The sequence below is a fragment of the Chelonoidis abingdonii genome, chromosome 2 (genome assembly GCF_003597395.2).
Source record: "Chelonoidis abingdonii isolate Lonesome George chromosome 2, CheloAbing_2.0, whole genome shotgun sequence".
Taxonomy (NCBI): Eukaryota; Metazoa; Chordata; order Testudines; family Testudinidae; genus Chelonoidis; species Chelonoidis abingdonii.
Window position 1 is genome coordinate 160,272,914 of NC_133770.1, and position 72,089 is coordinate 160,345,002.

Genomic DNA, 72,089 nt, shown 5'->3' on the forward strand with positions numbered 1-72,089 from the left:
AATTATTTGATCAACAATAAAAATTAGAACAGCCAAAGTACTTATGATCAAAATAGCACAAGCAACAACTAATCTGACTATAATTCATAACAGCTACAGGACTGAAAGGAAAATAGACATTTCATGCAGAATGTTGCAATGTTTTTCTCGTATGTTAAAGGAACACATTCCTTTCCCCTGCCCTGTAGCTATGAATTTGTCTGGGTTTACATTTTTCCTCTTAGTTCTCATAGTTAAAGGTCATTGGGATTTAAAAATATGGACAGTAGAGTCTTTTCTGTAATCTGGATAACAAATTGTGTCCAAAGAACAAAGCCAGATGAATCTTTCACCTACCCACCACTCCACCTGTAAGATTTTTTTCTTAACTATTAGAGATGAATGTCAGGTAAAGTCCTGGTGAATAAGGGTAGAAAATTCACTAAGGCTTTGTGCTTCCCATAATGATTGGGTTTTTTTGAGGGATTGAGAAGGCCTTTAATGGTGTTTAGGCTTTCTACTGGTGTGATGGCCGCTAACTTGGCTGACACACTGGGTATTGAACCAGGGATCTCTAGAACTGAAAACATGAGCTGTTACAGAATCAAATGCCTCTAGCTCCTCCTCTATGGCTTGGGCCCAGATGGGGGACCTGTAGTATATGTGCGCACACACCCACCATCACCCCCTGTTGGCATCTGCACAGGTGTGAATTTCTCCAAGGGTATTAATTGAAATGTCTGATCCTTGTGCTCTATTGACTTATTACCATGGGAATGGCATCAACAATTGGACATAACTTCTCTCTAGTTTGCCACTTCAAATTCATCCCAAGGGATAGTAACCCAAACTTGTTGCCATCTATTGTACTTTGATGACCTATGTAAAAGGACTCTTGGCTCCAATTCTCAGTCCCAACTCTTAGTGGCACAGGTGTCAACCCAGAAACCCATTGCTGCAATTCGTGGATGTTGGGAGCCTCAACAGAGAGGCCAAGACACTGTCAAAGACACTGTCTCACCCATAGAAGTGGCTGCTTGACCAGCCAGTGGCTGATACATGGTGATGGGATGGGAGAAGCTTGTGCTGTCCATGTGGTACCTGTGTTGTGGAGGAAGGACTGAAGGAATTCCGTCTCCAGGGCTGCTAGCTTTTTCACAAGCACCAGAATGTTAGAGCTAGGCACAAGTTAGGGCTGGCTGAGTAAAACCATATTATTGTGGTGTGTTCCTGGAAATGGGAGACCTGGTTTCCCCCACTGAATTATTCCCGAGTAGAACACTGGTGCAGTTCCATTGATCTCAATGGTGTTAAACTGAGGCACAACTGGAGAAATATGCTGGAGAGTCAGGCCAGGTTTTTCAGAAGTGCTTAGCTCCCATTTAGACACCTAAACAAGAACCAGATTTTTTTTTTAGTGCCTAACTCCCAGTTGCTTTCATTGTGATATCTATGGCCAGATTTTTTGTGGTGTATTGAAAACTGTCAAAATTCAGTGAGCCCCTTAAATCATAGGGGACTGTTTGCAGGCTCAGGGCTCTGTAGGGAAGGATGTGATCTGGGTCTTCTGCAGTCAGTCTGCAAAGGCATCTGTCTAGAGCAAGGTGGGCAGGAGCAGATTTACCATGAAACAAACTGTGCAGTGGCATGGGGCCCTTAACAACAACAGGCCCCTGAAAATGCAGGACAACCAGGGCCACCTTAAGGCCAATTCCCCCGAATCAGGCCCCGTGCCTAAGAGGGTCCCGCACCCAGTGAGAATCCCTTCCCTGGCTAAAGGCACCTTTTTAATTTTTACTAACCTGGCGGCGCTTCGGGTCTCCAGCGGCATTCGGCGGCAGATCCTTTGCTTGCTCTGCGTCTTCGGCGGCACTTCGGCGGCAAGTCCTTCAGTGCCGCCAAAGACCTGGAGCGAGTGAAGGACCCACTGCTGAAGTGCCACCGAAGACTCAGAGCACTGCCCAGTGAATACAAGCCCCACTTGTTTTTCTGCGGGTGTGTTTTTTGTTTTTTGGTTTGGTTTTTTTTTTTTTTAGTCATCCCTGCTGGGGCCCCGTCAAAACTGTTCGAATTGGGCCCCACACTTCCTAAAGCCGGCCCTGAGGACAACTATCGGACAACCTGTCCCTGAGTCCCAGCCAGCAGCGCAGCAGGGCTCAGACAGGCTGCCTGTATGCCGTGGCCAGTGGCTCCATGCCACTCCCAGCCGGTTGCTGGCAGGTCTCTGCATGCCCCTGGCAGTGAGGTAGGAGGCTCTGTGCACTTCCCCACCCCCAACAGGCACGCAGAGATGTGCCAGCAGCAGGGTTAAGGCAGCTCTCTGCCTCCCTTCTTCCAGGAGCCAAGTGGCATGGAGGCAGCCAGCATGTCCCTGTGGCCCCTAAGGGGGGATGTCTCTGCATGCTGCCCCTGCCCTGGGCACCGACTCCAGAGCTCCCATTGGCGGAATTGCCCCTCACTTCCTTCCAACTAGAAGCCGCTGCCAGAGGGGTCTGCAGGACTGGCGCTAGGGGTTTGAGCGCCCTAGGCGCACAGTAATGTAGCCGCCCCGCGCACTGGTCCTGCAGCTCCGGTGGAGCTGCCGCAGTCATGCCTGTGGGAACTCTACCGGAGCCACGCGAGCAGCCGACCGTCCGCAGCCACGACTGTGGCAGCTCCACCGGAGCCGCCTGCCGCCCTCTCCGGCAAAACGCAGCGCACCAATAATCCTGGCGCCCAAGGCGATTGCATAGGCTGCCTAAATGAAAGCTCTGGCCCTGGGGGGGTGTGCACCAGTCACTTTGGGAGCTGTGCCACCTGAGGTAAACACCACACCTCAGCCCAGAGTCTGCACCCCCCCATCTAAACTTCCTCCCAGAGCCCACTCCCTCCTGCACCCCTACCCCAATCAAGGTAGCTCACTTTATTTTCACTTGCTTCCCATTACTTATAGGAGAATCAAGAAAAAAAGAATGAAAAACAGTGGGGAGGTGCAAGTGTGTGGTTTTTGGTTGTTTTTTTTTTGTTTTTGTTTGGTGGCTGGGTCCGAAGGGGTGGGGGGCAAAAATGAAGCTGCACACAAGGCACCACTAACTCTAAATCCTCCACTGACAGTGGGTGAAGGTATGACTCTCTCTCTCTCTCTCTGCCTTAGCATGTCTGTGTGCATGTTCTCTCTCTAGTTGTTGTGTTTAGAGGTCTGGATTCTTAGAAGTAAAGTAGTGTTGTGTTCCAGTCTTCCAGGAAGCATGTTTGCTTTGTTTCTAACCCCCTGTGTGTATGCCATAAGCATACCATTTTCAAAAAAGCTGAGTATCCAATGTGCTGAGCTCTGTTTGGAAATCTGGCCCAACAGGGGAAACATTTGGGCCTAACTCCTCCCTGTCTTAGCTCCAGTGAAGTCAACTGAGTTACTTTGAGGAATAATCTGTCTGGTCCTCGCTCCAGAACCTTGGCTGGGTTTGAACTGGCAACCCATTGTTCAACACTCTTCAATATCGAAGAAAATGGAACTATGCCAGTCTACACCAGCTGAGGCTCTGTCCCTCATTATCTTGTTAGCAATAGCAATATTGTATTAGTGCCTGGAGGTCAAGTCTCCGTTGTGCTAATCATTCTAAAAACAAGACAGCTCTGCCCAGAAGCTCTTACAAACTAACCAATCTACTGACCCTTACCATCTCCAACCCCAGGTGAAGGCCAATTCAATAATTTTATTCTACCATCTGAGGGCAAAAGCAGGTGTACAAGTTTTGTGCGTGGTTTGTTGTGGTCTCTTCTTTTTAGTTCCGTGTAAACAGTTTATTTTGACTGCAAGCAGTTTCCTTTTGTTGCAAATTTTTGTACTTCTTGGTCTGCACTACAAGGACCAAAGAGTACTGCCAGAAGTTCAACAACAATTTACTTGTAGAAGGGCCTTTGTCAACCTCTCACATGGACCAAGGGGCAACTCAGAGTGTAATTCTCATCACAAACCAACAGACACCAGGAAATGTTCAGCAGTTCAGTGCAATGCCATCTTGTTAGGATTTACATTCTTATGTACCAGGAAACTCTTTGCACCCTTTGAGAGGGAGATATCCCTCTGTCTGTATGAGTATGGTTTTTGTTGGAAGCTGACAGCAGAGTACAGTTACTATGGGAAAAAGAAGCAAATGTTTGAGTGGCTCTATCTAAAAACAAGAACTTTTGGTAGGTTATTATTGGTTCCCTTGTGGAATACAAGAGAAGGAAGTGTTCTTATTCCGCAGAACTGCCGAGTTACAAGAGGCGTATTCAGTTGTCTCTCAGCTGAAGAAGTCAGGAAGACTCAAGCAATGACTCTGTCACAGACTATACAGTGTTGGCCCTGGTCAATGTTTAGAGGAGAAATCTACAAGGAAAAAGCAAATAATTGCAGGAAATAGTATGGCTACACAGTGCAACTCTGGATCTTTTAAAAGCCCACATGTCCAGCAGGGGAAGGGCCTAATTCTCAGATGCACAAAAGATCTATACACCACTCTGGCCGCAAAAAGGGGCCTTGAAAAGGATAGAACCAGCCCTATCCCCTCCCCACCCACCCTAAATCTTACCTGTGCTGACAGCCTCTGCAGCCAGTGTAGAAATGACATAAGGGCTGTGCCACACTAGTTGCCTACACACAATATAGTGGGAGGGAAGGGGTGTCGATGGAGTTTACAGCTATTCTTTGCTTCCCATAGGGGAAGCTGTCTGTAAAGGAAGGCTATTTCCTACTCAAGCCAGAGACAGGGGGAACTCAGAAACAAGCTTGGTCTCTCTACTAGCAGAGTCCAGCATGGAATAGAATTCCTTCCTGCAGGACAGTGTAAATGTAAGAGTCCAGGAGTATACATTTAAAAAAAAAAAAAGCTACCAAATCAATTCTTCATATAGTGGCATGGGCTGGACTTGAGTCAGTGAAATAGAGGTGAAAAGCTGCCTTCCATTTCTGAAGCTGCCCCTATTGTGTTTAAGCTAACAGCCCCCAGAAACAGCCCTGACGCACATGTCAGGCCACCTACCAATTCTTTACTTTACACCCCTGTTGTGGGCAGCATGGATGGTGAAGAATCTTAAAGCCAAATCCTGATCAATGGCAAAACTGACAGTGACTTCAATAGATGGGGATTTGGCTCTTGGCTAGTTGTAGTTAAATGAGCATTTGGAGCCCTAGTTCCTTCCACAGGTCCAATTATTAACTGGATCTTAAAGTCGTCAGTGGCAGAGAAGGATCTTTTAAAAAAACAACGCTGCTTACTCTTTGCGCCATTAAATGACTCTTTTAGAAAAGATAGGTAAGACCCTATGTGCTAATAACAAATGTATTGTAAGTTCTTATGTGAAAATGTGATTTCAGCTCAGATGGCTGAACAGTTACTGAGAGTAAGTATAATGGGAAATTTCCCAGCATATCAGTCCAACTACAAGAAGGTAACTACCATTAGCAGCTTAGCAACCTACCTTACAGAGAGAATCAGTAAGTGCAGTTCATTTCATAGGTTTATGTGGTGTCCTAAACTTGTTTTGATTTTTTTCCTATATATCATGACCATACACTGACTTACATAAGGGTTTGGCCCTGAGACGCTAGCTAGAAATGTCACAATTTGAGACTGATGCAAGATTTGTTTACTGCTGTGATCAGGGCAGAAGTGCATCAAGAATAGTCTCTCTTGTGTACTTTGACCAGTTTCTAGTCCTGTCAAAACCTGGAAATACAGAAGAAGCCTTGTGTAACCAATGATGTAAATAGCCTCTTCTATCTGAGGCTCTTCACCAATATTAGTAAATTTAGTCTCATGCTATCCTTGTGACATTGCTAAGCATTCCCATTTTACACAAGGGGAAACTGAAGCACAGGTAAGGTAAGTAACTTGCCAAAGGTAACCCACCAGGTCAGTGGTGGGGCCAGGAATAGAACTCAGAGTTCCCAACTCCTCCTAATATATCCTTCCCTCCTTCCCCCAAAATGTAGACTTAAAAGTTAAAGAGCCCTTCAAAAGATCTTTTTCTGGATCAGATTTTTGAAATGGGGGAATGAGAAGGAAGGCTTCAGTTTGCATGGAAGATGATGATGAATATGTAATACTAATAAATGAGGAAAGGGGTGATTTTATTTTCTCATCTATAAAGGGGGGGTGGCTAATGATGCTCAACTCCTGTAAAGTGCTTTTTGAGGTTTCTGGATGATGACTAGGAATTTAGGCAGAATAATTAATCTACAACCTATTAGAAAACCATGGGCCTGATTCTTGTAGACACTGAGGTCATTCTACGTGGGGACCTTAAAGTGAGCATGCATGTATTTGCACTCATTTTAAGGCTTCTTTATATTACTGGAGTAGTGCACAATGTCATGTACACGAAGGCCAATCGGGCCCTGTGAGTTCTTGGTGAACTCTGACAACTACTAGTTGTGTTCTCCAGTCCCTTTACAAAGGTGTTTGGGGAGTGGCTCCATCATTAAGGTTGGATTGAGTTTTCCATGTCAATACAAGACTGACACAAAATGTGAGTTCTAGATTACGTGATGCTTTTCTAACTTCCTCTTTCCTGGAGTTCCTGGAGGCCAGGCAAAAATGACTTGCACACAAGAATCTGTTTGCATAGCCCAGGCTTTCTAGTCTAGAGGAATGTGGTTTTGTTAATTTCCTTTGGGGGTTGAGGAGGACCAAAACCCACAACATACTAGCAGGTGTAAATTTTTTTTGAGTAGGGGGGGATGTTTTTGTGAAAAATGTTCATGAAACCCCAGACTGTTTTCAAATTCTAGCACTATTCTGCCACTGCGCATACCATCAACTTTTCTGGTTTGGGGACGTGCTGGGTGTGATTCTCCTGCCACTTACCTTAGGACTCCATTAAAGTCAATGGAGTGACATAGCTGTGAACCTATAGTAAGGCTCTGTCTATGCCACAATTGGTGGGGTAACTGAGGCAGGTGTACAGCTACTCGAGCTAGCTTTAATAACAATAGCAGTGAAGCCAGGCCAGCATGGGATGCAGTGCGGGCTGTACAAATCCGCTTGGGGCCCTGGGTAGGCACTCAAGTGGCCAGCTTATGCTGCCACTGCTCCATTGCTATTGTTTGATGTAGCTAAATCAAATCTAGCTCAAGTGTAACTACAGGTGCTGCATTCACATCTCATTGCAGTGTAGACCTATCCTAAGTGAGAAGAGTATAAAGTCTATAGCTATCCATGGATAGTTGAAAGGTGGGGTGTGTGTATGTGTAATTTTTATTTTATATATATATATAAATTTTTGTTATTTATTATATATAAATAAAAAAATCCGAGGAGAGGACTTTTTTCAGGGATGTACCTGGCCATATAAACTAGATATACCAACCTGAAGCAATTCTCTGCATCTTCATGTTGCACTGTAGTATATGGGCTTAATTTTCCATTGCTTTACGCTTTTATGTAGCCATATGCACTATTGAGAAAGGAGCAAAAGTGGGTGCTAAACACTACTGTTCACATTACGGTAGTGTAAATGAGTACCCAAGGTGGGGAATCTGGCCTGTTGACACTACAAGAAGCAAGAAAGTGGAGATTTGCATCCAAAGTTTGTGAAATTTAAATTTGTGTGAATCCACTTCCAACCCTGACCTTGGGGGTCCACTCTGCCATCAATACGCATGCACTTCCCATTGCTGCTAATGGGTGTTAAATGAACTCGGCCACCTCTCTGAATGAACTGAAAACTCCTCTGCAGCTTGCTGGGAAAAGTTGCTCATAAAAGGGGGAAAAACACCCTTATCTAGGGTTACAATCTACTAACTGAATGTGAAAAAAGAGCTGTTAATGTTAAATATTGTCACTGCTGATCACTCTGGGGCAATGTTCCAGTGACCTTCACTGGAGGTTCATTATGCAAGCGGCAAAACCACCAGGCTCTGGCATTAGGGCTACAGCAGCTAAAGATCAGTTATCTGTGTATGTCTAATTGCCGGGGCTGTAGTCAAAGTTGCGCTTTAATTTTCCACCAAGGTCTTTATTTTTTCAGTTGTGACATTTGCATTCCTCTTTAGCAAAATACCAAAGATGCTAAAAATAATCCTGTCCATCAGTTTTAGATTAGAACTAGGGAAGGCAAAGATTTACTGTAAGTGTGTGTAATGACTGCTGCCAGGAAATTGGCATAGCCAGACATCTGAAGGATTAGAGTAATATAGTTTTTACGTAATCTGAGGTTCTTTCAGATTACCAACCAGTAGTTTCCATAATGTATTTGCGTGAAACCATTTTTCTTTCTCTCACGAGTAATGAAGATATATGAAAATAATAATTTCTTGCCTCTCTAGTAGAGGATGTTTTGAAATGTCTACAATCTTAGCAATAGGCAGACTTGCAATAATGTTGCTGGTTTTTATCTCCCATATTGTGCCTGTGGCTTACAATAGTTGAGTCTTTTAAGGGCTGTAATACTTGGATCTAATTTTGGTGGTTGGGTTTTGTGTGAGGCTGAATGGGTGGTGATAGTGACCTCTGATATACAGAAAGTCAGACTGGATGATCTGGGGGTGTCTTATGGCCTCACACTCTGTCTAGTATGAAAACTACCTTAACCCAACTCATGGTAAAATCCTTGTGAAGAAAACTCAACTGAAGAACACCCCTCTTTTTTCATAGTGAAGACTCAGCCTTATGCATGTACATAAAGGTAAAAGTACACCCTGTATGTTTGCTGGATTAAGGTCTTAGATTGGAAGAAGAGGCACCATGCCACTCAGGTGCAACATGGACCTCGATATTTCATCTTGGGAAAGAGAAAAGAAGGTAAATATTCTAGTACACTAGCTAACAAAAGCAATCTAAAAATGCACAATACATGATTACAGCAAGCTATAATTATGAAGCCAACGTCCTTTTCTGGGGCCTGATCCACAGCTTGCTGAATACAATGGGATTCTTTTCATAGCTTCAGTAGGCTTTTATAAGGCCCTTACAGATCCTGGCCAGGTTCATCACACCTGGTCTATCTTACTGTAAGATAGTTTTGGGGTATGTCCACACTGCAAAAAGTATGCATGGGCTATCCTACCTTAGCTAGCTTGAATCCAGGTAGGTCATGTAACAATAGCAGTGAAAACAGCACAGCTGTTGTGCAGAAATACCTTTTGTGTTCCCCAAAATTGGGATATCATCTGTTGAAATGGGAACTGAAGAAAAGGTAAGGCCAGTCCACCAAATAGATCACAGCACTTCAACTTATTCACTAAGTCTAATGTTGCCCAGTTAACTTTTTTTTTTTGAATTTGTGGGAGAAGATTCATGTTAATAAAATGAGCCTGATGCAATGGCAGATATTGGAAAGGTGATTGCATCTCAGGATCTTAATTCTTCCACTTCTGACATTTATTTACACAGTCAATTTGCATGAGCTAACAACTTCACTTCTACGGTAGCTAGAATTAAATGGTGATCCCCTGCCACTGAAAAGTCTCCCCTATCCAAAGTGGTGGTTATGGCAAACCAATGCAAAGGTTCAAACCAATAGAGCGGTTAGGTTTCTTTTGGTCTAGTGTCTTATGTTTTTTACCGAAGTTGGCTCTTCCTCTAGTTCTCCTAAAGCTGAGTCCACTGCTTAATAAATAAGCCTCAGTGTAAATGTGAATCAGGTTCATAATAGTTAACACACTGTGGACTTTAAAAGAAAACTTGTGCAAAGTTTTCATTCAAAACTAGCCGTACCTGACACTCTGAAGACTAAAGAGCTGTCTCTGCTTTTGTATAATTGATACCTGTTAACTGTGTTTTTTGTCTCTTCCGTTTTGGTGTAGGGAGCATCTACCCTTGTTTAAGAAAGCTCAGTGCTGTCCGTAATCCCAGTAAGACCTGACCCACACAACTAAACTGTACCTTTCAATAACTGCTCCTTTCTGTACAGTGCTTCTAGCCAGCACTTAAGAAACTTACCATACAATTCATAGGGGCAAACTGAGAAAGGAGCATTATAAGGGAATCTAAAGACCATATTTTCCAAAGAGCTGTATGTTGCCCTTTAAACACTAATAGAACATTATGGCTAAAAGGAAATCACTTTCCTTCTACCATGTGTATAGAAATCTTAACCATCTTGAAATGTTGTTTCATCATTAGGAGCCAGGTTCCCCAAGTCACAGGTTTTTATGAGAAGATTTTGTTTATCTAAGGAAGGCTTTAGTAACGGGAGTTAATGTATTTAAAGACTTTTTTTTTTTTCCTGCTTCCCAAGAGTTAGGTGATACATCACAGCTGTCACTGGTCCAGTCCCCCATTCTAGAGCAAATAAAATAGGATAATAGATTATTAGGGTTGGCAGGGACCTCAGGAGATCATCTAGTCCAACCCCCTGCTCAAACCTGGACCAATCCCCAAATGGTCCCCTCAAGAATTGAACTCACAACCCTAGGTTTAGCAGGCCAATACTCAAACCATTGAGCTATCCCTCATGGAAGACTTGCATGGAATCCAACTGAGAGAAGCTGGGAACAAAGACTACAGCTGAGGCTTGGATACAGCAGAAGGAAGGCTTACCAAAGCTGTAGTTTTAAAGGAAAGTGATCTTTTCCAGCTACAGCCAAACATCTAAATGCAGAAGATCCAGCAGGCTTAATGAGTGTTTATTTTTCAGCCCTTTAGGACCCATTCCTGCCCCCCCATTGCAATAAATGGCTGTTTTAAATACTGATTTCAATGAGGAGCATGTTTTAAACACTGCTGGCACCATATGGCTTATTTTGGCTGACTCTGTATCCTGTATATTCTTACTCATACAAGTAGTCCCAGTAAAGGTGGTGAACAAGAACAGCTTACATCTACTATCAACCTATTATGGTACATACATCATATACCCCATAACTGGTAGTATTTGAGTACCACAATCTTTAATGTATCTATCCTCAACACCCATGTGAGTTCTGTTTCTTCCACTTTTCCCCCAGTGACAAGCATTAAGGAGGATATTCTTTATTCAAATCTTGGTCATACTTTGTCATAAAATTCCATTTATGGACAGTTTAGAAAGCATTAAGAAAATATTCATAAGTGGTTAGTTGATTGTTACATAGGATAATATTGCTTATAACCATAACACTTTTTAACTGATGTGCTCGTAAGTATCTATTACTCATCTGTCACATGTTTATAACATCAATTCAGCTGTTAATCCTTTACATTTTTTTTTTAAATGGAACCTTAATATAAAATGTGACTGATATCTGATGCAGCCACAGTGACCTCTTGGAATGTGTCATAAGGTAAGCTGAAACATTCTGCTCTGTCCAACGGTGCTCTTAAAGATTTCCCCATTTATTTTGGCTTGAAGGAAAGGAAGCTGTAAATATGATTTTCAACTTGTTCAGCTCTGGAACTTTTAAAATGTTTGTTTTAAGGTGTGTGTCTTTAAAAAAAAAAAAAAAAAAAAAAAAAAAAAGTGTAGCACTACTGGGATGGTTTTTGCATACCCTTGAAAAAGTGCTTTTTCTGTGTGGGGATAGGGATAGGGAGAGGTGCTGATATAGTCATAAAACTAATTTATATTTGCAAAACCTTTGCCCTATCATAGATGCAAATAATAATTTTAAGGAAAAAAGTCAAAAAAGCATCAGCCAGGGAAAAAGTGCACACACTTTCCATCCATTCATGATTCAACACTTTGGGTTTTTTTGTTTTGTTTTTCAATCATTGCCCCTCACCGTCAGGCTTACATCCTAGCAAATTATCCTGTGACGTTTAATTGAAGCCTAAAGATAGCTCAGAAATGCTAAAAATAACTGCAACCAGCAGTGAAAATGCCACTTGTTTGCAATGAATACTGAGTAGCTGAGAATCTCATAACTTGATACTGTTGGTAGCAGTGGGAATTTGGGGATTGTTGGGGTGGCAAATATTTCTATACCATTGTGCCAGAATCCGTTCTTGTTACAGCATTAGGATTTGACCCCATAAAATGCTGAGCACTCAGGACAGCACTTGAACAAATGATTATGACCTCTGTTGCATTAAATTGGTTTGAAGCTTGTGGGGTTGTGCAGAAAACATCAGGACAGAGTTGGGCACATTAGTACCATAATAAGATGAGCCCTCAGAGGGTATTAAAGGCAAAGCTAAAGTATAAAAACTTCTCAAAAGGGGAGAATTTTATTTAGACTGTTTCATTAGAAGAAAATGATCTATCCCAGGGTTGGTGAGGCCCTAAAGAGTCTTTCTCAAAGAATCCTGGGGCTGTTCCAAAATAACAAGGGGGGAGGGTTGTTTCATTGACTTTCGATAAAATTCTCCATAGACTCCTGAGCTGGCAAATTGTTTGAGTGATTACTTTCTGAGCTGCCCATAGCTGTTATAATCGTTTATCAATTGTAAATAGAAAAATATTTATTTCCCAATTTCTTGGTAGTATGAGTGGTTAAATATTGTACTTGTTATCCAAAGCTAAACAAAATGGTCTAGCCATCACCTTTGTAAGAGTCACTGAACAGTAGGCAGATATTCTGTAGTGGTAAAGTGTCTAGGAGCACACTTTTTAAGGAGTTAGGGGAGTGACTACGCAAAAATGGCACCTTCTTAAGGTACATATCTGCATCCTGTAAGTCTCTTCAGATACCTTCATATATTCAGCATTGATTTCTCAAACACTTAAGCATGCAAGTAAAACTTTACTCAGGTGAGTAGTTCTATGGACTTGAATGGCAGTGGTGGTAGTATTTATTATTTACAGTATAGTATTGCCTAGGAGCCTCAGTGATGGACCAGGCTTCCATTGTGCTAGGCACTGTACAAACTCATAATTAAAATGGTCCCTGACAGCTTACAACCCAAGTATACAGAGAGACAGATGGGGCCACATGGAAACAGTGAGATGTCTAACATAGTGAATGCTAGTGAAAATGAGGTAGAATCAGAGTCTAAAATAGGTAAAGAACAAGCCAAAAATTACTTGGACAAGTTAGAGGTCTTCAGATCACCAGAGCCTGATGAAATGCATCCTAGAATACTCAAGGAGCTGACTGAGGAGATATCTGAGCCATTAGCAATTATCTTTGAAAAGTCATTGAAGACTGGAGACTTTCTGGAAGACTGGAAAAGGGCAAATATAGTGCCCACCTGTAAAAAGGGAAATGAAGACAACCTGGGGAATTACAGACCAGTCAGCTTAACTTCTGTACCTGGAAAGATAATGGAGCAAATAACTAAGCAATCAATTTGCAAACACCTAGAAGATGATGGGACAAAGAACAGTCAGCACAGATTTGTCAACACGGATTTGTCAAGAACAAATCATGTCAAACCAGCCTGATAGCTGTCTTTGATGGGGGTAACAAGCCTTGTGGATAAGGGGATGCAGTAGAAGTGGTAATCTTGACTTTAGTAAGGCTTTTGATACCGTCTCGCATGACCTCCTCATAAACTGGGGAAATACAACCTAGATGGAGCTACTACAAGGTGGGAGCATAGCTGGTTGGAAAATTTATTCCCAGAGTAGTTGTGGTTCACAGTCATGCTGGAAGGGCATAACAAGTGGGGTCCCGCAAGCATCGGTTCTGGGTCTGGTTCTGTTTAATAACGGCATAGAGAGTACACTTATAAAGTTTGCGGACGATACCAAGCTGGGAGGCATTGCGAGTGCTTTGGAGAATAAAATTAAAATTCAAAAAGATCTGGAGAAATGGTCTGAAGTAAATAGAATGAAATTCAATAGGGACAAATGCAAAGTATTCCACTTAGGAAGGAACAACCAGTTGCACATGTACAAAATGGGAAATGACCGCCTAGGAAGGAGTACTGCAGAAAGGGGCCTGGGGGTCATAGTGGATCACAAGCTAATTGAGTCAACAGTGTAACACTGTTGCAAAAAAGCAAACATTATTATTCTGGGATGTATTATCATGCATATTGTAAGCAAGACACAAGACGTAATCCTTCCGCTCTACTCCATGCTGATTAAGCCTCAGCTGGAGCATTGTCCAATTCTCGGTGCCCCATTTCAGGAAGGATGTGGACAAATTGGAGAAAGTCCAGAGAAGAGCAACAAAAATGAGTAAAGGTCTAGAAAACCATGACCTATGAGGGAAGAGTGAAAAAATTGGGTTTGTTTAGTCTGGAGAAGAGAAGACTGAGAGGGGACATGATGCCAGTTTTCAAATACATAAAAGGTTGTTACAATGAGGAGGGAGAAAAATTGTTCTCCTTAACCTCTGAGGATTGAACAAGAAGCAATGGGCTTAAATTGCAGCAAGGGTGGATTAGGTTAGACAATAGGAAAAACTTCCTAACTGTCAGAGTGGTTACACACTGGAATAAATTGCCTAGAGAGGTTGTGGCATCTCCATTCAGGATTTTTAAGAGCCGGTTGGACAAACACTTACCAAAGATGGTCTAGATAATACTTAGTCCTGTCTTGAGTGCAGGGGACTGGACTAGATGACCTCTCCAAGTCCCTTCCAGTTCTGATTCTGTGAATAGTCAGCGTGGTAGACTGTGGCCTCAGGACATCTGCTGCATAATCATTATGTGAGTAAAGCTACCAACATGCTGCTTTGTTGGCAGAATTGGGGCCTTATAGCCCCAAACAAATTTTTTACTTCTGCTAATCCTGAAAAACCAACGGAACTTAAGGGAGAGATTCTACCTCATGCATCATCAAACTGTTAACTAAGATTTGATCACAGATTCTCACCAGAAAATGAGAGGTGGAAGGGGCATTGTTCGGTTTTGAGATTTCAGGTTGAACTTGCAGTTTGCTTGTAAACTAAGCAAACTGATTTGGAATCCTTGAGCGAGAATTAGTATGGACCCTAACAATTTTTCAGACTTTCAGCTGCTTCTGCTGTGGGAGATGTTTGTTTCAGACACACCGTTACAATGGTCTCTCACATTTCACCAGTTTCAATTGCTTCCAGAGATGGAATGGTTAAGTGAGGTCATTGAATTGGCCCTCAGGAGATCTGGGTTCAATTCTGCATTCTGCTGAAGGCTCCTGTATGATCTAGGGCAAGTCACTTACAGCCAGTGTATGAAGTACTCACTTGAGTCTTCCCATTGAACTCCCTGGAGTGACTTGCACAAGTGATGATTGGAGTGAGGAGTTGACAAAATTAGCCCTATGTGTCTGTTTCTGATCTATAAAATAACAGTCATAATACTTCTCCTGTGCTTTGTCTGCTCAGACTGCAAGCTATCTGAATCAAATCTGTCTCTTACTATATTCAAAAGTTTGGAAGCCCTAATTCTGTAGCACCTTCATTGTGCCTGCCGTTCAGAGGGCACCCAAAATCACTAGTGACTTTTTTGCAAATGTAGGCCTATGTGTAATCTTCAGAGGCTAACACAATGGACCACCAATTTCAGTTGGGGTTTCTAGGGACTCATTTAATAATATACTTTAAATTCCATTAACACTAGTGGAGTGGTGGATTCCATTAGAACCAGTAGAATCTTTGAAAACCGATGGAAGCACCCTGGCTTGCAGTTTTTGGTTGTTTTTATTTATTTTTTTAAACTCCAAAAGGAAGCCGTATTGCTGCATGGTGTCCTGGCACTTGTAACCACTCAACTCGCACTTGAAGGCAAGTCGCCGATCTTGCTACCATTCCAATCAATAAGCTTAAAAAGCAGACCACTGGGATGGAATTCTGTCTCCTGCTGAGCCCTGTTGATCTCAGTTAGTTACCTTTATCATTATGGTGTGTCTGATCATTGCAATGATGGTGGAATAGATACTCTTAGTATTATGTGCTGAGCTCCTCCCCACTTGAAAATTAGGGCCCTTTCAGGTATCTCAACCCCAAAAACACTATAATCACTTCAGAAAATCTTGGCCAATAGGATTGCACAGATGTATGCTAGTGGATCCAATTGCAAGTCTGAGGACCTGAAGCTGTGCAAATCAAAGGGCCTGGCCTATTCCTGCAGAAGGTAAAAATCACATTCACATTGACTTTATTGGATGCAGATGTTGTTGTGCTTGACTTAGGGGATGTAAAAGTACCTAGCATCTAAATGCCTCCCAATCTTCAAATGTGTTTAGCTTTCTGACTCCCTTAGGAGGCAGGGCAGTTGTATTATCCTCATTTACAGATGGAGAACTCTGGCACAGAGAGGATCAGCGGCTTGCCTGGAGTCACCCAGGCAGACTGTAGTGGAACAAGGACTTGAGCCAAGGTCTCCAAGGCCTAGAGTAGTGCCTTAACTGCTAGCCCTTCCACTGTCATTCGGCTCCATGCTTGGTTTTTGCAATGGAGGTTTGCCAACAAGAGACAACATGCCTGTTGCTTTAGTCTCTGAAGCAACCCTGGTCACGCCCTCTGAAAAAATGGAGAGGTGAACGTCTGAGCTAAGGCAACAGGGGAACTTCACACCACTAGGCACCACATGTATCATCCATGTGTGGGGATGCCAAGTGTCTGTCTGTCTGTCTCTCTGCTGCAAATAGCAGTTTACAGGGAATGAAAAAGGGGTGACAGCAAATATTATGGCTGCACATTTCTCTATTGCATGTGAAAACTATATAAGGAGCAAAATTGCTTTCATGAGGAGGATAAAATAAAAATGTCCTTGTAGCATTAGCCTCAAAAGGATTTTTATTAGCTGAGGAGTGCCAATGAAAGTACATATTTTCCGATTTTTGATTTTATAGTGGTTAGAATCCATGCCATTGTAGAAAGCTTTCATCAGCCTGGTGGTAAAACCCAATAGCAGATACTTGATTCTTCTCCTGTTACTAGCAGTTTTCCACCAGCTTGGCCCATTTACTCCAGAGGAGTTCCTTCTCCTTTGTACCAGTGACTGAAGAGTCGAGCTTCAAATATTTAATTTGGTGGAGTAAAGGGTAAAGCCCGTATTAAAATAGTTACATGAAAATGGCTTTTGTATCCTCTATAGCTCATTACTCCCATTAGTCAAAGATCCAAACTGTGATTGAACATTAAAAGGCTTTAAAAAAAATTGCTGTGGGAAGGCTCAGTTTTAAATACCTCCAGCCACCTGGACTGAGGATCAGAAGTATTTCCTACTTTCTCAGTGCTGGTTTTGAGTTTATAAAGAGTAACATTTTCCTTGTAGATAGGATGTCCATTGGGCCGATTAAACTCAGCCAGTTTTACAAAACGCCACTAATTTTATGGTCTGCTCTGAAAACAATTTGTTTTTGAATTGGGTCCATGAGGCAGTTAACAACCTTTGTGCATGCAACCCAAACAGCCCTGAATATCAAAACCAGGCAGCAATGAATGGAAGAGAAACAGAAGTCTAATGGAAAGGTATTGGGCTTTCTAGGTAAGGGGTCGACTTGTCCGTCTCTCCTTCCCCCCCGCCTCCCAAGAATATACATGCACATTGGGGTGGGGGGAGGGAAAGTTCCCTTCCAGACTCACGGCTTGTCTACATGGGGCTTTTTTCCACAGCTCCCTCTGATTTAATCTAGTTTGAAAACAATTTTGTGTACACATGATGCAACCCACCACTGGACACTAACTGCAGAATTCCTGATAAATGTGCAGTCCTCTGGCAAAGTGAACTAGGTTTGCATCGCCTGGAAATAGTTTTTGTTCATGTGTGTGCAATTGCTGCATACCACTGTTTTGCATGCTTCTAACTGCTATCCCACAGTGCTTTGTAGGTTGACTGTTTACTACATGTCTGTTCTCTTGTGTGCCTTCCCTGCTCTGATGTCAAGTTTGCAGGATGACTTTCCTCCACATCCACCCTCACAAAAGGTGCAGATTTTGTTCATTTCCTCTGGATCCCAGAGTCTCGTTAATCTGACAGTACAACCACGACAGCAGTCCAGAGCCCCACAATACACCTCAAGCAGCTGCTTAGAGCTGTCCTGAGACCATGGTTCTCTTTACCATGCAGGGAGAAGTATTGGTTCAGGAAACTTGTGGGGCTAGTCACACGAAAAAGAACTTTTTTTTTTTTTGATGGAGATGGCAAAGCAGATGCCCATGAGGGGGGTCACATGATGCCAACAAATGCTGGGTAAAGAGCAATCGGCTCAAGAGAAATGAGAGCTAAAAGGAGACAATTTAGCAGGGGCTATGTGATCTGGCAATTTGTTTTTATGAACTGGACAAGATTCAACAGAATTCTAGTATGATCCTTCTCAGGCACCAGTCAGAGCATGCTGCCTCCACACACTCTTCCACAGAGGATAACTGGCTACACCCATTGGGGGAAGGAGCAGGAGAGGAGCTGTCCCCTGAGAGCCAGGATCTTTTTATGACTTAGGACCCTGATGACAGCCAGTTGGAAAGCTAGCCCCAGTCCTGCCCTGCTACAGTGGGCTCTGAGGTACAGCCAATGCAGAACAGAAATAAGTCTCAGCTACAAACGGAGAACGGACCAAGGAGTCAGATTCCCAACTGGAGCAAACTTTGGTATGTAAGTGCCTACCTATCTTTACAATTTGGTGGTCGATGTGAGTTAAAAGCATGGCGTAATTGCAGTCTATACCTCGCTTTCCCCCAACCCCCCACACAGCAGATTCAACTAACACAACCATTAATTCATGCAAAATTCCTCAGTTTGAGGCAGTGCTCCCAGGATAAGAAATTTTGGTTTAGTCTTCGTAGCTTTTGAGGTATGAGTGAACACTACATGCCTGGTTATGGCACAAACAGTGCTCCTCACAGAGGTTCAAATGCCCTGTAACATGTGTTGTAGCTGACAATCGTAGGACCCCATCTATCTTTTTTTCTGCACTCCCTCCATGTCCGTAGGGGGGAGAGAGCAGAACTTAAAAATTGAGTTACTTCTCAGCATTGTTTCACACATTGTAGGGGATAGCCATATGCCCAGGTCCCCTGCTATAGGTTGTAAGCACCTTCCATTCCTGCAGTGCTTTTGGTGGTACCATCCTGGCGGATAATGTCCATGCACTCTGCTGGTCTGTTCTTTGCCTTTCTGAATAAGGCCATTCTCTCCTTCCTAATTACCTGTCTCAGCCTAACCTTAGAGTCCAAGACAGCCTAAGGCGGATAGTGAGAAGATTACTGGCCAACTTGCCCCCCCCCCACCCCTAACCCTCTTCAAAAACAAACATAGTTCCAACCATCCCACCTTGGACGGCATCAAAGCAGATAAAGTAGACTGAAATCCAGATGCACTCAGCACCCTCCATATATGCAGCCCACAAATTCTGAGGTTGCCCTACAAGAAAGGGATTGAGTCTCAAATAGGAAAGGTCGCAAATACATTGGTGGGGGGGAGGTGAGAACTATCACGACTTCTCTGATATAAACAATAAGCAACTTCTCCCCCCTCCCCTCCCATTTCTGCAGCCACGGCGAAGGCATCCAGGACAGGACCGCTATTGCTGATGACAGGCTAGTCAACTTGAGGTGTGGTGGGGGACACTCAGGATAAGATGTTTGGTGAAGTTATGGCAGAGTCACAGAAGATAGCCAGGCTTGTTGAGGGGCGGAGGATGTCCGTATGGTCCCAGACTGAGGGGAAAAAAAGCTGTCTCAGGTGATTGTTGCAGTGGCGAAGCCACAGCCATGCTTTCCTGAGGTCAGCATTACCGTGGTGAGGGAGAGATGCGGATGCTAGGACAGCAGGCTCAGCAGCCCTGTAATTTTTGGGATCCAGCCACATCCATTAGCTTCTGGACAGTGCTGGCTACTGGTTCCAGAAACAACTCCTAACCTCTGCATTCCCACAGCAGCACTCCCAGAAGTTCCCATTCACCTCTCAGAGCCAGCCTCCAGGCACTGTGAACGCTTGCATCTGGGAACCTAGCTCTTTTGAGCTCTGCAACCTTCCTTGAGAACATTGAGCCAAGGCACTCGCCCCAGAACCCTGTGGAGAAGAGTGACTGGCGAGGTGTACACTCACCTTCAACTTCATGCAACCCCTCCTCTCCAACTTGATTGTATTTGCCACATTCTAACTGTTTGTACATTGAGTTTTTTGTCTGCACTGTTGCAATAAATAAAGGTTTGTGTGTAGCTGGCTACTTGAAAACACAGTGTGTTTCCATTGGTTTCATTAAAACTTTATTATTGGTTTATTTTTTCATAATAAAACTATTTACAATACATCCATTATGAGTCGTCATTGAATTTTAACACACACTGTTAAATAAGCTGAAATAATTCATAGGGTTTTCACAGAAGCACATAGAGGACATTAAACTTCAACCACCCACACACACTATCACTGCTCACACTGTCTGCATCTCAACAACCCCCCACCGGGGCTGAAGTGATCAGGCATCTGACTCAAAATACAAACAGTAGGCATCCCTGACAGCATTCCCAAGGGCATCTGTGTTCTCTATGGGATGTCGTGCTGGCTGCTTCAACATCTGAGCAAGTCTCTGCACCTCTACCTGCCACCCATTAGCAAGATTTCTGCCTCGTTCTGCAAAATACACCATGCAATCATAATGGTTGGAAAGCATTTTCGGTGGTTTGTTTCTTCCACCCCCACCCCCCACGCTGTTTCCAACCTAGCTTGTAAACAGAACCATTTGCCTTTCAGAAGGCCAGATGCACATTTGACTGACTACCATTCTGTAACTAGAAGGAAGGCTGTTGCTTGGCACTCTCACTGACAGAAGTTGGTCCAATAAAAGATCTCATCACCCACTCTTGTCTCTGATATCCTGGGACCAACAGGGCTACCACTCCTGGGTCTGCAACAACTCAGATGCTAGCTAAAATGTTCCTTTCTGTCCAAACTGTGTGTGTATGGCTCACGAGCCAGGGCATCTGGGATAAGATCAGTCTCCCAGAATAACCAAACCAACCTCTCTACCATTAACATTTACCGGGCTCCTGGAGGCAGTCATTTCTTTATTTAAATGAGTGAGTTCTGAAAGATCCTTTCATTGTAGACCTCCCCCACAACCCTCTACTTATGTCTGAAAACCTACCATAGTTGTTGACCAGTCTTCTCCATGGTATCCTAAAGTACCACTGTCTGTTTATAAACTCTGTGCCCTGGTGGCGGGGAGGAGGCAAATTATAGGCACATGGGTTCCATCAATTGCCAGAACATAACTCTTATACCCCATTTATGCGAAGCTATCAATTGTCTCCTCAGCATTACCCCACTTCACGTCCTGGTTGGACAGCACTTGATCAGTGGCATAGCAGATGTTCTTGAAACTGCCCCCCACAGTTCATCTCAACATGCCAAATCAGTTGGCTACAGAGTAGTAGTGTTCTGGGGTGGCCAGCTTTCAGGAAAAGGGTCATCATGGCTATAGGGACTCACTTTCATGGTGGTGTGCTATATGTGAAGCTCTGGAATCAATTCTGTATAGACTTTAAAAAATAGCTCTTATCGGTGCTGGTCATCCCAGGTCTGCAGAACGATTCTCTCTCACCCATCCATGCTGGTTTCCTGGGCTCAAACAGGGAGTGCTGTGTAGGTGATAAGGATGCCACTGAGCTGTTCCTCTCTTTTCCCCACCCAGTCCTGTTGCCACCATGGCAGCACATCCTGCTGTTGCCATAGACTATTCTCCTGCTCCCGCACCATCTGCGTGATGTCCAATGCAGAATTTGTCCAGCTCGGAGTGCTGTAATACTGCCCAAGCAGCCTGTGTGTATTTGCCCTTATCATAGTAGCACAGAGGTTATTGAGTCCATGCTGGCTGAGAGCATGTTGAAAATGGCATGAGCTAGCTCGGAAAGGAACAGTGGGGCCCAGAGAGTAGAAACAGGATTTTAAAAAAATTGAATCCACCTGGGTTCCCACAGCTTATAGTGGAAACTAGTCCCAGGATGCAGGCTGCTCGGTAGTGAAGCAAAGGACCATGAGATGCTGTGATACTGGTAGTAAACTCATGCTAAGGTCCCAAGCCTCCCTGAATGCTGACAAATGCATAGCTGGAAACCAATCTGGTTTACCTGTGTGTTTTCTATTGTTAAAATAGATATTAGCATTTATAACAAGGTGTGTAGGCTTTATGGGATGTTTGTAGGATGCTGCATGTATTAATCCTACTTCTAATATCTGTATCCCATCTTATACGGTAATGTTTTCTCTGTAGTTTATACAAATGTTTGCTAAACCTGTTAATCCCCCCGTCAGGGGAGAAGCATTACTACATGTGAAATGTTAGTTTACCACAAAAGATATTATCTCCTTCCCCACAAAAGAAGGTCTATAGACATCAGACAAGCCATTGTGGACAAAAGACTTTATTGATTACTTCCCCTACACCCCTGCAGAGGGTACGTGCATAAGCCCTCGTCCCACCACAGCTTGAATGCTGGGGGAAGGGAATGAAAAAATGCCTGTTAAGGAGAAACTGTTACCTATGTGCTGCTTGAACTCTAAGGGACCAAGATTTTTAAGCATAAGCAAGGGACCTGAATTAGTTAGCCCAAATGGACATATAAAGCTCAAATATTATAGCTGCTACTATCTTTTGAAACCTAAGACTGTAACTCATTTGTTTGTATATGTTTATCTGCTCGAACCTTGTAAATAACGTTTTTTTCCCCTCTAGTTAAGAGAGTTCACTATAGGGTTGGCTACAAGTGTTGTCTTTTGTCTCAGGTGCACATGACCTGACATAAGTGACTGGTCCTTTGGGACAGGGAGTAAGTGGAATATTGTGACCTTTTGTTGTAAGGGACCATCTATCACAGAGGCAGGCTTGCCTGGGTGGCAAGATTGGAGTACCCCAGGGGACTGTCTAAGGCTGTGCCTGAGGAGTTTACAGTTGTTTTTACCTGGTTGGTGAAATTTAAGTTTAGAACACACAATCAGTTTGGGGTTTGTGCCTGATTCTTGACCATCTGCCTTGAGGTTGGTATCCATAGTCATGAGCGACTCCAGACAGCAGGACAGATACAACTCCCCACCCCCGCCCCAGAAATCACTATGCCCTCAGTTCAATGCAAATTGAAAATAGAACAAGTGTTCCTTGTACATGCTATTGGTGCAACTAATATACTATGTTTCTCTTATGCATCAGAAAAGCTTTGGATTAACCCTCCCCATGTAGACGCACCCTAAGGGTGAAACTTACTGATGTGCAGAAGCAGAGCATGAGACCTGTGCAACACAAGTCCTCTGTTTGGGTGCTTGGGCCTCCTGCTGTCCCTCTGCAAAGGCACTAGCATGAACTCATTGTAGTTTATGAACAAGTCTTTGGCCCATATCCACCGATGTGTCAGAACAGTGCACTTAGGGGAGGGCATACCTGGCTTTATTTCACTTGCCTTTCCCTTGATTCTTGGTTTGGCCCTTGGCACAAATTAGAGCAGCCTTGGGCCTGCTTAAACTTTCTCCAGTTCATAGTGGCTCCTAAGGAGTCATTCTGCTGGAAGGTAGTGCACTATGTTCCTAGCTCTCCCTGCTGCAGAATATCCCCTGTATTGGTGCAAGGAAGGGAACAGGTAGCATTCACAATAGGACAGGAGTCCTCAGCTGCTGCCTTGCCTTAATCCAGTTTCAAATATCCCCTTTGCAGAACAGCAAAGGTGCAAGAGGGACTGAGGCTCTTGCCCTTAATTTTGTTTTTTGAAACATATAAATTAGAAAAGGGCCAAAACCAGAATCTTGCATGCAAATGGCTTCTTATTTCTGGAGGGTTCTGATTCAAAGTGCTTTTGGAGTATGCTCCATTGTAAATACCCCTGCAAAATCTGACTCCATGTTTGAGGTGGTTTAACATCCCAAATTCTAGAGCAGTTTGGATCCAGGTTTGTGGTTCTGGACCATCTCTGGATTTAATAGGTTTGTGTAAATACTTGTTCATAGAAAACATAGAAATGTAGGGCTGGAAGTCAAGTACAGCCACCTGCACTGAGGCAGAACCAAGTAAACCTAGGTCATCCCTGATAGATGTTTGTCCAACTTGTTCTTAATATCCTCCAATGGGGATTCCACAACCTCCCTTGGAAGCCTGTTCCAGATCTTCACTACCCTTATAATTAGAAAGCTTTCCCTAATATCTAACTTAAATCTCCCTTGCTGTAGATTAAGCCCATTACTACTTATCCTACCTTCAGTGGACATACAGGACAATTGATCTCATTCCTCTTTAGAACATCTTTGACATATTTGAAGACTGTTATTGGGTTCCTCCTCAGTCCTCCTTCACGACTAATAATGTCCAGTTTTTTAACCTTTCCACCTAGGTCTAAATCTTCTATCATTTTTGTTGATCTCCTCTGGACTCTCTCCAATTTGTCTGTATCTTTCTTACAATGTGGTGCCCAGAATTGGACACACTACTCTAGCTGAGGCCACATCAGTGCTCAATAGAGCAGGAAAATCAATTCTTGTGTCATACAGATGATGTCCTGTTAACACACCCAGATGATATTAGCTTTTTTTTTTGTGCAACTAAATCGCATTGTTGACTCATCTTCAATTTGTGCTCCACTATAACTCCCAGATTCTTTTCTGCAGTCCTACCACATAGCCAGTTGTTGTTCCCCATTTTGTAGTGGTGCATTTTATTTTTCCTTCCTAAGTAGAATGCTTTACACCTGGGTTTATTGAATTTCATTTTGTTGATTTCCGATTTTGTCAAGATTGGAAGACAGGATGAAAATTCAAAACAAAGTGCTTGCAACACATCTCAGCTTGCTAAGACTTATTGTCCTTAACATTATAATCAGTGATAATTTCTAGATCTTGATTCCTTCTAGCTTTTGAATCTGTTACTAAGACAATAGATTCAGTTCTCTGCTGTGATGCCAGGTTAGACAGCTGATTTGCTGTGACCACTGTTTTTCATGCTTACCAGTATAGCCTCATTGTTTCTCTGTGCTCCTTCCTGTTTGTGTCCAACTCTTGTCCATGGTGTCATACTTTTCAGAGCAAGGATTATCTCTGTTAATACTTGTATAGCCTCTAGGTGCTACTGTAGCACAAATAATGATGATTTGAAGTTTTGTCAATAGCACAAAGCCCTTCGTGATTTATGCCTGTGATATATGTACCCGTATCAGCCTTTGATGCCTTTTTATTTTCCTGTATACAGCACCTTTATATTTCCCGTGTGCTCAGTGGCAAGCATCCATTTTTTGTGCTCTGTTGCTTCAGCCTGCTATAAGAAAAGGAGGCAGGCACACACTGCTCTTTCTCAGGGAGACTTTACGTTTGTTCTTTCATGTCACTGTTTTCCTCAATCTAAAGTAAGTCATCTAAGACTGCAAGTATATGGTTCTTTTTTGCATGGAAACTCTTAACAAAACCCACGATGCTTGCCCTCATCTAAGCCCTGCTATGATGACATCAAGATTGTCCTTGCTTGCCTACTCCAGGTTAGATCTTGTTCAAGAGTCCTTGAAACCACTCTAGAGCTCCCTTTCTCAGGACATAGGAGTTGCTCAGTGGATGCTCTGAAGACTTGGGGCCTGATTTTGTACCCCCCTAGCAGTGTAAGGGGGCCTTAATGGTGAGCATAGATGGAATTTATTCCCATCTATGGCCCTTCTACATTACCAGAATGATGAGAGATGCCCTCAGTGTGTGTGTGACAGTCAGGGCTGCAGGTAAGGTTTCTCCAGTTGAGGTCAGTGTGCCCTGAGTCATTTTAACCTACCCCCTATTTTTACTTACTGTCTGGGGGTTAGTTTTTATTTCCCAGTTTTATTTTGTGAGTTGCAAGAATCCATTGGGCTAGGGTTATTTCAGTTTTTGTTTAGCTGTGTATCCAACAACAACAGATGTTTTTACTGTGGGCATTTTATAAAAATCAGAAATAAATTCATTTGTCCATCCCTTTTTCATGGGATTAAGTATTCCCAAAGGGTTTTTTTTTAAAAAAAAACAAAAAAACAAAAAAAACCCTCACATTGGATTTAGTCTTAAACAGCAGCGGCAAACACCTTGTTTGCACAGATACCATTGCAGGGTTCCATGTACTGGTGCCTTGAGAACCACAGTCATAACACAGCTTAAATGTCTACATCTTTTTCTCCCCTATTGGGATATTGCCTCGGAGTGCAATTAGCCAGCTGATGTCAAGGGGCCAATATGTCAGCCATAAAACCACTGCAACAGAATCCACACAGCCAGGCTTGATTTCTCACATATAAAATAAACAATACCTCTGGAAAAGATGGAATTTACAAATGAAATTATTTCTGTCTAAATCAGAACTTTAAATCAAATGCCCTACTGGCAGATACATTTGAAATACTCAGTGGTTTGTAAAGGGAAATGTTAACTAACCTCTTGCATTTCTCTTCTGTTGTTTATAATCATGCATGGCAGAAATGTCATCGTGTAATATTTCATCCCCTTAATTTGTCATCATTTCACGAAATTGTTTACTGCAGAGATGTTTAAGGTTGGGGACAGGAAGAAAAGAGGCTCCTATGCCTGCTGAGAACATGAAAAACATTTGATAACAATGTTGTTGGGTTGTTTTTTTTTAAATGAATATAATTGGAGTTGTTGTTAAAGGGCTTATGAATTCACTCCAAAATCCAAGCTCCATTTCGTGTAGGGAAATGGGAGAGCCATGAGGAATCTGGTTATGGCTCCCTGATTCTGCACTTATAGGCTCCAGTATGAGTTGGAGCTGCCTCGATACTGCTTTGCTTAATGCCAGTGTGGAATCAGTGGTGCAGAGCTCTGATGTGCCCCTGACATACTCCTTGCTTTTCCCCTATGTTGGAAAGGGGCCCTCCACGTACAGGTGTTGCAGGAGCCAGCTCCTTCAGTTTTTCACCATCAAGGAGGAGTTTTACACCAGAAGGACTCTCTGCTGGGCCAGCTACAATCATATTCTGACCATTCAGCCAAGAAAATCTACTTCCAGCTGCTGTCCCTCTGAATTGTACAGCCATATAGCAGGGCAGCAAAGATGCTACAGTCAGTGTAAATGACCTGTGATAGACTCAAATAAATTAGAGGGAAGAGATTAAAGTGAGTTTGCTACTGTAAGGTTGCTGGGCGGTCAGTCCTGGCAAGTCCAGTTTTCTGTTTATACACGGAAGAGTGTAAGGTTTGTGAGGCTGGGCCGCTACTGTGCCTCATCACTGACTCAGACAGCCTGAGCTCTCGGACTCAGAATTTGGAGCTTGAGTCATCGCTGCATTACTCTGGTTTCAAGATGGTGATTCTGGCACAGCCTGGATTCCATTCCAGCATTCCATGGGTTCTGCACCTGGATTCCACTGCAGCTGTTTTATTGGTGACAAATGAGCCCTTGATATCAGCTGGTGAATTGCACAGTAATGCAGAATCCCAGTGGATTCCCAAGGAGCTATGCCAGCCTGCAACTGGATTAACAGAGTGAATCAGGGCCTCTGGTTGCATAGTTATTTGCTCTTGGTCTCCTCCGCTGAGTCTAAAGACTCAGGGTGTTGATTAATACCACTGGTAGTAGGGGGCTTTATATGGAAACTCCACTACTAGCAACAGGCTGAGAGCCCTCAAACTCATTTCACAAAGGCCAGTGAATGCATAGAGTTGTTTTTGAATGGTTTGTTTAATGCTTGTGAATTTGCTGTGAAGTTATTGGATACAAACAGCTATACAAATGCAAAATTACACTATAGTTAGTTATCACCAAGAGTCAGTAGCAGAGATTTGCAAAGTGTTCATGACAAAATGAACTCCTCAGACCCAGACTTTCACATTATTTATACACATTAATAAATATTAGCTACTAAATGTCTGAGCAGAAATCCGAGACCCATTGTGTGAAGCCCCTATACAAACACCTAGTAAGAGACAGTCCTTGGCCTGGAGAGCCTATGGCCTAAATAGGGATGACAGACATGGTGGGCGGGGAACAGGCACAAAAAAATAACTGGACTTGCCCACAGGTCGCCCAGCTAGTCAGTGACAGGGCCACCCAGAGGAGGGGACAAGTAGGGCAATTTGCCCCAGGCCCTGGGCCCCACAGGGGCCCCCATGAGAGTTTTTTGGGGCCCCTGGAGCAGGGTCCTTCACTTGCTCTTTGGTGGTAATTCGGCAGGGGGCGGTACTTCCACCCCGGGATCCGCCGCCGAACAGCTGGGTCTTGGCAGTAATTCCACAGTGGGGGGGGCCCCGCCACCGGTCTTTGGGGAACTTCGGCGGCAGGTCCCCGAGCGGAAGGACCCTCTGCCATCGAAATATTGCTGACGTGGGGGGCCCCCACTGCCGAGGACCCCAGGTCCCCTGAATCCTCTGGGCAGCCCTGGTCAGTGACAGAGTCAGGAATAGAACCCAGATCTGCTGAGCACCCTAGTAATGAGCTCAAAAATGGGACCCGTCTAATGGATCAGTTCTCTCAAGTACATAAGGTTTTGGATCTTTTAGACCAATCACTTATGTACTGAAGACTTGCTGAGCCAGCTGTCCTTGACATCTAGTTCTGCATGGAAGAACTAGCTAGCATGCTTTGAAATCTGCATTTAGGGAACACTCGGAAAACTCACATTATATGACGATTTTCTGTTTATCCCCCTGAGAACGTTGGATAATAAGAGTTCTATTGCATTATCCAGGTTATGGGTTCAGGTGCCCTAGGCAAACTGACATACAGTATATCTGCTACTACCAGACTACAGTCACCCACGCAAACAGCTAATTAGGCTTTCCTGCTTCAGGCATCTGTCTGCCCTGCCTCTGTGTTACAACTGGTCCTGGTTATCATCAGCAGCAGCAGCACCCTGCCATCTACTGTGGTTTTAATGTCCTCCCCACTGAGCCTGTTCCAGAAATACCCCATCTATGCACCCTGGCATGGAATTCTTCAAGGAATGATATCAATGCAATATCTAAATACTAAACAAAGGATCCAATTTAGTGTTTAAAGTGACACAACAGCCGCTAGTGTGAGGTGCTAGTGCAGCAGTGAAGTATGATTTCAGCAGGAGAGGGAGGATGGGGCCATATTCTCTGCCTAGAAGATGATGATGGAGCTATGCTGATTTACGCCAGTGGTGTGTCTGGCCCACTGTAGCTCAGTCAAAAAGTTGCAGTTTATTGAATTAAGAAACATTAAAGGTGTATTTCATCTGCCACTGATAAGATGGATGCTCTGAGTAATTATCTCTTCTAAAGGGCTCATGTGAAATAACTGGATTAGCTGTCATAAATCCGGGGCCATACGTAGTGTGTTTTACATCGAGGGTTTAACGGATTTTAATAGTTAATCACAGGAACTGATTGATTTGTAGACTAATTGACTGAGCACTTGTGTATGAAGGGGATAGAACCAAGAGACAAGGGAAAGTTGTATAGTTGCCGGTTGATAGGACAAAATAAGATTCTCTTTTGCAGATTCAGGTAACTCTCTCTCCCCAAATGTAACAGCACCCTCCATCTCATTATTCCTCATCTATGGCTCCTCTCCTAAAATCTCTCCTACTGTTCTTGAACATCAGTTGCATTTACTCACTCCTGGCCTATTCAGCTATTATCATCCCTATTCTATAGCAGTGCCTGGCGTCCAGCAAGGTGCTGACCAAACATTAGAGCTGGCTGAGATGGCTCTTTTTATGACACTTTTGACGAAATCAAAAATTTTCACTGAACATTTTCAATTCCAGGAAAGATTTTGAAATGAACCAAAAAAAATTCATTTTGTTTCATTTCCGATTGAAAATTTGAGAAATATTTAATCAAGGGAAACTTTAATATAGAGAACTGGACTCTGATCCTGCAGCTTCTTGATCGGGGACAGACTACTGTACGCTCATGGAACCCCTTTGACATCTAGCAGGCTGGCTCCGAAGCCCATTGAAGTCAGTTGGAGTCTTCCTACTGACTTCACTGGGCTTTAGATAAAGCCTTTTGGTGAATTTCTAGTTCTGAACGTCACTAGGAGGTACAAAAGCTTTGATAAAAAGAGCCTCTGAAGGGACAAAGTTCTCAAACCTACGTTCATCTCTGGACTGCTATAAGCAAACCTGTGAAGCCTTTCAAGCACACAGGTACCATGAGACAAAGCAGCCTAGCCAAACATGAGGGTGCTGGTGGAAGGGGAACTTCCTTGCCACAGGTTTGCTGTTCTGGTCAGCGGGAATGTTCTTCATGCAAGACAGACCAGATCAACGCATATGATTTTTTGCATGTGTGTTTTTGAAATGAGCACTCTCCCAGCACACAACAGCCACATTCTGATGGACGTCCCACCCACCTACTGAGTTCTTTGCTCATCGGTTAACTCTTCTTGCGATTTGACAAGCCTTATATCACTCTCTGCTAGTGCGTTCTGCAAAAAGGGTATTGAGCCTAACCAACAAGTCATGCAACCATCTCTCAACTTGCAAGGTACGTAGCTCATGGATAGAGCCTTCTGCATCTCAGCCTAATCTTCTCTTTTCATTGTTAAGGTATGATCATTTTCACACACAAGGAAAGAACATTTGGCCTCACCCAAGCTGCCCATTAAAGGCTAAGGCCGAGATCCTCAAAGGTATTTAAGCGCCTAACTTTCATTGATTGAGGATCTGAGCCTGAGGGACCCTCTTTGTTCTGTTTGTACAGAACCTAGCACAGCAGTGTCCTCATCCAATGACTGGTTTTCCTAGGTGAATAATACTAATACATATGGGAATCTGTCAGCTATTGATGTAAAAATTCAATTGTGACTTAACCCAAATGGACTGCCATATTCATGCACAGCACTGCTACTGCTATTCATCATTCAGCCCAACTGGAATTATCTTTGCCTGAGTCCCATGTGCATTGGTGGCTAGAATGCATAAGATCTTATTGTTTGATGGACAGGACAAGAAGCTTCAGCTGCAAAGGGCATCTGCCCTCTCACTGTTTAAAGTACTGCTCAGGCCTGGTCTACACTAAAACTCAGGTCAGCCTAGCTTCTTTGCTCAATGACGTGCTGTGGCTAGGTCAATGGATGGATTCTTCTGTCAACCCAGCTACTGCCTCTCAGAGGGGTGAATCGACTACCACGATGGGAAAACCTCATATGCAGCTGTAGCGTAGACATACCCTCCGATAATTAGTGGACTGATCTGTGCTCCTGAAAACTCCATTTCAACAGTAGCAAGTGAGATCAGAAACCGAGCCCAATTATTTTTCTTCTGTGACTATTTTTCATCCTTGGATTGGAACAGCAGGCAGTAAAATTCTACCCAAAAAATCCTGTCCTCCTATGATTTCCAGCCCAGCTTTGCTGTTTCTGATAGCTCAGAGAAGCATGCAGACTTCTGGGTGCCTCACTGGAACTCCATGTTCTCGTAAATCATTGTTGGGTAGCTAGCTGATCGCTGATCACTATTATCACAGGCATTTCTCTCTCCAGAAAAAAGCCTCTTTATATTTGTTCAGCTAAAGAGAGTTTACACAGCTTGTGGAGAATTATTTTGTAGGAAATTAAATCTCTGTAGCTCTTCGGTCTCATTTTGCTTTCAACTGGCAGCTCTCTCCAACCCATCCTCCTCCGTGTTCAGAGCCCTAATCCTTCAGAAAGCAGGACATGTCTATTTATACGTGAAGGTTTCATGCTAGAAACAAAGAGAAACACCATCCCTGTGAGGTAGAAAAGTATCATCATTCCTTTTTTACAGATAAGGAAACTGACCAGGGCTGGATTACCCAATAGGCAGACTGAGCACATGCTTAGGGCACCAGCAAAGCAGGGGGCACCAAAAAAAGAGGCTTTTTTTAAATTGACATTTGATAGTTCAAAAAAAGCATCATCGGGGGGAAAATCAGAACTTTGTTAGACTTTGTTACACTCCACTACACAGTCTTCCCCCATTTTTTCTGTGTTTTTATTACTTATCCCCACCTAAACCAGGGAGGCATCTGACTAAGGTAGATTGAAATAATGCAGGGAAATCAGAGACTGTAACTGATTATCCTACTCCTTGTGGTAACAGACATTCTAGAAGGTGTGGTTGTGTCAGAGACTGAACCTACTCATACTGTAAAAGGAGAAAAGATCTTGGTTTGTGAGTTGATTTCAGTACTGATAATGTAGCTTACTGGCTAGATCATGGATCAAATGATTGTCAGCACCACACTGGGCCATTTGATAAATCACGTCGGACTTTTACCAATGGCAAACAAACAAGATATTGTCCACACACAATTATTTTTCGGCATGAAAGCAAATGGTGAGAAATACGTTCAAGAATGGCTACTGTATTCACCATTAACAGGGTCTATGTACTCTTTTGTTTGCAAACTTTTTGCATATAAACCTTCTACATCCTGGTTTGCTGCAGATGGATTTAGTGACTGGTGGAATACTGTTTTAATTGAACAACATGAAAATGGCACTACTCACAGAGCTTCAAGGTTGACGCATTTAAATTGAAGACAGGGCTTTGGATTGACACACAAATTGGAAGAACAAATTAAAGGGGAGCATGAATACTGGCAACATGTCTTGCAGTGTGTTATAGCTGTTGTTCAAACATTAGCTGAACGTGGTCTGCCTTTCCGGGGGTCAAATGACACGTTTGGATCACTGCAGAATGGAAACTACTTGGTATTGTTGCAGCTTGTGGCTCAGTTTGACCCATTTCTCAAAGTGCAGAGGTCAGTCTTATGACAATGCTGCCAACATGTCAGGGTTTTAGAACAGAACAAAGATGCCATATTCATACCATGTGCTGCACACACTCTCAATCTTGTTGGCCGCAGTGCTGGTGATTGTTGTCCAGTGATGGTAAGGTTTTTCTCAACAGTCCAGTTACTTGATACATTTTTGTCTGCCTCAACACCCCGGTGGGCAGTTCTTTAAAACATATTTGGGCAATGAGCATGTGTTGAAATCTTTCTAACACTCACTGGGAGGCACGTGCAGTGGCAACAAGTGCAATTCTGGGGTCCTACTCAAAGATTGTGGATGCATTAGAAAGGATAGCTGAAGATCAATCACAAAAGGAAGAAACTATACAAGAGGCAGAAAACATTGCAAACAAGATGCAAGAACTAGAGTTTGTATTCATGTTGACCATGTGGAATGAAATTTTACAACACTTTTTACCACACAAGTCAAGCTCTCCAAGAAAAAGAATTGGATTTGAAAACCATGTGCAGACCTCTGTCAATCCATTAGCAGACCACTTACACACTCTGAGGAATGATTTTGAAAGATTTGAAAACACAGCAAAAGATATATCTTGCCTGATACTAACTACAAAGAAGCCCAGTCCCACAAGTGAATCAGGAAAAAAACAAGCAAATGATAGCAGTGCAACAGAAACAGCATTGAATCCTAGAGACAAATTTTGCATATCTACTTACTACGCTATAATTGATATACTTGAAGCTCATATGAAGAGGAGAGGTGAAGTGTACAAAGAACTATCAAGTAGATTTTTCTTTTCTAAATGATATGGACTTATCTGACGAACAATATTCACAAGGTTCTCAAAAGCTGCTTGACTCATACCCTTTTGACTTGAACATGAATCTCTGTGGAGAGGTACGGCAGTTCCGCTATTATATGCATGCAGAGTTTAATGAAACAGGAAAAATGAAATTGTCACATTGCTCTTCATGACACAATATTGAAAGACGGAATACAATATGTATTTCCAAATGTAGAGATCACACTACGTATTTTTTCTAACATTGATTACTAACTGCTCCACAGAACACTCTCTCTTTTCAGCTGAGAGAGAATAAAAAACCCTCAAACAACAGTGTGTCAGGACAGACTTGATTCACTTTCCCTATTGTGTATGGAAGCGGACATGCTTCGTCGAGTCAGCTTCAATGAATTTATCCAGAATTTGCAATCAGAAAATCTAGAAAGAAGCTATTTTAATTTCAGCATACATGTAAATTTTATGTCCATTTTGAAAAATAAAATTTTATTTTACGGTATAGTGTTGGTTTTTATTTTGAATTACATACGGGGGGTCACCATAATCTTTTCAGTGCTTAGGGCCTCTAAAACTCTTGATCTGGCCCTGAAACTGAGGCACTGTCATAAACAGATAGCTAAGGGTTAATGTTTCTTTCACCTGTAAAGGGTTAACAAAGAGAACCAAACACCTGACCAGAGGACCAATCAGGAAACCAGATTTTTCAAAGCTGAGGGAGGGAATGTTTAATAGCTGTTATCAAAGAGAGCCCACCCCATCAGCCAGTGAATTTGGTTAAGCAAGAGAAATCAGGGTTTAATCCTGCAGAACAAGGAGAAATAACCCATTCCCCCCTCCTTTTACCCCTCCCAGGCTTTCCTTTCTGGGCTAACCTGAGAGTTACTGATGCAACCTCTTTACATCACAATACCAAGAAGCATGTCTCCTCTCTTCCACAAAGAGACAACCAAATACAAAGAAACAGAAAAGATTCTCTCTCTCTCTTTCCCCTTGTTTTCTCCCTCCCACCAATTCCCCGGTGCTGCAGAGATTCACCCTCCGTAGATCTAACACAAAGAGAATTTCCCTCCCCTTCGTTCCTTAGCCTACCCAGAGAGGAAAAAACTCAAACAAGTCTTAAAAAGAAAGCTTTATTTAAAAAGAAAGAAGAAAGACATAAAAATTCTCTGTATCAAGGTGACAATAATACAGGATCAATTGCTTAAAAGAAAAAAAAGGAATAAACAGCTTTATTCTAAAGAGATACAATTTAAACATTCCAGCAACGACACACATGTAAATATAAAAAAAACAATAACAGCCTATTATTTTTCTACCTTTGTACTTACAACTTGGAAACTGAAGATTAGAAGCTTGAAGATAGAAAAGATCCCCTCGCATAGCTGAGAGCCAGACAAAGACACAGACACAAACATTACCTCCCTCAGCTTTGAAAAATCCGGTTTCCTGATTGGTCCTCTGGTCAGGTGTTTGGTTCTCTTTGTTATCCCTTTACAGGTGAAAGAAACATTAACCCTTAGCTATCTGTTTATGACAGGCACTACTAGTGATGTTGCCCAAAGTCACAGAGCAGGTCATTGGCCAGCATTTCCCCTATTCCCAGTGCCATGCAATGTTCTGATTGGTTGCCACCCTCCCTTCCTTGCAGTGACATTATTTCTGCATTGGTGTATCTGTGTATTTGTGAACGCTGCACTGGCTCTGTGGGGCTCTACAAAGATCAATGGGGCTCTCCAAAGGCATGGGGGTATCAGTGGGTCTCTGTCTTGATGCAGGGATCTGCCCATTCATAACTCATTGTAGGGGGATGGAGAGGGAGGGTATAGTTTGTTTTGGGATAAAAGATGCTATATTAATGCAAAATACCATTGTTGGTAGCTGAGAAGCCATACGTTAAAAAGAACATTAAGCCTTAAGGCAAAGTGATTCACATTGCTGTAAAGTGGGTTTCCTTTCTTAGTGGGTAAATGGGAGTTTAACAGTAATACTGTGGGGAGAAATGTTATAAAAGAGTCCCATTTTTCCACTGTATTTCTGTATGTGTCAAAAAGCACTTTGCTATGTTTTTAACTGAAGGAGACATGGGAACTGTGTATCAACCCAGTCAAACAGTTGTATGAATCTTTAATTTTTAAATAGGTTTTCTGTTTTAGAGTCCATTCGAGGAAAAGGAGAGCGTTCCTGCTTCATCTACGCTAGAAAATTTTGTGCACACTATTAAAGCTGGGTGCAGCTGCAATGGGGTTAAAGACTGTAGAGGTGCCAGGGCCGGCTCCCGGCACCAGCTTATCAAGCAGGTGCTTGGGGCGGCCACTTCGGAGCAGGGCGGCACATTCCGGTATTTGGTGGCAATTCAGCAGAGGGTCCCTCACTCCCGCTCGGAGTAAAGGACCTCCCACTGAATTGCTGCAGATTGCGATCGTGGCTTTTTGTTTTTGTGTGTGTGTGTGTGTGTGTGTGTGTGTGTGTTTTTTGGTTTTGTTTTGTTTTGTTTGGCTGCTTGGGGTGGCAAAACCCCTGGAGCCGGCCCTCAGAGGTGCTAGTATTGTGTTCCTGGAAAAGGCACATGTAAGTTAAACATGAGGAGAAGATGAATGGGGTGTAGACTCAAATCTGGAGGAAGGTTCTGAGTCCAAGTCAAAAGTCTAACCAGGAACTGGATATGAGAGTCAGATTAGACAGTGCTGAAATCTTGTTAGCTGTTCTTGGCCCCAAGTGTTGGAAATCTGTGATATCAGATATTCTCCCAAGGTTGAATGGCATCCAGACTGGAACAGGAAAGTTAAACCCCTTCTGATCTTGGAGTCTATCCAGAGCCAGAACAGTAGGGGAGACGTGGCTGGAGCTGGAGCTTCAAAACCGAACCCCCTTCATAATGCAGAGGGAATTTGGATGTAAAGTTTCAATTCAGGCCAGTTCTAGGTTAAAATACATGTGCAAAATTGGTTCTGCTAAGCATTCTACCAGAGAGAGAGAGAGAGAGTGTGTGTGTGTGAGAGAGAGAGAAAAATTCAAGGCTATCCTCTTCATTGCTGGATCTGAGCCACAACCAGCTTCTAACATAACTCACCACACATGTTCATGGCTGTCTTAAAATACAATGCACTGTTATGCTATTACACAGGAAATAAAGCTGTGGCTCATGCTGATTGTACCGATACCAATATCATAAATGCAATGGGTTTAGTATAGTGCACTAGCTACTAGAACTGCTGCATTTTCCATTGGTGGAAATGCAATCAGCCTCCCAACTCTTCTGCTTGTTACAGTAGCATAAATGCGCATCTTGTCTCAGTGAGATACTAGGCTGCTGTTTCCATCGTGCAGCACTGTTGGCAAATAACCGCACTTTCTGCTTGGGCTGTGTTGATTTAGGAACCCACCCTTCATGGAACCCATTAGGAAGTATTCCTCATTTATACTTTCCCCAGGTAGGAGTCACTCACAACTTGTGAGTCAGTTTGAGGGTGAAAGATAAAAGGGATTCCTCAGTGGCAGCCCTGTGAGCTGAAAATGCCATTCACACATGCCTTCCGTCTTGTGCTGGTGTAAAAGAGCTACCAGAGGAAATTGTTTGCAGTGCACATCATGTTTTACTTGTCCTACAGAACTCAGGAATGATGCCATATTTTCTTGAATGGTATGTTGAGTGCATCTTATCTATTAACTAATGATGATTTACATACCCAGACATGGAGCACTGCTGTCACATATGGTGCACTTTTATGTATGTGTGCATACTTGTGAAAAAATCAGTTCACCATTGCCTTGCACCTTGGGTATTCATCTACACCTATATACAATCTTTCCAAATCAGAATTGCAGGACTTTGCCCTCCTGTGTGGAGGTGCAAATGACAACATGCTCTGTAAAAGAGTGAAGAACCGGGCACCAAGAGTTTCCTTATTGTGTAGCTAGAATGTAATTTAACACTAGCTCAGTTTGGCAGTAAATCTGTCGGCTGCCTCAGTACTGCAGTGACAGCAATCAAATTGTCATGCATGAGATCTATGGGCGAAGTGGTTTTGGAGAAGTTACTGACATCAGTGGCTGTTCACTTGAACGTGAGGTTCAGACGGGGTCTGTTTTTTAAAGGATGAAGGGCTCTGTATAAGTACAAAGGGTTTTTTTGTATCAGGACTTCGTGCTTGTCACCATATTCTGCAGCATGGCCACAGTGTCACTGTGATCCTAATATCTCAAAAGCTTTCACTATTTGAGCCAAAGAAGACTCCTAGCTCTCTAGCGCCTATCACACACAGTTGAGTGGTTCTAATTCCATCCACCAGAGGGTAATTTTAAACACACCATTAGCTCCTTCATTACAGTATTCTTACCACTTTGTAAGACTGTTAGCTATGTGCCTGATCCAAATCCCATTGTGCTCTGCCTACTAACTCCTTCAACATCTGTTAAAATTGTAATGCTGTGTCATGCTCAGATAAATACAACAATCCAAAATGCTTAGCAGCAGCTCACTAGGAGGAAGCATACAGCACAAACCAGCCATACTCAAACACTCACCCAGGGCAAGGAGTTTCAAGAGTTCTTATTTTGATCATCTCTGTTCCCCAGAGTAAAGCACAAGCTCGTTATGTTTGGTGCCTGGACTAGCAAATTCTCATGACATTTCCCCAAGGTTGGCATGCAAGATGGATTTCTTGTCTACCGAGTGCTACCTTGCTTACCATGTGATGCAGATGGTGCAACCTCTGGTAGGTGAGCAATGCAAACGGAACACCCCATGCATGAAGACATGGTACAAATCAGACTTGCACTCAGTCTCTCTGAATCCATTTCTGGGGTGATTTATGCAAGTAAGTGGGGCCACATTCATCCCAGGGATAAATTTTATCCAGGAAGTTTAGCTATCTTTGAAAGAGGCATTTTGGCTTGGAATAATATCCAGCTTGAAAACAATAAGTGCATGTTCCTGTTAACAGCAGTAAAACTTTCAGCAAAGTTAATAGGGGGGTTGCCAGCAGCAAGCCTACAGGATTTGACTTCTACAGAATAGGCACCGCATGAAAAGCAGCAGGCTAAGCATTGTCTGTACCTTGTTCCAGCACTGGACTGGTGGCCCCAAAAGGTGAGAGGAGCAGGGGCTGTTCACGTCTTGGTCTCCCTGTGGAGCGTGGCAACAAAATTGCTTTTTGGTTTCTTTTTGTGACAGACACTAGTCTTACAGGAAATGCACTGATATCCACCAGTGATTTTCACATAGGCCACTAAGCAGCCATCAGAAACTAATCAAGCTCTAGCAAGATCCTATGGTTGAGCTAAAAGAACGAGGAGTCCCTGTGGCACCTTAGAGACTAACAAATTTATTTGGGCATAAGCTTTCGTGGGCTAAAACCCAGTTCATCGGATGCATGTTTCTTAATCTTTTCCTGTTTGCTGTATAGGATGTTGATCAGGTGGTTTCAGTTTCTTTTGAGAGTTTGTGGCACAATTTCTCCGCATAGTCTATGTGGTATGTAGATTGTAATGGATTTTTTATCTTCAGTTCTTTTGGTATGATGTCCATCTGTTTGCATTTGGAAAGGAAGATGATTGTATCTGTGCAAATTTTTTTCATGAAGTTGATGGATTTCCACTTCATATGGCTAAATTCAATGCCTTGCATGGTGACAGGTTTCAGAGTGGTAGCTGTGTTGGTCTGTATCAGCAAAAAGAACGAGGAGTCCTTGTAGCACTTTAGAGATTAACAAATTTATTTTGGCATAACCTCTAAGGTGCTACAAGTACTCATTCTTTTTGCTGATACAGACTAACACAGGTACCATTCCGAAGGTTGAGCTATAACCTAAACAGATATAAAGTCGTCTTGTTGTTGGCCATTTGAAAGGGATGCATATCAATTTTTCCTTTTGGTTAGCTCCATGGATTTATTGTGCTATTGTCTTTCCAGGGTGCATGCATTTTTTACCATGTCAGTGGAAAGATGAGCACAATATTGTGAATGGCAGGATTCCAGTTCTCCACAACTGAAGCCATGGGATGAGTGCATTTTTTTTAAATGTCAGAGGATCATAGATGGGGAAAGGGCCTTTTAGAACATCAGTCCATGTGACAATATGAAAAAGTTAGATGTCTAGGCCTGCTTCTGATCTCATGCCGTTTTAACTCCAGTGGAATTACTTTGGGTTAACACAGGTCTAAGCGAGACCTCAACCAAGCCCAATTGAAGGAGTATATAGCTTCAAGTATCTTTTCATTTAAAAACACATGTGGCCATGTTTTATATTTCATGCTTAAAATAACTTAAAGTATTTAAGGAATTAGCATGGAGAAATTATGATGGCCGGGTTAATTATAATTGTTTAAGGTATAGGATGTCAACCAAATAACCTGAACACACAACATTTCCAGGTATCTGGTATGCTATCAACCAGTCATATTCTGTTTCACCTACTCCCATTGTTTAGTCAATTACTCTGCATGTCGTAATGTTAGAATCAGTGGAACTGCGCCTGAGGTAAGGTACTTTTGCTCACAGCAAGTAGTATCAAAATACTGTCCCCTTTAAAAAACAAGCAAAATGGAATGCCAGATCCTCAGCTTATGAAAATTGCCATAGATCTATTGACATCAATAGGAAGTGGATTTATACCAGGTGAGGATCTGGCTAGTATTTAATATTAATTCTCTGCATCCCAAAACGCATGACTTCTTTTCTTCCTGTTTGTTATGGTTGTGCCTAGGGTCCAACCAAGATGGAGGCCCCATTATGCGAGCCAATGCACTAACGAAAGTAGTAGATAGTCCTTGCCCTGAAGAGCTTACAGTTTAAATTGAGGGTGTCCAAGCCCTTTACAAACAAATGAAGATGCACGAAGCCCCTGTGAGGTATGTAAGTAATATTATTCCCATTTTAGAGATAGGAAAACTGAGGCACACAGAGTTTAAGGGGCTGTTTAAGATGTTTCTGGCAGATCCATTACCTAGAACATAGGTTTCCTGATACCTAGGTAGGACTGTGCTCTAAACTCCAGAATAACTTCTCTATCTCTGTTCATCCATCCTCATTTTTTTTCTTAATCCATGGGTTAAATTTATTTAATATTTCATTTTATTCTTTTTTTAAATGTGCTTTGGCAGGAGTTGGGATGTTTTGGTTAGTAATCCACTTATTTTGTGGTTAAGAAAAATATCTCAAATAGCACCTTGGACACATTGCTGAGTGGATGACTGTCATTTTTGGCAGCTCATGTGGCATGAAGAGCATGTGAGAAAACATGTTGTTTTCATGTTTAAAAGAGATTTCTCACATGTATAAAATATGCACTCGTGTGTGTATATAAATGTATGTATATTCACAAGCTCGCTCTCTCTATAAAATATTTATACCCCCACATACAAGCACGCACACGTCCCTGTCTGAGTGAAATGGGGGTAAAATGTAGGGTGGATATACTTGCACAGGGGGGTGTGTGTGTGTGTGTACAAACACCCCTCCAAACATATAAATATATATATATATATAGCCATACACACATGCATACATTCATATGGCCCCCTTTTCTCTCTTATGCCACCACACACTTAACTAAATTGGACAGATGTTTGCTCATATGAAAGCTATTACTCTTTGTATTTGCATATACTGTAGCTGCCATGTAGCTTTAATGTTCTTCAAATCCAGGCTTACGTTTTCTTTCCTTTCTCTTCTGTAAACTTATGAACCAATGTGAGTTTTTTTTTCATAACCCTTAGATTAAGTCAATATGCCTCTTTCTCGTGGGGGGTGAGGGGGAAGCCCAGCAAATAGCATTTGTCTTTCAATAAAATGCACATGGCTGTAGGATGTATGAGGATGTCAAACTTCATTGGAAATAACAAGTTTATTTGCGTACATGTGTTTGTGGTTACAGGAACAAAACTTGAATTGAAAGTTAACCCTTTTTATAGAACAATTGTGATACAGTTACAGTAAGTACATTACTTATTAGTTGTAGTATGGCAAGATCCCAAGGCCATAACCAAGACCAGGGCTTCATTGTGCTTGGCCCTGTACATATACAAAGTATGAGACAGTCCATGCCCTGAAGGGCTTTGAATCTAAATAGACACAGTAAACAAACAGTGGGTGACAGAGGAAATTATCACCCTTGTTGTAAAGATGGGGGAACTGAGGCAGGAAGGGATTAAGTGGCTTGTCTAAGGTCATCCAGGGAGAGTGTGGCAGAGCCAGGAAGATCACCTGGATCTTCTGAATCCCAATTCACTGCCTTAAACACAAAACTAACCTTTCTTTGAGGAAGCACAGGGTGTATATTTTCTATGAAGCATCTCCCTTATGCTTAGAGTCTTAACTGGATTTTCAGTCACAGCGGGTTGCAGGCCTGGAAAGCAACAAAATTTGAGTGAGGCAGGAATGTGGGGCTTATTCGTTGGTTTGAAAAATTAAACCCAAATATTACTAATGACAGCTTCAAAGAGGAGTTTTGCCTAAGTAAAGACGGCAGGATTCTAACCACTCTTTCGAACTACCGTTTATACAGTCTTATGCAAAGTTTCAATCACCAGAAGTCTGCTCCACTAAAGACATTCAGACACCACGTATTTGATGTGCCCTAATACCTCAACAGTGAGTTGTCCATCAAAGTCATCGTTCTATTAACACAAAGCAGAAGAAGCAAAGAGTTTCACAGTGACTGTAACTCTTAGACTCTAACCAGCTTGAGCAACCATCCTTCTGTGCGAGGTCATGAACATCTTTATTACTGAGCCATAAATGTAACGGAACGGGTTTCAGATACAATGATCCATGTATCACTGTTCTTGGGCCTGCGATGATTGTTGCAATAGTTTCCAGGTATTTAACATTGTTCAGTTAAAGACCATCACCCAAATGTTAACTCTGGTTCTGCTGAAACAGTCTTTAGATTCTGTGGTGCACAGTGGAGTGTGTGTGTGTGTGTGTGTGTGTGTGAGAGAGAGAGGAAGAAAGAGACTGTTATATCACTGCCTAGTCTGGGGTGTCTTTTGACTAATTATTACTATGGTTTATTACTGTTTACTGTGCATAATAACATGTTTATTCATTGCTTGGTACAATAGAGCATGGGCCTCAAGGAGCAAAACAAATTAACTCTTATGCAAGGCTTTTCACCAATAGATATCAAAATGCTTTAAGATAGGAATTACACACTGTATAAATGGGGGAACTGAGGTACATAGAGAAGCTATGACTGGGCCAAGTTTTTATGGCCGGTCAGTGGCATAGCTGGAAAGAGAACCAGCTTAATAGTTGGCTTGCTTTACAGGAAAAGGCAGGAGGCGAAATTCACGCAGTAGACATAGGGTGACACATAAAAAAGTCAAGAAATGATTTTTTTTCCATTTTCTTTCACGGGGTGGGGGGAGGGAGGGTAAATTGATGAGCTATACCCTGAACCACCCCGGACAATGTGTTTGACCCTACAGGCATTTAGAGCTCAGCCAAGAATGCAAATGCTTTTCGGAGACTGCGGGGACTGTGGGATAGCTGGAGTCCTCAGTACCCCCTCCCTTCCTCCATGAGCATCCATTTGATTCTTTGGCTTTCCGTTACGCTTGTCACGCAGCATTGTGCTGTGGACTCTGGAGATTTTTTCAAATGCTTTGACATTTCGTCTTCTGTAACGGAGTTCTGATAGAACAGATGTGTCTCTATACAGCGATCAGATCCAGTATCTCCCGTACAGTCTATGCTGGAGCTCTTTTTGGATTTGGGACGCATCGCCACCCGTGCTGATCAGAGCTCCACGCTGGGCAAACAGGAAATGAAATTCAAAAGTTCCCAGGGCTTTTCCTGTCTACCTGGCCAATGCATCCGAGTTCAGATTGCTGTCCAGAGCGGTCACAATGGTGCACTGTGGGATACCACCCAGAGGCCAATACCGTCGATTTGCGGCTACACTAACCCTAATCCGATATGGTAATACCGATTTCAGTGCTACTCCTCTTGTCAGGGAGGAGTACAGAAACCAGTTTAAAGAGCCCTTTATATCGATATAAAAGACCTCGTTGTGTGGATGGGTGCAGCGTTAAATTGGTTTAACGCTGCTAAAATCGGTATAAACGCGTAGTGTAGACCAGGCCTAAGTGTCTCTGTTTAGCCCGCCTGTAGAGTGGTTTTAGTAATACTTCTTTGATAAGGGAGGTGTGGGGCTTTATGACACTGTGTGAGGGCTTGTGGGTATAGCTGTTACATATAGAAAGTTTTAAGCTTTGTTTCTTCTACTGGCAGTTAGATTCTCTTCAGGCAAGCAGTGAGGGCTTTCAACATCATTTTTGCAGCAAAAAGCATCTTTTGTTTCTTTAAATGGATGTTGGCAAAGCTGTCCAACGGTTCATAAAAGTACAGGAAAGTAATAAGCTGCTGTGATATAGAACTTCCCATGATTCATAGAAATTAACTATTCACTAATTTAGCTCACAGCAGTATTTACTCAAGCTATTCAACATGAAGATACTGAAAGCATCAGAAGGATGTTTATCAACTACACTGGCAGCAGATGTATGGGGGGAAAAGCCTAAGAGCAATTTCTAACCTACTAAACTCTGACAGTGTGAATTTTAAATACCCATTTACTAGTGTGTATTAAGCTCCATTATTAAATAAAAGCTTTCTCAGTTGATAGAGCAGACTTAAGCAGAGCTCCGGGACATTACCATGTACCTTTACAATTAAAAAGGCAGTTTCCACACAAGATGGGATGAGATGATGTGAGTCCCTTACAGTAGAATTATCCACATTATTATTTTATATATTATTATTGTAGCACCTAGAGGCCCCACCCAAGATCAGGGTATACTGTGCTAAATGCTGTGAACACTCATAACGAGAAACAGTCCTTGTCCCTAATGAGCTCAGTCTACGTAGACAAGACAGACAAAGGTGAGAGAGAGGCATTATCTTTAGTCTCATTTTACAGAAGTGACCTGCCCAGCATCACCCGGGGAGTCTGTTGCCATGTTGAACCAAAATCTCCTGAGTTCCAGTCAAGTGCCTTAACCATAATAATATCCTTCCAGGGTGCTTTTTGGCATGGTGGCTCCTAATAGACAGCTTTAAAAATATACCTCATTAATTTTGTAAATACCCAGCATCTTGAGAAGATGAGGCTCACCGCAAAGTCAGGAAGAACAAGTACATTCACTGGGTTAAGTGCAAGCTGTCTCCACTGTGTGATCCATAATAGTGCCGGCAGGTGTCGACTGTAACGTGTGAGTGCAAAGGATGAAGGGATGAGTGTGACAAAGAGCATACAGGGATATGATCCTGAATTAATGAAAATGCGGCTGTGTGGTTGCCAGGTGTGAAGCCCATACTTCATTATCATAATGAGGGCCAGGCTTAAGCCCACACCTCTTTGGACATGCCCACATCATGACTGTTTTTCACCCTGTACTCTTGAAAATAAAACAGTAGCTGCATTAAGAGCCTTGAGAGTTACTGAGGCCTGGTCTACACGTAAAAATTCGATCAACCTACATCACTCTAGGCTGTGAAAAATTTTGCACCCTGAGTGCTGTAGGTAAGCCGACATAACCTCTGGTGTAGACAAGGGCTGCAGTTGTGCATTCCCAGGAGCTGTTGTGTAGACATGCCCTCAGTTCTGGGGACTATGCCTAATGTTTAAGCTTTCTGGTGGCCACACTGATACTGGAACACAACGTTCTTACAATCCAGGGTACGTACCATGCACAGACTTGCAGAATCCTGGGTTTGAGATGTCTCATCACCCCTCAGAACACAACTTCAAAGAAGTTGAATAGGATTAAAAACCCAGAAGTCTGCATGCTGAAAAGCTGAAGTCAGTAAAAGTGTTTCTGCTGGTGTCCATGGACCTTGTTTCAGGCCCTAAACGAGCCACCAGAGTCTGGAAAACTGGAGTAGAACAGAATTTTCCCTCAACAAAAGTGTCTCAGGATTCTGTAATCTCATTGCTTAGATCTACAGCTGTTGTGTTTAAACTTGCATGCACCTGAGTTTAAAAATCCAGCATTTATTTTGTACCTTCCTGGTACTTTTTTGAGGCTCTCAAAGCATTTAAGGAGTTAAGCCTCACAGCACTTCTGGGGTTTGGTAAGCAGTATTAGTAGAGCTGGTTGGAAAATACCAATTTTTTTCCTGGGAAATGTAAAAGAAATTGTATTTATTGTCATTTCCTGGGCCAATTTTTCAGAGTTTTCTTTAAAATTCAAAATTTGAAAGTCCATTTTGGATTTAAAAAACAAAGAAAATTCTAAAAGTTTTACCATTTCCCCTCTCACCCGTTTTTTTTTTTAATTTAAAGGTTTGTGGTGTTTGTTCCCTCCTCCTCCTCCCCCCTAGGATGAAAAATGCTTACCAAAAATAAATTTCGGTTTTTGGTTTCCCATTTTGTTCATCAAAACGCAGGGGAAATGTCAAAATAAAAAATTGTACCAAAACATTTCTGTTTGGCACAGAAAAAATGCTTCATATTTTAATGCAAAAATTTCCACCAGCTCTAATTATTAGCTATGTTTACCAGATGGAGAAACGGAGGTACAGAGAATTGAAGTAGAATAGCCAGGAGACTTGCCCAGAACTCCTAATGTAGAGTCCTATGATCTAACCACCAGATTATACTTCCTCTCAAGGAAATGAACATCTTATGATGAGAATGGTGGTATTTTACAGTGGTTCATGAGCAAACTAGATTTTCAGGTTCAGTAACACTGCATATCAGTAGTTGCTGCGTTTGGTTCCCAGGTTAATTTAATGGAATATCTTCCATCATACCAGAGTTGAATTCATTCCAAATGATTTATGGTTTTCTTTCTTTTCTCTTTTTCTTTTGCATATTGCTTTGTAAGACAGCAACTAAACTCTGTTTTCCTTGAGGCCGGTGATTATATGCCTAACTGCTGAGGAATCAAAGTATTTTTCTGAAAACCAATTACAGATATTTAGGATAAGGGTAACATGCATCCTTAATATATCTTAAGCTCCTTTAATTGAAAGTAGATGAAATGTAAAAATGTGAGGCCTTGTTGAGATAGGACTATGTCATTTTGATGTGCAGTTATGGTTTCATAAAAGATTAAATGCTTTTTTTAAGAATATTTTTGGACCACTTTTTTCTAATGTGTCCCAAAGAACCCTGACAGCATTTAGGTCAAACAGGGTGTTGCAAAAATCATCTCTCTGAGCTAGTAGTAATGACCTATCTGTGAATTGGTGACAAGCGTGAAGTTTAGTTTGCTAGCTTTTCATGTTTGCAGGCTATGTTTTTTGAACTCATTGTGTGCATGATGTATGTATGTTCTCCAGGCCAGATCCTGGGCTCCTGGTCTTGTTGTTTTGCATTTGCCTCAGCTATGCAAAACATCTAGAAAACATCCCTTAAGTAACGGCTGAGGCTTCCCTATGAGGAAGGGGAATCATCCTGCAGTAGAGAGCTGGTGTAAAGTGGCAGGAGCAGAGGCTGCTGGGGTAGGGACATGGTAGGGGGTCAGTGAGGAATAGGGATGAGTCAAGCTGTGAGCAGGGGGTGTGTGTGCGTGTTTTTGTCTGGTCCTAGGTCTGCAAAGCAGTCCCTAAGGGACAGCGGCATCCAGCATAACTTAGAGCAGCCCCTAGGATGTTCTAAGGTTAGCCCAGGGCAGGAGCTGAAGATAGGTGGCTTAGTGCCACCTCTGCTCCCCTCCCCCTTCATAGTTGCTTGAGGTATAAGCCTTTTGCTTATAAGTCTTCAACTATGTTGAGGACTTTTATAACAAGGACAGTGATCAATTGTTCTCCATGTCCACTGAAGGCAGGACAAGCAGCAAACTGCTTAATCAGCAGCAAAAACAGATTTAGGCTAGAGCTTAGGAAAAACTTTCTAACTATGAGGAGAGTTAAGCACTGGAATAGGCTTCCAAGGGAGATTGTGGAATCCCCATCATTCGAGGCTCTTAAGAACAGGTTGGCCAAACAGGGATTATCTAGGTTTAGGCAGTTCTGCCTCAGCATAGGGGAGCTAGGCCTACACTTCTGTGGTTCTATGAAAAGAAATTCAAGAATTAATAGGTCACATTTGAAATTTTTATGAGGCTAAGAATTACTGAATTGTACGTGTCTATTTTAAAACCACATATTCCATCTATAATGACAGGCTTCAGAGTAGCAGCCGTGTTAGTCTGTACCCACAAAAAGAACAGGAGTACTTGTGGCACCTTAGAGACTAACAAATTTATTTCAGCATAAGCTTTCGTGGGCTACCGATGAAGTGGGCTGTAGCCCACGAAAGCTTATGCTCAATTAAATGTTAGTCTCTAAGGTGCCACAAGTACTCATATTCCATCTAAAAATTCTGCTCCAAAAACTCTTCTGCAATCTTGGTTAGTTTTTCTGATTATCTAAGCTTATAATAACATGGGAATCATTATCTCCCAAGTTCATTTCCCATTTAATGTATCTTTAGGGAGAGAGGCAATGACAGGCAGGCTATGTTTAAAGGATTTTAAAAAAAACAACCACCCTTAGGTTTCATATTTAAAAAAAATTAGAAACTTTATCTTAAAGTCTAGGGATTTAAGACTTGATCCTCCAATGTGCTCAGCATTTCAGGGAGATCCTGAGTGTCCTCAACTCCCATTAATTTAATATATAGGGGTTGTGGGTGCTCAGCAGCCTGCAGGAACAGGATGTTAGTGTAGGGCTAGATTCTGTACTGCACCTCCTGAGACATTCAGCACAGACTGTTCCTCCTAGAAGGAGGGGAGCAAAGGTGCATAGGCTAAAACTCAATCTGCTAAACTCAGGCTAAAGGCATTTCCCTGCATCTGTGTTAGGAAAATTGGTTGAGTTGAGGTTGGGTTTAGCTCATGTTAGCTCAAAGCCTGACTCATGCACAAAGCCACTTTTCCTAAAGTAGACAAAATCAGTGGGAGTCTAAATCCCCTGTAGTCAGAGGGAGCAAATGCTATTCCCTTACAATCAGACATTGAGGGAACTACAGCGTGCACCCCTTCTGCCTTCATTTGCTTGGATCTCTTCCCCCCGCATGGCTCAGCTTAAAAAAACCAGAATATAGCCCCATGCCTAAAATGACTGGATGGTTTGTGCAACACCACACTGCTTGGAGCACCACTTTGCCACATTCGAGGGCTGCTGGATGCATACAACTTAAATGGGAGTTAGGCTGCATATCAAGGGAAGAATTGGACACCCCCCCCCCCCTCCACTACCTCCTAATCAGTCATTGTATGGTTCAGAATCTCCATCTTCAAGGTTTTTTCAGCCGTATAATTTGATTTAATCCCATGCTAACTCTGATTTATAGTGCTCCTCTTGCTTCCCATGAACTGCGACGCTCCAAGGGGAGGGTCAGCCTCGGAGATAATTGGGTGTGTTTTGCTCTGCACAAAGACTTTGGATCTGGATTGGGCTAGAATTTCCCTTTCTACTAATTTTATGGCAGCATTAATTATTTTTTTCTTTAAGAATAAAACAACCAAAATGCCTGGGGGCATAAAGTGCATATTTATGGCCGATTTATAAATGAATCACGGGTACCTGGTGTCATACAATGCACTTAATACATCAGCAATATTATCTTCCACTTATATGGAGGTTCTCATTCCAGATCACTTTGAGCAATATATAGGCAGCGCCATTGAAATGCAGCCCCCTCTGAGGGTCTGTTTATACTGCAGTCCGAGGTGTGATTGCAGTTCTGGTACATGTAACTGCACTAGTTTTACCCATCTTCACATGGCTAAAAATAGCAGTGTAGATGCAGCACTGCAGGCTTTAGCAATACAAACAGATACCCAGTGTTCTGGGCTGGCTAGTATATCTCAACTACCACTGCTATATTTTGCCATGCTACTGTAGGTGTATCTAGGTGCATGCACATCTTGGATTTTAGTGAAGGAAATAGTCTTTGTCTCAGGGTATCAACTCTATGGGGGCTGATGCTCTGACTGGAAAGAAAGAGTTATGGCCCAAAGCCATTGAGGCAACCCCTTAGCTCTTATAAAAAGTGTCCCATGGGGTCTTTAATGTTTGCCGCTAGCAGACTAGTATGGGTCCACGTCTGGTCTCATTTACATCAGTGTAACGTCACTGTTCCTCCTGATGCGTAGGGAGTGTGGCCAGGGACAGGAGCAGGGTATGGGAAGAAGGGGTATGGCTGTGGGAAAGGGTCACGGTAGAAGCACTGCTGAATTCCAACTATTCCCAGCTACCACAATGGCCCCTTAATGCTATAGACATTGGAGCACAAGCTGAGGCAATGCTAAGACTGTTCTAATCTGCGCATCACACTCCAGCAATCTCCAAAGAGCCCTCAAATGGTCCCAACGTAGGGACCGGAGCAAAGTGAAGTAAAGCCAGCTTAGCTGCCACTACATGTCCTCAGTTGAGCAGAGCTCAACAGCACTGAAAAATTGTTCCTAGGGAGTCTAGTATTATGACCTTTTTATAGCAAACACATCCCAAAGCTTAGGGCCTGACTTTGTTTACATTTAAACCGAGGTTAGTTAGGAGTTGAGCTGGATAAAATTTTTAGACAAAACTTTTTTCCTGAGGAAAAATGTGCATATTTAGCCACAGCAAAGCATTTTGTGAACTCTTGCCAGTTTTGCTGAATTAATTTATTTAAAAAAAAAAAATCTGCAAAAGTCAAACACTTCCTTCTGACATTTTGGAAACAAAACATTTGCATTGTTCAGTTTGCAATGACTTTTTGTTTTGAAATTGCCTTCAGATTTTCTTAAAAATGCTTAAAGTCTGAACAAAACATTTCCTTGCAGGAAAGTTTTTTGACTTTGAAGTTAATTATTTTTCAGCTTTGGTTCACCACAAATTTAGGAAAAATCCATTTTCAATTTGACTTGAACCAATTTCTTTTTTTTTCCAGAATTGCCCAGCACACCAGAAACTCCATTATTTGCCTAGCTCTGGTCAGCAGTAACTCCACTGAGGCCAGTGGTGTGATAATGGATTAGAACTGGTGTGAGTGAGAAAAGAATAAGACCTTTGCCGTATGTCTCAGTAATGGAGCATCCCCCTTCAATCTAAGAGGATCAGCAAAGGCCATGAGAACCTTTTCTCCTCCCCCAGCAGCCTTCAGCAATGGGGGTTCAATGTTGGCACCTGTTTCTATGAAAACCCAAGACCAAACCATGTTGAGCAATATGTGCACACAGCTCCCGTTAGCTTCAGGAGCCACTGCACATACTGATCTGGAGTTATTAGGTCCCAGATAGAAAGAGATTGGAGGGCTGTTTTTGGAGGTGACTGCAGTGTGAGGTTCCCCCTCGTGACTGATGTCATCTTTCCTCTGCCCTTTCAGCTTTGAGAGAAAGTTGGTCCCTCTCTCTCATATAACTTCCATCAGACAGACTTATCCCATTAGTAATAATAACATTATAAAGATTGCCCTTTCACAAAGCAGGAGACCTATGAATCACTGACCTGGCTGGCCAAATCAGAGACCTTTTTTCTTCTTTTTTCCTGTCCAATACTACCTTTTCCCAGCCCTATACCTCACCCATTTCAGGACCCAAATGATGGCACCAAGTCTTTTAGAACAACTCCCAGCATTTAGAGAGAGAGAAGGGGGCAAAGACCAATAAAACAGAATGCAAGAGCTATAAAAACAAGGCATTGCTGAATGCTCTTGAATCCAACCCACACCCTCCCCCACCACCTTGCCCTATTTGGGATTGAGGATTGAAATAACCAAAGCGAATCTGTGAGACTTTAATTGGAACAAGTTGCTGGCACAGTTCTTCGCTGGAGTTTCCTTCACCCTGTAAATAATTGGCCTTGACTAAAGCTCCCAGGCTCCCTGGAAAAGGCAAAGTGGCGAGGGGAGAAACTGAGTCAACATGTCTGATGCACTTTCCCAGCAGACAGAGCTGGGAAGTCCGGTCAGCCTTGATGCTTCTTCCTCTTGATGCATTTTGACACCACACATCCATATGTTGTGCACAGCGGTGAAAGCAGAGAGGAGGGGGAGCATGAGATAGAGTGTGAGAGGGATGGCAGTGTGGCAGAGGGGAGATAGAATGAGCAGGGTTGAGTGCAGCGGGGGGTAGAGAGGAGAAGATGATGGGAGGGGGGGCGTGGAGACAGTAACCAAATGGAGGAAAAATAGTTGAAGAGAGGGATCCTGGTGGAGTTGAGGAGGAAGGCATGAAAAAGGAAGGAGGCCATGCCCTGACAAGGTGATTAGGCTGCATGGAGCCATCCTGTGGGCTTCTGGTTACTGGCCATGAGAGCTGACCAACCAACTGATTTGGGGGTTCTGTGGCCGGAGTGAGAAAAATAAAAAAAAAAAAAAAATCAGGTTGTCTTGAAATGAAATGTTTTCAAAATTGGTGAACTGTTTTTGTTGTTGTTTTAAGGTTTTTCAAGTTTGTTTTTTTTAAAAAAATATACATTTAAACATTGCAGTAAAATTTGGAGCAAAAAGGTGTTTCAGATCAAAACATTTTTTCTTTGTTTGACAAGCAATTCAGTGAATTCAGCCCAAATTCACAATTGTTCCCATCAAGTCAAATTGCATTTTTCATCGAATAAAAGTTTCACACAATACATTTTTGCCCAGTTCTACTGGCAATGCAAAACTCCCATGCCCATAGGAACAGGGGCAACCCAATTCTGCTGACTAAGAGAAGGCTATTTAGTTGTGAGTTGAAAGAGAGCTGGGAGAGGATGAACAAGGGGAAGATGTGGAGGGGGAACAGGAAGATGATTCAGCAAAGACTAGATCGATATGTAGTCTAGGCCCCATGAGCTTTCACGTGCCCCTGAATCATTGTAAACATCTTGTCTAGATGAATCCTGCTTTTAAAATATTTCCATCTGAAATTATTCCAGCTAACAGTTTCTCTCCAATAACAAAGAAATACATTAATGGACATCCCCCCCGCACACGTACAAGTTGTCAATCATTTCAGCTAGATGCTTTTTTTTATAACTACCCTCCTTTCCCTAAAGTTGTGTTTATTATTTCAGCTAAATAGTGAATTTTCTAATAGCCTTTTTATATGGCCTTTAAAATGTCTTCTCAAACAATCAGATGAACCTTCCCATAAAATACTCCTTAGTGGAAAAGGGGCGAGATTCCCTAGGAAGATTAGAACCAGACTTGGATTCTTGCCGTTGTGTATGTTTTGCAGCAAATGTTCACTAACAGCATGTGTCTAGTAAGATGTGGAAAAACTAAAAAGTTGTGACCAAGCTTTGCATTCTGGGCTCCTCATTTTTCAATACTTCACTTATTATTATTATTTATAGTGTGGTAGCACCAACTTGACACGCATTTTCATTTCCTTAAAATCATGTTCCTTTAAAGTCTTTCAGTTTTAGGCAACTAAAATGGAGGTACTAAAAATGAATCACTTTTTAAATATACTTTCATATAGTTCCCTAACTTAAATGTTCCCTAAATAATACGATTCACAATTTCACCCTGCAATTTGCAGTAGAAACAAATATTCTTTCTTTTGTTCTCATTGCATTAAATAGAAAAGAGGATGGTGGGGAAATTCTGTCTGTCTGCCCCAATCCTACAAAGTTCTCCCATTAAGAAATACTGACAGAGAAGAATATTGTTCATTTCCCTTTTTTCCTTAATGTGGATTTATGTCTAATTTTCACTGGGGGGAGAGGGAAATAGCTTAATTGTACTGTTAGTGGATCAGATCCAGAGCCCACTGACTTTCAGTGAAATCTATCCATTGACTTCAAGTGCTTTGGATCATACCCCAATGTATAAAGTTATTCACATATGCATTTGCAGGATCTCGGTGTCAGCTGAGATTTTACAATTAGGATCCTTCATTCGGGGAGAGGAGACAATAACACTAAAGTAAAACCAGTCGTGAGGCTCAGAAGGGTCAGAGATTTGGGACAAGCTGTGATGAAAAACATTAAAACTTCTGGGGGCTTATCTGAATCAGCCTTTTGAGTTCCCCATCCCTGATGCCACTCCCTTCCTCTGCAAACTCCCTAGGATGTTATTGCCTGCTGCATGGTTACAGCTTCAGAACACTTTCCCCCTGCTATTATCTCTCTGGGATGACAAAGATAACACTTAATGTAAATACTATCTTTTCTGGTATTTGTAGAACCTCAGAATTGGGGTATGTTGCAGCCTACTCATGTGCTAATGCCAACTTTTTCTAAGATGGCCTTGGACTTTGTGCTTTGATTTCTTGGTTCCTAACTTGAGGCGCTAGCGGCCTGATTCTCCCCTGCCTTGCACAGTCATTTACACCTGTGCAACATGAGCATAAAACACTGCCTTATCAGAATAGCAATGTTCTGCACCCAGTTTGCACTCTCCATACATAGAGATAAATACACAAGGTGTAAGACAGTGGAGAATCAGTCCTCCAGGCTTTTGTGAACCTACTGTTACTGTAACGATTTTTCCCTTGCTACAACTTCTGTATTAGTGATCACAAAAGGTGAAATTCACTCTGCAGTGGGTTGGCACAAAGCCTGTGTGTCAATTAATTCTCACTTATTCTGTGAATTTAAGTAGTGTATAGACCTGCTACTGGCCCTCTTCCCAGAGGCGAATGTGAGGCTGGAAGATTATGAGTGTACTGCAAGTGATGAGGGAGAAGGGACTGACCAATGTAAGCACAAATTGCGTTCCTGGTGTAATTTACAAGAAATCGGCATTTGTCATCATGGGCAGCTTATCTTCCTCAATGAGAGTTAAAAGTTTAGTTAAGCTCCTAGTCAAGATGTACACAACCATGATGTCAGTTACTAACCACATCCTGCTTTGACTGTGGGGGGTTTTCCTTTTCAAGATATGAGAGCCATGCATGCAAATCCCTTAATTAGTTGTTTGTCCATGTATTCCTTGAACACTGATTTAGAAATTTAGTCCTTGATGAATAATATCCAGCTCTTATCACGCTTTTCATCAATAGAGCTCCAAGTGCTTTACAATGGAGATCTGAACCATTATCTCCATTTTGCAGACTAGGACACTGAGGGACAGGGAGGTGAAGTGACTTGCTCCAAGTCATCCAGCAAGCCATTAACAATGCTGGGAATAGACTTTAGATGGCCTGAGTGTCAGTCTAGTGCTCCAGCCGCACTGCCGCCTAAAGAAAGATTGCCATTGGGAAATGAAAATAGTATATGGGTGGCACGTGCCAGTGTCAATCTTCTATTCATCTGCTATCAAATCTACTTAGCTACTTGTCAGTAATTTATAACTCCCCTGTGACATGCATTCTAGATATCACTAAATTACATATTCTTTCAGTTATAGGGGTGGTGATAGCAGAATAAATAAGCAAATTGTAAACCATATATTTTGTATTATAGGGGTGCCTACAGGACTCAGCTGAGATTTTCAGATCCATTGTGCTAGAACCTGTGTGTGCACGTGTATACAACACCTCTCTACTCCCACATCCATCCCCACCAGGAGACCATCCCAACCCCAAAGGGTTGGCAATCTAAACAGATAAGGCAACGGGGGAGAGGAGAAACAAAGGCACAAAGAGTGGAAATCACTTGCTCAGGTTGGGATGGCTTTAGGGGAGTGTGATCAGGGCAGCTGCCTTGAGCACCAACATTCAGGGGTATCAACTCCCCATTTGTGAGGGAGACTTATTTTATTTGCAGGAGGTGAGTAGCAGAGCCAGGATTAGAACACAGCTTTCAGTGACACCCAGTCCAGTGCCTACCTCTACTAGACCACACACGTTCTACTTTGTGTTGAAGTGAGTACTGCTCCTTCAGTACGAAACATGCCCCCCCGCCAGGTAATAACCTCGCAAGACCCTGAATGGTCCTGACCCCCATTTTGAGAACCCCTGATTTAGAATAAATGATCTAATATTATATCCCAGATTCTGAGCTGCAGTTCAGGAGTAGGTCTGATGGGGCTGCCTTTCAGTCCCTCAATCCAGGATCAATCTAGATCAAGTCAATTTAGAGCAGCCTGGAGGTTACTGCTTTAAGTGGCACCAGCTGCCAACACCCCCTGCTACATCTGAGGAGTGCCAGGTTGTGAGGATGTCCATGTCTCAGCCTTTTCCCTGGCTATGTATGGTAGATGGAGTTTGGTGGCATAGTTTAGTCTATGCAGGACAATTCCTCTGGTAGGAGGTCAAGCCAGCTTTAGGACAGATATGCACTGTGGGAGTGGCATGAAGCCACCTATATGCAGGGAAGGATCTGTCCTACAACTCACTCACTCATGCCCGTCACCCCAATCGGGGTATGGGCCGCCAACCACAGATCTCCAGAGTCTTCTATCCTGGGCCATTCGCTCTAGCTGGTTCCAGGTATAGCCCATTTTTTTGCTATCAGCCTGAAGGTCGCGTCGCCAGATGTTTCTTGGACGGCCTCTTTTCCGCTTGCCTTGGGGGTTCCACCACAGTGCCTGTCTGGTGATGTTAGTTGGCTGCTTTCGTAGTGTATGTCTTATCCAACCCCACCTTCTCCTTCTGATTTCTTCCTCTGCTGGGAGTTGACGGGTCCTCTCCAAGAGGTGGATGTTACTGATGGTGTCTGGCCAGCGGATCTGGAGAATCCTTCTGAGGCAGCTATTAATGAAGGTCTGGATCTTCCTGGTGGTTGTTTTGGTTGTCCTCCAGGTTTCAGCTCCATACAGTAGGACTGATTTCACATTGGAGTTGAACAGTCGAATTTTTATTGCCAAAGACAGCTCTCTGGAGCTCCAGATGTTCTTGAGCTGTAAGAAGGCTGCTCTTGCCTTACCAATCCTTACTTTGATGTCTGCGTCTGTGCCACCCTGCTGGTCGATGATGCTACCTAGGTAGGTGAAGGACTGCACTTCTTCCAAGGGGCTTCCATTCAGTGTGACTGGGTCGTTGCTGATGGAATTAATCCTAAGGATCTTGGTCTTGTCCTTGTGAATGTTGAGGCCAACCTGTGATGACGTGGCTGCCACAGTGTTGGTCTTCTCTTGCATCTGCTCTTTACTGTGCGAAAGGAGTGCAAGATCGTCAGCAAAGTCCAGGTCATCAAGCTGGGTCCACAACGTCCACTGGATTCCGTTCCTACGCTCGTAAGTGGATGTCTTCATAATCCAATCGATGACGAGGAGAAAGAGAAGTGGTGACAACAAGCATCCTTGTCTGACTCCAGTTCGCACCTGGAAGCTGTTAGTGAGCTGCCCTCCATGGATCACTCTACAGTGTATACCATCATATGAGTTCTTGATCAGGTTGACCACCTTTGCTGGAATGCCGTAGTGCCGAAGGAGCTTCCAGAGGGTCTCTCGATCCACGCTATCGAACGCCTTCTCATAGTCAACAAAGTTGATGTACAACGAGGAGTTCCACTCCACAGACTGCTCGACTATGATGCGAAGCGTTGCTATCTGGTCCGTGCATGATCTGTTCAGCCGGAAACCTGCCTGTTCATCTCGTAGCTGTGGATCGACGGCATCCTTCATTCTCTCTAAGAGAACTCGGTTGAAGACCTTCCCTGGCACCGACAGGAGTGTGATTCCTCTATAATTGGCACAGTTGCTAAGGTCTCCTTTCTTGGGGATTTTGATGAGATATCCCTCTTTCCAGTCTGCCGGAATCACTTCTTCTTCCCATATCTTCTCAAAGAGGGGGTACAGCATTTCCACTGAAGCATCCAGGTCTGCTTTCAGGGCCTCTGCTGGGATGTCATCAGGTCCAGCCGCCTTCCTGTTCTTCATCATGGTGATGGCTTTTCTGATCTCATCTCTGGTTGGTTTATCGCAATTAATTGGGAGGTCCTCGTTGGCTGGGTTAATGTCTGGTGGATTTGGTGGTGCTGGTCTGTTCAGGAGTTCCTCAAAGTGCTCCGCCCATCTGTTCATCTGTTGTTCTATTCCTGTTATAGACTTTCCCTGCTTGTCTTTAACGGGACGTTCTGGCTTGCTGAACTTTCCAGACAGTCGCTTGGTAGTATCATACAGCTGTTTCATGTTACCGCTGTATGCTGCCTGCTCCGCTTCTGCTGCCAGTTCATCCACATACTCTCTCTTGTCCTTCCTAATATTCCTCTTCACTGCTCTGTGGGCTTCAGCATACTCTTTTTGAGCTTTGGCCTTTGCAGCTCTAGTCCTGCTGTTGTTGACTGCTGCCTTCTTCTTCTTTCTGTCTTCTATCTTGGTCAAGGTCTCTGCTGTGATCCACTCTTTCTGCTGGTGTTTCTTAATTCCAAGCACTTCCTGGCATACTAACCTAAGTGTCTCTCTCACTTTCTGCCATCTGTTTAGTACACTGTCTTCCTCTTCCTCAGACCGATCCTGTAATACTGAAAACTTATTCTTCAGCATCAGTCCAAAATCTTCCTTGGTCTTATGGTCCTTCAGAAGGCTGACGTTGTACTTCACTCTTCTGTCTGACGTATCTATCCAGCTCTGCTTCAGCTTCAGCTTCAATCTAGCCACCACTAAGTGATGGTCGGACACCGCGTCTGCTCCTCTTCTAACTCTAACGTCCTGCAAGGATCTTCTGAACTTCTTGCTAATGCAGACACGGTCGATCTGATTTTCTGTCGTGCCTGCTGGTGATACCCAGGTACTCTTGTGGATCCGCTTGTGAGGAAAGATGCTACCTCCTATGACCAGGTTGTTAAGTGCACACAGATCCACAAATCTCTCTCCATTCTCACTCATCTCTCCCAGAGCGTGGGTCCCCATGACTTGTTCGTATCCTGTGTTGTCAGGTCCAATTTTGGCATTAAAGTCTCCCATAAGGATGATGATGTCTTTGTCTGGGAGAATCTCTAATATTTTCTGGAGTCTGTTGTAAAAATAATCTTTGTCCTCCTCTTCGCTGTCATTAGTTGGAGCGTAGCACTGAACAACATTCATCTTAATCCTCTTCATTTTAGTTCTGAAGGATGCTGTGATGATCCTGGGACCATGTGCCTCCCAACCAATCAGTGCTCTCTGTGCCTGCTTGGACAACATGAAGCCTACTCCCTGTGTGTGGGGTGCGTCCCTCTCTTCATGTCCTGAATACAGCAACAGCTCTCCTGTCAACAGTCGTCTCTGTCCAGCTTGCGTCCATCTTGTTTCGCTAATGCCTAATAGGGTCAGGTTGTTGCTCCTCATCTCTGCTGCAACCTGCGCCGTCTTTCCTGACTCGTACATGGTCCTCACGTTCCATGTGCCTATGGTAATCCTCCTGGTTGCAAGAAGGGTAATCAGCTTAGTGGCTTCCTCACGGCTTTCACCACCCAGCGTCATGCATCTTCGAGTTGAAGACCCTTCTTTTTCCAGGGTAGAAGTCTCTGTTGTCTCTGTTGTTGGCGTTTCTGTAGCAGGTTGATTTTTTTATGGGGTGGAGTTGCTAGCCTCATGCCCAACCCTCCTCCTTTATCCTGACTTGGGACAGGCAGATGGCCCCAAAGGACCTCTCTGGTGGAGTTCTGTCCTACAAGTGCAGACTTAAATTGCAACATACTTCCCCCCCACTCCTTCTGAAGAGATGAAGCCAGATCTATGCTAGTATAACTTGGAAGAGTTCCAGTGACTTAAACTGGACACTGAGTTATATCAGCTGAGGATTTGGCCCATACCATTTTACCAGGGCTTGTAAAATGCACTTTGATTCTTTCTGACTTTTATTCATTGTTAAAACCTAAATGAAAATGCAGAAAGCACAGTGAGCAGTCAAGAATTACCAGAGAATAGTGGTAGTTATGGTGTTAGTGGTTACCACTAATTTTAAATTAATTGCAGCCCAAGGTAAAACCAAATGCAATAGTGAGTTCCATCCAACAAAGCTGTCCGCAATTGAGGTTATAACCACTGTCCTCCTCTAGTTTCATACTATTTGATATTCAAGAGCTTGAAACTAAGATGATGGGTTTGGTTTTTGACTGGGTTCCAGCCATTAATCACAAAGGATACTGGGGAGAAATTTGGCTCTTGTGATTCATCAGAGAGTGTTTCTCAATCTCTTTCTCTGTGTGGCCAAGCCCTTTGTTAGGTGCAGCTCAACACACGAAGTATCTGCTGCTGATCATGGCTTAACCTGCTGAAGCCAATGGCAAAATTCTCATTGAATTCAATGGGAGCAGCATCAATCCTTTAACAATAGGAAATGGTGGACAAGTGGCCTGTGGATCAGATTGTTGTTAGAGATAAGCCTGAACCAAATGCCTGAATTGAACACCCTAGAATTTAGGGGGAAATGAGAAAAGAGGATAGAGTCCAGGGTCCAAATCTGGATCTAGATTTGACAGTTGTACCCCATGTCTGTAATGGGCTAACACAGAAAATTAGTGGCAACAGGGCTAGTAGAAAATTGGCAGTTGAAGGCTGTTTTTGTTTTGTGTGATGGAAAATTGGCATTTCCACTCAATGGAAAGTTTCAGCTTTCCTCTTTAAAAAAAAAAAAAAAAAATTCAGGAAACCCCCCCACAAAATTTTCAACTGCAAATGGAAAATAATGACTTTTCCATCAAATTTTTTTAAAGTTTGTATTTTTAACAAAAAGTCATAATTAGCGGGGGCTCAGGGGAGAAAACCACTTTCCAACTAACTCGAATAGACGTCAGATACATGCACAGGCTCCCATTAACGTCCCACACATTTTACCACGTTGGGTCAGGGCACTAAGCCATCTGTTGTTCTGCCTCTTGCCAATACCTAACGCTTCAAAGGAAGGTTAGTAAATTCAGTGATACAATTATTAGCAACAGAAAGGTGGTTCAGTCTTCCGTACCAGCCATTGAATAGAGTGAAGAGAGACAGGTGGTAGAGCACTGGGAAACATCTGTTACTGAGTTTATTATTGGTGCTTCTATTTTTCTGCACCAGAGTTCTGCTGTACAACTTCTTCAGTGGAGCATTTGTAAAAGAAAGAAATGAAAGGTTTGCATACTTTCTGATAAGGGACAGCCAGCTGTGGTGTGGGAAGCAGAACCCAGGGATGTTCTCGAGGGACCAGCACAAGACCTGGGCATTGTTTAAGTCCTTTTTGAAAGCATCATATTCTGGATGTTTCGATGTTCCAACCCCTGTTAAGGAAGGATGGTTTAGTGGACAAGGCACAAGAACGAGACCCCATGGTGCTAGGAGTTGACTGAACACCCGTTAAGGGTACAGCTGCATTAGGACAAAAGGTGTGATGTTAACTTGTGTTAGCTAATACATGGTAATATCCTACCAACCAGTCTGTAGTTTTCACATCTGTTAGCAGATTAAGGTGAACCTTATGGGCTGGCGTTCACCTCAGCCTACTAGTGTGTTACTATTACAAACTGCTTTGTCTTCACTGGGATTTTACCTCATGTTGCTTACTAGCTGTTACCTAGCACAAGATAACAGCACACCTTGTGAACACAAAGCCTAGGAGACTGTCTCTGCCTTGAAGAGTTGACAATATAAATAGACAGGACCAACCAAGTATTGTTGTCTCCATTCTACAGATGAGGGATCTTCCATTGATTTCAATGGAAGTTGGGCACCAAAATACCTTTGGAGCATCTGGGCCTAAACAAGGCTGGCGCTTCCATTTAGGTGACCTAGGTGGTAGCCTAGGGTGCCAGGATTTGGGAGGGCGGCATTGCGGCGGCGGGGGGTCCTTCCGTGCTCTGGGTCGTCGTCGGCAATTCTGCGACGGGTCCTTCACTCGCTCCGGGGCCCACCACCAAAGTGCCCTGAAGACCGGGAGCGTGAAAGGACCTCCCCCTGCCGCAGAGTTGCCGCCAGTGACCGGGAGTGCGGAAGGACCCCCGCCTAGGGTTCCAAAAACCCTGGCACCGCTCCTGGGCCTAAATTACTTTCACAGGGTCACCCAAGAAGTTTGTGGCAGAACTGAGAATTGCCCACCCCCCATCTCCTGAGTCCCAGCCCAGTGCTTTAACCACAAAGATTGTCTTTTCTCTCTGCATACTATTGGAGCTCATATTTGGACAATAAGTTCCTGTTACACTGGCTGCCACGGAGAGCTGCTACGCCAGTGCATTGGTGTTACGCACATAGAGAAAAAGACAAAGACAAGATGTTTTCTTATTGACCTTTGAAAGCTGGAGAGGGAAGCAGAAAATGCTCCCTTAGGTAATGCTAAAGGTAGCATGCAGTATTGTTTAATAGAATAAGCTCCCGCCAGCAAGTTCAAGGTGGATAATATGAGGTTTGCTTTGGAAACTGGGCAATCTTTGGGTTTTTTTTTTTTAATTGGGTACCATCCTTTTTAACACTCTTGTACATAGCAGACGTCAATGTCTGCCATTAACAAAGACTTGCAAAAGAATAAGACAGTTGCTAAGGAAACTTCTGTTGCACAGGAACTAAACAAACAGCATGTTAAGCAAGGAACCATGCAAACTAGAGGCCCAATTCTGCAAATCCTTATTTAGGCAAGTACCCCCTTGATGTCTTTGGGGGATCTCCACTACTCATGTGAGTAAAGGTTTGCAGGTTCAGGTCCAAGCATAAGACAAAAGCTTCCTAAAACAGTCTCAGAAGTTTAAGAATTAACTGTTTGGAGAATGTCAAGGCAGCAGCATGCTGTGGAAATAGCACACATCCACTTGCAGCCTCCAAATATAATTAGTTGTCATTTGAAAGCCATCCTGTAATCTTTGTTGATATTAATTTCACCCAGAGTTGCTAACAGAAACCAATTAGTGTATACAGCCCTCAATCTTTAGCTAATCTTTAGGAAGTTTACAGCAGCTCTCAAAGATTAGCCACCTTTAACAGGAACAAGTTTTGTCATTAGAATGTACCCAGGTGTCTTTGTGCAGTTCAAATAGTTTGTCAGGTTTTTCCTGTTGGTGAGGTTGAAAAGGTTATTTTGTGCCTTTGGTTTATTGGCTGGCAGAGTCAATTCATTATGAGCTCGATTTTCAAAGAGCTTGCTTCCATTTAGATACTAAACTAACTGTTCAGGTTTACAAAAGTCCTCCACTGAGCTATTTGAAAATCTCCCTTTAAAATTTACCTCTGCTCTGCCTACAAAAAAATTTGACAATGTTAGACAGCCAGTATGCTGTGACGGCTGCTTATCACACTGATCATAATTATCTCACTGCTACTTTGTGTTCCCCCCCATCCATTTGTTAGATCTTCCTGTTGTCTCTAGTCTTTTGCTTAGAGTTTGGCTGTGTCTTCACTGAAAAAGGAGTTCTGAGAGAGCTCTCTCACTGTAAAATTGTAGTGGAGATAAGGCAAAGGCAGTTTTTACCTCTGAGCTGGGCAAAAAGTTTTGTACAAAACTCTTTTTTAACAAAACAAAACAAAAAAACCCCAAAGATTTGCTGACACCAAAATATTTTGTGAAATCATGTTAATTTTGCCAAATTGTTTCTGCTGAAAATTAAACAAACTTCCAGGGAGAGGGGGGAGACCAAAAAAAAAATTTTCCCCTGACATTTTCAAAACAAAAATTCCCAATCTTTTGGTTTGAAATGACTTGTTCATTTCAAAATAGTCTTTAATTTCATTTTTTAAAAGTCCAAAACATTTTAAAGTGATCCAATTCAAAAGAAAACATTTGTTTTGTTGAAAAGAAACATTTTGTTCAACCCAAAACAATTTTTTTGTCTCTTTGGTTCACCGGTTTTTCCCCCAAAGTTTCATTTTCAGTTGGTCACAAACCAAATTTTCCCCATTTTTTCCAAATTGCAAATAAACTGAAAAATCCATTATTTGCACAGTTCTAGTATCTACTCAAATTCAACGCTATACCTCTCACCTGGAGTTAAGCTCATCTAGCTACATCAAGGTAACAACTACTATGTCTTGTCTCCACTAGGTTGTACAGCAAGATAGCTTTCTCACTGTAAACCAAACATTTTTTTGAAGTGAAGAATAGCCTTTGTCTACACAAAGTTGCACTTGTTTAACTACAGTTGTGAATTTAAAGTGACTTACTAGAACAGGTATGAACTGCTGTGTGAACGCTATTATTTCAGTTTATTTCAGATTAGTTTAAATCAGGAAAATGTCTAAGCTAAAGCAAAATAAGATTCACCATATGAGCGTTTGCACCACTTTAACTAAACCAGTTCAAATGTGTGTGTAGACAAGACCCTAGATTATAAGCTCTTTGGAGCAAGGACCATTTTGTTGGTATGGGTTTGTGTAGTGCCTACCACAATGGGGCTGGGATCTCTAGGCACTACCATAATACATATAAGACATCATTATTATAACAAATGGAAGCAGCTAGGTACCTCAGTACCTGGTCCTTAATTACGTGTCTAAATGGGAGATGAGCTGCTGTGAAAATCTAGCTCTGTTTGAGTGTGATTGTTTGTTTGTTTTTAACTGGTCATTATTTGTAATTGCAAGTCCAAGTGGAGTGACTAAAGCTAAGAACTCAGGAAATCTGGATTTTATTCTTGGCTCTGCCACTTGCCTGCTCAGTGACGAAGGACAAGTCACTTCACCTTGCTATGCCTCAGTTTCCCCATCTATATAATGGGGCTAAATGATACTGCCCTCCTTTGTAAAGTGCTTTGAGATTTATGAATGAAAAGCACTAGGTTTATATTAATTGTTAGGGCATCAAAAGGTTTTTTTGCATGGCCTTATTTAATTGTTTATTTAAATCTAAAGATGTAAATAAAATAACTGAATGCAAAAGGCCTCTCTCTGAATGGATCTATCTCATAGCTGAAGGTGACTGATCAGCCAGCTGTATTAGTGGTCTCCATGGGGATAGAGATAATTAGACAGCAAGAAGATGAATAACAGACAAGAGGCTGAAGGGTTTGGGGCATGCACAGTAGTCCCACAGGGAATATGCAGGAAAGCTGTACTGATTTTCCCAGGGAGTCCCTTCTTCACTATCACTCCCCCCCCCCCGACCTCCCACTTTTTAGGTATTTATTGTGTTTTTTGTGTGATAAATACTGGCCCTAGGTTTGATCCTGGTTCCCCTCCCACCCTTTGTCTCTCTTGTCTGTTTAGATTGTAAGCTTTTCAGAGTAGAAACTGTCTCTTGCCATGAGTATATTCCACATTTGGCACGACAGGGCTCTGATCTTGGTTGGGACCTCTAAGTACAGCTGTAATATGTACAAAATAACCTTGCTTCACTCTGAAGTCGCTGGGAGTTTGGCCATTGACTTTAGCATAGAGCTGGTTTGGAATTTTTCTGTTGCAGTGATTTTCAGTGGGCATTTCTGCAGAAAAAAGAATGTTTCCATTGATTTTTTTTTGTTGTTGTCATCAAAAAAAAAAAATGAAAATTTCATTTTGATTGCCCCTCCCACCCCAATGAGAAGACATCCCATGACCAGCTCTAGTTCAATGGGAGTAAAAAAGTCCTGTTTTGCAGGGGAGAAGGATGAGGGGAAGAAACTCTCTGTGGGAGCCATTCCTGTTTGCCCTCTGCAAGGTATTAATGCCAATAACAGTTCTGCAGTAAAAACAACCCAGCATTGAGCAAAGCGGAAAAACAGCTGCTAAGTGTGGAGAATCAGAAATCTGATTTGAATAAGAGTAACCAGATTGCAGGAACTTTAAATAGATTGGAGACTAATGTAATTAAAATAAAAGGGTTCAAAGCACATTAAAGGGCATTAATATGCAATAAGGAAACTCTTAACCTACCAATTCTCCATATACACAGTCATCAAGGAAAAAGGAGCAATGCCCATAAAACCATTCTCTCAGGAAGGGCAGTGGGTTCAGTGCCTGACAAGAGATCGGTAGCTGAAAGTAACAGCATTAAATGGAAAGTTTGGTTATTGCCAGATGTTTACTACAAAAAAGCCTCGATCCCACGAGGTGCTGGGCACCATGCAAGCAAAGCCTTGCCTCAGTTTGGAGTTCCATTGCCTTAAATGAGACTCTGAACAGGCACCAAGGTCCATCAATAGGACACAGAAATTGATACATCTTTCTAGTCTCCTGTCTGCAACAGTTGCCTAGAGGAAGGTATATGGGGCTCTGCAGTGAGCATCTGTGGAATATCCTGCCCACAGGGGAAGTTTCTTCCTAATTCTTGTTAAGTAGCGGTTGGCTGATGTCCTGAAGCATGAGGGTTTACATCCCTGGAAAGACCCTTATATTAAATCAAGTTAAAACCTAAATTTTATTGCGGGATCTGAGTTGAAGTTTGGCCACCCCCAATGAAAAGTGTTACTGGTGCCATTGCAGCTTCCATGCCAGACCGGAAATTCTACTAGTTTTTCAACCAGTTAGATGACATTTTTTGATCAACATAATGTTTTGTCAAAATTCTGAAATTTTGCAAAATTGAAAGAAAGAGAGAGAGAGAGAGAACATTTCTGTGATACATATTTTTTTAACATTTTTTCTTTTATTTATGTTCTCCAACTCCAGGTGCAATCGTACTTCCCAAAAAAGAAAATCACTACTGTGGTGAGGACTCTAGATCATGCAAGTCCCCCTTACCCAGTTTTGTAGTTTTAAGTGGTGTGTAGGCCTCTCGGCATAAGGATAAATTTAATCTAATGTCGGTTGGGATGTTGCCTCTCAACAATGGAAGCAGGATTGTGCCCATATATATATACATATTATTGAGGAGGGGAGAACTAATCCAGACTACACAGAGGTAGAGACAAATACTTGGGTCACTGGGCTCCTAGGTGGCGCATTCTCCCTGTTGAAATGAGTTAATCTATCTAAAAGTGTCATCGTAACCACAGAAACAGACCTTTCTTGGATAAAAAGGTTGTTAAGGTAACTCAAATAATGCCATATATAAATAGAGGTAGAAGCAAAGAAAACGCACACACATTCTCAAGCATATGCTTAACACATTACGTTTTAGGCATTACGTCCCATCTATGGTAACTTTGCTGTATCTCAGATCTCCTAAATTAAAGACCTGTTCCAGGCAGACCTATGGTTAGAAACTTATGGCTCTCCTGTGCTCTGACAATGTTGTGGTCCTGCAGAAATCTTGGTATCTTTGTCCATATTAGTTTCTTTACAGAAACTTCTACACATATTAGAGACACCATCAAAAATTTAGGTGCTTTGATGACCCAATTTTTCATTGTTATTGGTTAGCTTCAGCTTATTTTCTTCTTATTCTTTGACTTTTTTTTTAATTGAATAAATGTTGAGTTGTGAAAGAGGCTGGAATTACAGGGCAATAGTTTTCCTCAGCTTATATTGGTTTAAGCAAATATTAGATAGTTCAGTTACTGGGTACATCTTTGTTTCTTTCTTTTTTAATGTGTAACTGAATTTCACTGTTCTTTGTACTCAATATTACAGCTTTATTTATTGGATATCTCAGGCCCTGATCCTATAATAAGACCCATGTAGACTAAACCTAGCACACGTATGAAGCGCTGTTGAAATCGTTGGGTGACTGCATGGGCAGTTTCCCACATCTACGTATTGTGAGGCTCTTACCCCTTCCATCTGGTGCCGGCCACTGTTAGGGTCAGGATATGGGACCAGATGGACCTGCTGTCTGGTCCAGTGTGGCAATCCCTATGTTCAGGCACAAGGGGATATAGTTGCAGGCTGGGGGCTTTAGGCTTGTACGGACTGAGATTTGATGCATTTTTATTAGAAGCACTCAAAGTTAAAAATACTAACAAGGAAAAGCACACTGCCCATCTAAGCAATAAATTAACACCCACAAAGTTCCAAATGCATTAGATGGAGTAAGAATTCCAGCAAGGTCTAAGTGACAATGAAAAATAACTATTAAGCATCATGATATTCAAATACACTGACCTTTCCAAGCAGTGCCCATCCAAGCGGCCAGCACGTCCCTCGGCCCGCACCACTTTCAGCAGCCCCTATTGGCCTGGAGCAGTGAACCGCAGCCAGTGAGAGCCGCGATCAGCTGAACCTGCGGACACAGAAGGTAAACAAACTGGCCTGGCCCACCAGGGGCTTTCCCTGAACAAGTGGTGACTCTAGTTTGAGAACCACTGATCTAGGATACCTGACTCCCATCTACCCTACTCTGACTACTAAAACAGACTCCTTTGCTAAAAGCTGGGATTAAAACCCCTGAGTCCCGGGTACTAGCCCCATGTTCAAACTACTGGATGACACTCCCTCTTTTTGAATCTTAAATGAGTCAAACTAACTGGAAAGTGTTTGAACATTTGATCATTTGATTTCTGCAATCTGCATGACAAGAAAAGTTGTGGGTTTCATTTTAAATTTCAGTTGCCATTCCCACCCATTCTCTTCAGTTGGGAAGAGTGGTCTCTTCCCAACATAAACAAATAGAAATGAGAGCGTGGAAAATGTGTATACGTTCAGGTTACGTCCTAAATATTTACATTAAGGATGTTTAAAAGAACTCTGATTTCAGTCCCATATATTTGAAGGAGTAATGATTTAGAAATGTCTTATTTTAAAAAGCCACTTGTATGAGTTCCTGCAATGGGAACTCGTGTCAGCCATTTGGAATCTTTGATCTGATAACTGTGTCCCTGCCATGGAGAATACTGCTTCTCAGGTTAGAACATACGGATGTGCAGCAGCAAGAAAATTACCCTTACCCTTCATTTCCTCCTCCCCTTTCTTCTCAGGGCTCTTCTGAAATGCACTGTGGCCTGACATCCCAGTTTATTGTGACTGTTGCACTTTGGAGACACTATCTCAGTGCCCCATGCAACCTGGAGTTTTATCTTAGTTGCTATGGCTATTTAATGGTAAGCTGTCTGAATCAGGCACTGTTTCTTATGTACAGTGCCTTGCATGATGGGGCTTTGGTCTCAGTTTGGAGTCCTAGATGTTATTGTAATACAAATAATAAGAGTAATTAAGGGGATACAACTGCGCTGAATTTAATGGAGTTGCATTCATAGGTACCAGGTCTCCGTTTGGTCCATGGAGCATAATGATTGCAAAATATTATATGAATATTTCTTTGTAGCAAATGATGGATTTCATAAACTGGGGTGTGTTTATGCATTCACTGTACTACAGAGCCTCACCTTCATATGTTTGTTGTGTTGCTTATTTTTTCAGGCTAGAATATTTATCCTACTGATAATAAGAGACACTGAATAGTGACCATGTGACACAGCAGCTGTTAGAACTCTCTTACTTAAAAGATTCTGATCTCACATGGATCAGTGCACTTCTGGGGTAATTCCTTTGACAACCAGGGAGTTACTCTGGATTTATACCACTTCGTCTGAGATCAGAATCTGTCCCAAACCATCTAGCTCTTTTCCTAGTTGCTTCTTGCTGTTCTATTCAAAAATCAATTCAAAATATAAAGGGACCCTAATATTGTTCAACAAGGAGGATGCTAAGAAAGTTGAAAAACCAGAACGTTCTGAAGAGAGAGGTTTTTTTTGTTTTTTTTTCTCCACTGGAAAAATTGAAACCATTTCCAAAGCCATGGAGACTCTAGACAAGTGGATTAGTTGGGAGCACTTATAACTACACCATTTAAAGATACGACCACAGTGCATTTTACATTTGAAAATAGGGGAGATAGATGTTCTGGGTTCAGAAATAATTATAAATTGGGGTTATTGCCTGGTATAAAAAATCCTTGATGCTGAAGGTTTTATGACAAGTCTTATTCTGGATTTATTGAGCCATGAAATGTGCTCATGGCTAAGTTCTGAATGTCCCTTTCACAGTCTAATGTCTAAGGATATAAAATTGACCGGTTTAAGAACTAAGATAACAAGAGACTATCCATGAGCCTTAAAAGGGGGATCTTGGATTTTCGCAGCTCCTTTCATGGAGAAATACAGCAAATGTCAAATAGGTTGTTAGAGAGAAGAAACTATAAAGATTTAATAGGGAAAGTATTCACTTTTTTTGGTAACCCAAGCCAGAAGAAGGAGACTACTTATTAAAGGATTTCATGAAACTAAATGCCTCTTAATCTCTTTCTGCTTTATGTCCCGCCAAACAGGAGGTTAATTTTTAAAGGGCCAGATCCCTCCGATGGAGTATATTGGCGTGTAGCTCCATGAAAGACAATGGAGCTATGTCAAATTACATCAGCTGAGGCAGTGCTCCTTCCAACAGAGTGACAATTAGGAAACGGATAGGCTGGAATAGAAAACAGGAGGAAAAACATCACCCGAACGGAGCATGGAAGAAATAACACTATCCAGTCTCAACTGCAAATTACAACGTATAACTTACAAAGCATTAAGTGTCTGGGATCTTTGTGCAGTATGAAGGATTATCAATGGATCTGTGCCCATTTACACCAGCTGAAGGTCTGGCCCATCTTGTTTAAAAAAAAAATAAATAAAAAGGTGCTACCTTCATCAGGCTCTTGATTTAACCCACGCCCACTCAGTGACCTTTACGTGACAGAAAATTTAGGTATTCAGAAGAGCTGGACGTGGGGCAGAGTGGTGTACTTCTCAAGCCAGGAAGCTGAGTTGCAGCCAACTCATAGGAACTTTTTTATATACTTGTGTTGCCAAAAGATTAGGAATGACAATCAGCAGCAAGAATGAGAGCCAGGGTGGACTACGTCTGCCTGCAATAATAAAGACTCAACCACTCCAACAGGGCTGGAAATACTTCTTCAGGGTTCACCAAGGTCAGGGGGTTCTCAAACCTTTTTATAGGGTGGACAATGCTTTAACGCATCGATTCTCCTGTAAGGCTACAATCCCACGGTCCCCACCTCTCCTTCTGTGGAGATCGTGGCAAATACAGCAATTGCTTACGTGGGAAGAGCACAGAATGTACCTTTAGCTGCCTTGAAGCAGTTTAACAGCTGAAAATGAGGAGGAGGAGCCAGCATCATAGGCCTGATTCAGCTACCACTGAAATCATGCCATTGATTTCAAAGGGAGCTGGACTGGGTTCAATGACAGGACATTGGTAGATGATCCACAAATCTGTGCCATTTGTATGGCCTGCATTACCTCAGTGTCTGAGCATCTCATCATCTTTAACATATTTATACTCACAATACTCCTGCAGGGGCAGGGCAGTGCTATTATCCCCATTGTATGGATGGGGAACTGAGGCACAGAGAAAGCAAGTCTAAGTATTAGCTACTTACAGGGCATATGTGTGGGTGAGATTCTGTGGCCTGCATTGTGAAGGAGGTTGGACTAGATGATCATAATGGTCCCTTCTTACCTTAAAGTCTATGATTCCGTGATATGTTCATCCTCACTGCTTTGTCACTTTTATATTATTAAGGCCCAGTACTGCTCCCACCACAGGCAGTGACAAAACTTCTACTGCCTCCAAGGGGAACAGGACTTCAATCAGTTAGATGAGCAAAAGCTACTTTCCACTTCTTCTTGAGCAACTTGAGAGAGTCCTTGCTTGCCTTGGATGATACACTTTCCAGTCAGGGAAACTTGGCCTATAAGTTACTGAAAAGTACCATGAGGGCTCAAACCTGTGGACCAAAGGAAAGTGTGTGTTGAATTTCAGGGCCAAAAGAGACCTTTGGAAAGGTAGAGCCACTCTGGGAAATGGATAGAGAGGCACTATTGCACAATGCCTTCTGGACAGAGGGAGAAACAATGGGCCAGGCATTTGGACATCATAGTGATGGTGGAGTTATGAAAGCCCAAGCATACAGATGATAAGCACAGCATAGACAGACAGACAGATAGGGCAACTGAAAGTTTAGATAGAAGGGTATGCATGGGGATTAGAGAAAGAGATTAAAAAAGAAATAGACATGAAACACCAGCTTTCAGATGAATCTTTTTCTTTCCCCACTTCACTTCAGGAAAACATCTTCAGATTTCTCCCCTATAAAGTCCAGCTCTGTCTACTCCTTCTTGTGTGGATAATAGTTGAGCTTTGTATTATACTTAAGAGTACAAAAATCTTTGTCCTTGTCTAAACTTTGCACTAACGGCCTTGTTTATGGGCTGTCTGGAGAGGGTCTGTGAATCAATGGAGCATTGTTCAATAAATAATAAAAGCCAGACACATCCAGTTTTCACTTTTATATGAGGCTTTTTTCCATGAGGGATGATACATAAAAACTCCTGAAGTGGAGAAATGTGGACGTATTTCTCTATAAAATGTAATTTAATCTCATCAATTAATTACTGCTGTGACATTCTATCCCTTGAAGCAATTTGTAAAGTATGTGTAAAACACAAAGCTTCCCATTAGGTTAGGATCCTCTTGTGTCTTTAAAATCTCTTATCTGATCCAAGGAAACATGCAGGATTCATTTCCATCCCGATGATTTATAAGCGGCAGCCTGGTTAATGTTTAATAATCAAAGATTTAAACACATTACCCTGTCGTCAATTCCGTTTTGCCCTGATTCATGTATATACTTTTTCATCCTACTCTAAGTTTAAGAAAAAGTAGGACTTGCCATTGCTGCATCAGACTAGAAATGCATCTAATGCAGCATCCTGACCCCAACAATGTCCAATACTAGCTGGTTCAGAGTGAAAAGCAAGAACCCAACTGGGGACATTTATGGAATAAAACAACTCAGGGGAATTTTTTACTTAAGCTAACCTAAGGGCACAGACCATCGTTTTGTTCTGTGTTTGTACTGTGCCTAGCGCAATGGAGTTATTGTTCATTACTGGGGTTCCTAGTCTCTACCATAATATATTACATAAAAATAGTTAGTGGTTAGCTTATTCCATAAAGTATTTATTTCCCTTCTATTGATTTCCTATCTATGGGTCAGATTCTGATATCTTTATACACATTGAATAGCGCCTTAATCCACATGCAGTCCCATTCATGTCAATGGGATTACTCAGGAAGTAAAATGCTACTCACTAATGGAACTATAGATGAAGCTGGTCAAACTTTTTCATCCAAAGTATTTTTTGATAAACAAAATGATTCTTTCTCCTCAACAAAATTGTTGCTTTATTTAAAAAAAAAGCATCTATAAATGAAAAACTGAACAATGAATTTTTTTTAAGTTGTTGTTGAAAACTTCCTTTCCTTTCACCACCACCCCCAATGCCACTCCTCTGGACCTCCAAAAATATCCCTAAAAAATGAAGTTGTCCCGTGCAGTTTTTTGGCAGAAGTTATCAGGTTTTGAAACTCTTTACCAACTTCTC